Source organism: Aegilops tauschii, chromosome 4, assembly GCF_002575655.3.
Source record: "Aegilops tauschii subsp. strangulata cultivar AL8/78 chromosome 4, Aet v6.0, whole genome shotgun sequence".
Lineage (NCBI taxonomy): Eukaryota > Viridiplantae > Streptophyta > Magnoliopsida > Poales > Poaceae > Aegilops > Aegilops tauschii.
In genome coordinates, this window is record NC_053038.3 from 438,998,866 (window position 1) to 439,070,954 (window position 72,089).

The 72,089-nt window shown below is 47.0% G+C and overlaps 1 protein-coding gene across 1 annotated transcript; it reads right to left on the minus strand.

Annotated features, from left to right (window-relative positions):
* Positions 1 to 36,620: 36,620 nt before the first annotated feature.
* On the minus strand, positions 36,621 to 37,665 carry LOC141021943 (uncharacterized). The gene is made up of 2 exons (XM_073497803.1): positions 37,153 to 37,665; positions 36,621 to 36,659 (listed from the first exon to the last, which is right to left on the minus strand). Exons 1-2 carry the CDS (start codon positions 37,663 to 37,665, stop codon positions 36,621 to 36,623), a joined length of 552 nt encoding a protein of 183 aa, XP_073353904.1.
* Between the last annotated feature and the right edge of the window lie 34,424 nt (positions 37,666 to 72,089).

A 72,089-nucleotide genomic window follows, 5' to 3' on the forward strand; every position in this document is an offset into this window, starting at 1 on the left:
CACACAAAGGAAGACAATCAAAGAAATGCCTCATGCTTCAAATTTGTCACACAACAGTTACCATACGTGCATGCTACGGGACTTGCAATCCTCAACACAAGTATTTCTCAAATTCACAACTAATATACTAGCATGACTCTAATATCACCATCCTCATATCTCAAAACAATCATCAAGCATCAAACTTCTCATAGTATTCAATGCACTTTATATGAAAGTTTTTATTATACCCATCTTGGATGCCCATCATATTAGGACTAGTTTTATAACCAAATAAAATTACCATGTTGTTCTAAAAGACTCTCAAAATGATATAAGTGAAGCATGAGAGATCAATAATTTCTATAAAATAAAACCACCACCGTGCTCTAAAAAGATATAAGTGAAGTACTAGAGCAAAATTATCTAGCTCAAAAGATATAAGTGAAGCACATAGAGTATTCTAATAAATTCCGATTCATGTGTGTCTCTCTCAAAAGGTGTGTACAGCAAGGATTATTGTGGTAAACTAAAAAGCAAAGACTCAAATCATACAAGACGCTTCAAGCAAAACACATATCATGTGGTGAATAAAAATATAGCCTCAAGTAAAGTTACCGATAGACGAAGACGAAAGAGGGGATGCCTTCCGGGGCATCCCCAAGCTTAGGCTTTTGGTTGTCCTTGAATTTTACCTTGGGGTGCCTTGGGAATCCCCAAGCTTAGGCTCTTGCCACCCCTTGTTCCAAAATCCATCAAATCTTTACCCAAAAACTTGAAAACTTCACAACACAAAACTTAACAGAAAATCTCATGAGCTCCGTTAGTATAAGAAAACAAACCACCACTTTAAGGTACTGTAATGAACTCATTATTTATTTATATTGGTGTTAAACCTACTGTATTCCAACTTCTCTATGATTCATACCCCCCTATACTACTCATAGATTCATCAAAATAAGCAAACAACACACGAAAAACAGAATCTGTCAAAAACAGAACAGTCTGTAGCAATCTGTAACTTTCGAATACTTCTGTTACTCCAAAAATCCTGAGAAATTAGGAAGTCCTAAGCAATTTGTTTATTAATCTTCTGCAAAAAGAATCAACTAAAAAGCACATTCCTGTGATTTATGAAAACTAATTTCGTGCGCGCAAAAGTTTCTGTTTTTCAGCAAGATCAAATTAACTATCACCATAGGTTATCCTAAAGGTTCTACTTGGCACAAACACTAATTAAAACACAAAACCACATCTAACCAGAGGCTAGATGAATTATTTATTACTAAACAGGAACAAAAAGCAAAGAACAAAAATAAAATTGGGTTGCCTCCCAACAAGCGCTATCGTTTAACGCCCCTAGCTAGGCATAAAAACAAGAATAGATCTAGGTATTATCATCTTTGGCATGCAATTCTTTTCTCATCAAGTATTCCAAGACTTTTCTTAGAAATTCTATTCTTTCCTTTATTTCCCTCCTAGTGGACGAACTTAGATCGTGAAAGGGGCTTTGGTTGGTGATCTTAACATTCATAAACCCATAATTGGGATCATCCCTGTAAATATCATCATATAAAATACGTAGCTCGTTTCTAACGGGTTCCTTCATCATTTTATTCAACCAATCCCTATTAAATCCTACATAAATTCCTCTAGTTATCCAATCAAACTCCTCAAAAGCCTCAAGATACAAAGATTGAGATATCTCCGAATGAGGAACCCTCTTCCTAAGATTTGCACTATAAGATTGGTAGTCCCTAGATTCCAAACTACGCATAGTTTCTTTATCATGGAGAATGTCTATAATTGGAGGCTGTTCAGCATCCTATTTATAGAAAGCAAAAATATCCCTAGCTTCTTGTATTATAAAATCAAATTCACGCATGAGGATAATAGTAGCAATCTTTTTAGCTATAGGATGATTGATTTTAGGAAGTTCATAAAACACTGCTTGTAAGGCAAGATGAAGATGCACAAATTTTATTTCTAATTTCTCAACAAGCATGACAATAGCATCAGCATAACAATTTGTCTCAAGAAGAATAGTTCTTTTATTAATAGGTAAGGATCTTGTACAATCGAAGAATTCTTGGATAACACTTTTCCTAATAATATTACCTTCTCCTATATGAAAGATATTAGTTTTGTAATTAGGAGGCTTTTCAGTTCCAGGATCTAATGAGAAAGTTTCAAGTTCCACCCCAAGATTTTCAGCGATAACCTCCCCACTTTTAGACATGGTGACAACAAACGAGCAAGCGGAAAGAGGCGAACGGGAAAGAGGCAAAGAAAAGGCAAATGCAAAGGTTTTCGAAAATCATTTTAGAAGTGGGGGAGAGGAAAACGAGAGGCGAATGGCAAATAATGTAATGCATGGGAGAAGAGTTTGTGATGGGTACTTGGTATGTCTTGACATGAGCGTAGATCTCCCCGGCAAAGGCGCTAGAAATCCTTCTTGCTACCTCTTGAGCATGCGTTGGTTTTCCCTTGAAGAGGAAAGGGTGATGCGGCAAAGTAGCGTAAGTATTTCCCTCAGTTTTTTAGAACCAAGGTATCAATCCAATAGGAAAATACACGCAAATCGCCTAGTACCTGCACAAACAATCAAGAACCTTGCAAGCAACACAATAAAGGGGTTGTCAATCCCTTCACGGCCACTTGCAAAAGTGAGATCTGATAAAGATAATAAAGTAAATATTTTTGGTATTTTTGTTGTATAGATTGGAAAGTAAAGATTGCAAAATAGTAAACTAGAATTAAAGATCAGAAACTTATATGATGGAAAATAGAAGATTATATGATGGAAAATAGACCCGGGGGCTATAGGTTTCACTAGTGGCTTCTCTCAAGATAACATATCTTACGGTGGGTGAACAAATTACTGCCGAGCAATCGATAGAAAAGCGCATAGTTATGAGAATATCTAGGCAATGATCATGAACATAGGCATCACGTCCGTGTCTAGTAGATCGAAATGATTCTGCATCTACTACTATTGCTCCACACATCGACCGCTATCCAGCATGCATCTAGAGTATTAAGTTCATAAGAACAGAGTAACACATTAAGCAAGATGACATGATGTAGAGGGGTAAACTCAAGCAATATGATATAAACCCCATCTTTTTATCCTCGATGGCAACAATACAATACGTGCCTTGCTGCCCCTCCTGTCACTGGGAAAGGACACCGCAAGATTGAACCTAAAGTTAAGCACTTCTCCCATTGCAAGAAAGATCAATCTAGTAGGCCAAATTAAACCGATAATTCAAAGAGACTTGCAAAGATATCAAATCATGCATATAATAATTCAGAGAAGAACCAAATATTATTCATAGATAAACTTGATCATAAATCCACAATTCATCGGATCTCGGCAAACACACCGCAAAAAGTATTACATCGAATAGATCTCCAAGAACATCGAGGAGAACTTTCTATTGAGAAGCAAAGAGAGAGAGAAGAAGCCATCTAGCTAATAACTATGGACCCGAAGGTCTGTGGTAAACTACTCACACATCATCGGAGAGGCTATGGTGTTGATGTAGAAGCCCTTCGTGATCGACTCCCCCTCCGACGGAGCGCCGGAAAAGGCCCCAAGATGGGATCTCACGGGTACAGAAGGTTGCGGTGGTGGAAAAGTGGTTTGCACTGGGCCCCTGGATGTTTTTAGGGTATAAGAGTATATATAGGTGAAAGAAGTAGGTAGGCAAAAAATAGCAATTTGCACTGGGCCTCCGGTTAGTAGGTCAGTCCCAAAAATAATATAAAAGAGCATAATAAAGCCCATTAAACATCCAAAACAGATAATATAATAGCATGGAACAATCAAAAATTATAGATACGTTGGAGATGTATCACAAATCGCGGCCGCACGCGCGGATGAGGTCGCGATGGCTGCCATTCGTGCCGACCCCCAGATCTTGGAGGAGCACCTCGCCGTCGAGGCCACCGTCGATGCCTTGCGCGCCGACGCCGCGACGTGGTTGGCTACTTTAAATGATAGTTTGTGGTGTTTTCTCGAGGCCATCATTAGTGCCTTCGACGAAGACTACGCGGTGTTTTCTCAACATGCATGTGCTTACCTCATCTCGAGAGCCAGCAGGTTGGTGCCCTGAGCGGCTCAGGCAACTCACCACTATGACAAGGGCACCCACGAAGCCGAGGCCTTGCCCTCTTCCATGTCCAAGGAGCCAATCATCATCGTTATCTCCGACAATGAGGAGTAGCTTGTCTTATTAGCTCACTATAAGGACCCATGTTCAGTTTGCTAGCTACTGCCTTTCCTTAACAAATTCTAGTGAATTGTGCTATCTACTTTTACCATGCAATCTTCTGCTCTAGAGTATATGTTCTATATGCCGTGCAATGTGGTGTTCAGTTAACTGTTTGGTTCAATTCTACAAATGTGATGTTCAATTCTTCAGGGTGCAATTTTCCAAGTTGTCAAGCATGCTTGGTTTGGTTAACTGTCTGATCTTCTATTAGGAGTATGTTATATTGTGCAATGTGGTGCTCAGTTAATGTTTGGTTCATTTGTTGTGGTGTTTAGTTAACTGTTTGGTTCAATTCTGCAATGCGATGTTCAATTTTTGTGGTGCATTCTGTTATTGTATACCATGTGAGAAATAAATCGAATTTGGTTGTACTAAATACATGAGAAACAAATACAATTGCTATATTTCCAAGTTGTTAAGCATGCCTGGTTTGGTTAACTGTCAGATCTTCTATTAGGAGTATGTTATATTGTGCAATGTGGTGCTCAATTAACGTTTGGTTCATTTGTTGTGGTGTTTAGTTCAATTCTGCAATGCGATGTTCAATTGTTGTCGCTGCATTCTGTTATTGTATACCATGTGAGAAATAAGTCGAATTTGGCTATACTAAATACATGAGAAACAAATACAATTGCTATATTTCCAAGTTGTTAAGCATGCTTGGTTTGGTTAACTGTCTGATCTTCTATTAGGAGTATGTTATATTGTGCAATGTGGTGCTCAGTTAATGTTTGGTTCATTTGTTGTGGTGTTTAGTTAACTGCTTGGTTCAATTCTGCAATGTGATATTCAATTGTTGTGGCTGCATTATGTTACTGTATACCATGTGAGGAATAATACATGAGAAACATATACAAGTGCTATATTTCCTAGTTCTTAATCATGCTTGGTTTGAGTAAATGGGTTTTCCATGTGGCTTGAATTAATCTGATGAATCTGCAATGTGCTTATTTATCATCAACATATTTTACTGATAGCATGCGAACCCTTACTTAACATGATGACTAACTACCTTATATGTGTTGCAGGGAAACAATGGGAAGCACTGAGGTTTACAAGATGGTACTGATTATTATACCTTGCCTTTTTATTCCTTTGCCCCATTTCCAATATAGAGAAGATATTTATGCACATCCTTGCTTTCAGGCATTTTCCAAAGCAGTTCACTGATGATTACCTCTCAAACCACCTCTGTGGTCAGGAGGCGAGGAAAGTTTTCATACAATACCCACGGTCCAATATTGAAGTGTTCCTGAAGAGGTCGAAGGATGGACGGTCAATCATCCACAGGCACTGGCCTAAAGTTGCAAAGACCTTCAACATGAATGAAGGCTCAATATTTGCCTTCCGCTTCAGTAGTTTTCCAAATGAGATGCATCTGTCTATGTACCGTCTATGATGCTAATTTCAAAAGGTTCTAGATGATGCATGTGAAACTTGGTGCTGGTACAGTTGTGTAATGGGGTAGCTGAGTGCTGAAGTTATATCATGTTGTACTCGGATGTATTTCAATTATGAAATCATGCTTCCTTAATATGGAAATGAAATATATTATGTGCTTAATATGAATGTCAATTAGATTAGTAAATGGATTATTAATAATAGGGCAATTATCCTGCTAATTGGGTTTTCCTATTGCAAACGGTTATTGAGAAAACACCGTGGGCGATGACCTCAGGAAACGCACACAGTTTCTAGGAATAAACCGTGTTGGATCAATGAACAATCACACACGACATTCTCTTGAAAACTGTTTGCGTCACGCCACCTTGCGCAAACATTTTCCTTGGAGTGACTGTGTGGGATGTATATACGAACGGAAACGTTTAGCGGGGACTCACTGTGTGGGATGTACTTACGACCGAAAACGATTTCACCTGTATAATTGTATTTTTTAGCACTATTGTACGTATAACCGTATTTGGTCGCTCGCCGGTCGCACACGACCTCATTTTGCCGAGTGTGTGTGCCAGGAGGGCATATCCCCGACGGTTTCTGGGTTGTGTGGGAAGGACCCCCCTATCGCAGTCACTCACTAGGTGACGGTTCCGAACGCCGTCGTGGAAAGGGTTAAAAACCGTTTGTATAGCACCGACGCGTACCAGTGGTGGGACAGAAAACCCTCACCACCCAATTCAAAAAAGAAAAAAGAAAACCCTCACCATCCCCACGTCACAAAAACTCTCACCCCGCCCGCCACCCCCACTGGTCCCCATTCACACCTGCACAAGCTCCTCCGTGCCTATGCATGGCACCGCCTATGGCGGCGGTAACCACTTAGCTCGACGCCTGTCGCCGCCGCCAGGCTGCCGGCAAAGCCCACCGCATTTCGCCACTTCCGCTTGCCGCCGCCTATTGCCATCGAGTTTCTCGATGCTGCTCGTGGTCGACTCAGCTCCGCTCGGTTGGGGAATCTGCCGTACTGAGGGTTCTTTCTCATGGACAACGGGGTAACTAATTTAATGAGATATTATCTCATCTCTTATCCCTGTTCATCTGCCTCCTTTAATCACCTGGCCGAAATCGCCGTGAATTCATTTTCATTCGAGCTGATTTGAGGGTTTTCTTCCATTCATAGAGTGTACAGTGCGCGGACACACCAGGACCTTGCGGCCTCCGCCAGACATTCCATCTCACAGTACCAGATGACTTGAGGATGCGCGCGGTATGTTCAATCTCACCCTAAATCGGTTGGCATGGCCTACTTTCCTGAACATATTCTAAATATTGCTACATTTGGATAAAAGGTGCCACATGCACCATATACGTCAAAGGGGATTTTTTTTCCCTCTTCTTTCTATATTAAGCAAATTAATGATGTATTGTTCTTTCGATTACTCTCATATTTCCATGACATCATGTTTACCCTATCTGTTTAATTATATATTTTTGTCTTTCGATTTCAGCTGATGTACAGTTCTTTCAATTTGGGCCCATATTTGCATGTTACCATATTTTCTTTAACAATCCTACCATTTTCTGCAGTGCGTCCCTTGCTATGCAACAGAACCTGTAGTGCACAATCTTCCCCTTTACATAAATCAAGACTGCAGGGAAATTATACTGAACACAAACCATGGATTTACAATCATTGCTACTATAAGACTTGATGAACGTGGTGACTCCTATTTTGGCATTGGCCTTTGGAAAGAAATTTCTAAGTTTTATCTACTGAAAGCTGGCATTATAATTGCACTGCACATAAAAGGGCCTAGTCATGAGATATATGCTAACTTCCCCGACGATATCATCTGTCCAGACTTTGTTTGAAGTAAGTTTTCTTTTTAAAAATCTGCATCTTGACTTACCCAGCAATATCAAATGAATTGTGTAGTATTTAAGCAACCAATTGTTATTCCATTTTCTTACTATATTCCTACCTAATAACTTCTAGTTACCAATACACTTTTCTATTGCCCTGTTTTAACTAAATATTCCATGTACTCCCACTTCTATCAGAAAGCGCTGCTGGCAAGGAGACTCTAGAGGTGGAGAACGTGGCTGCCAACAAGCGTAAGCGGGGCGAGCAAGAACCGCAAGTGACTCTAGCAGGCCTAGACTTCATCAGCAACCTCCCCGATGATATGTTGACAGTCATCATCTCCCTCCTCCCAATCAAATATGGGGCGCGGACAACCGTCCTTTCTCGGCGGTGGCGCCCCCTATGGATCTCCACCCCTCTCGACCTCATCGACACCCACGAGCTCTGCCATGGCTATCGCAAAAGCTTGGATGCATTCTCCAAGATCCTCGGCAGTCACCTTGGCCCAACCAGAGGCCTTAGAATGGGCAAGTTCTGTTCCAACAGCAAGGACCGAGCCAAATTTGACGACTGGTTCCGATCCCCCGCCCTAGATCAGCTCGAGGAGCTCACTTTTGATGATGGGCATATGCGCTCGCTGCCGACATCCGTGCTCCGCCTCGCGCCCACGCTGCGCATTGCCAAGTTCACGAACTGCCATCCCCCCTTAATGACGCGCCCGCTCTTATTCTACCACGACTAAAGCACCTCGAGCTCGTCGCCGTCTGCCTCCCAAACGGTGACATGGAGCGCCTGCTCCGTGACTGTACTGCACTCGAGTACGTTCGTCTTCAGGCAATCAATGGGTTGAGTAGCTTCCACATCACCTCCATGACTCTCCGGACTATTTATGTGTGTTGCTGGTGCGTCAGGAAGACATCAAAAGATGTGTACCATGGTATGGTCACTGAGGACACACCTGCACTTGAGAGATTACTTGTAGTTGATCAAGAAGGTCCAACAAGAATCAATGTCATTTCTGCGCCGAAATTGACAGTGGTGGGCTACTCGTCTGACAAATATTCTGAACTTGTTATTGGATCCACACCCGTTCAGGTACAACAGCCGCCTTCTACCTCTCCTTCTACAAATTAACATTATTTCTAATTTTGAAGATGTTTGTTCGTCTGTCATCCAGAAAATGATTCCGACAAGCTTGACCCTGAAACTGCGCACGGTGAAGGTCTTGGCACTAGAATCTATCGGCCCCAACCTGGAGCAAGTTGTCAGTTTCCTGGGATGCTTGTGCCTGGAGAAGCTATATATCGAGGTGATGTTCCTTTCCTGTTAAATGTTAACCATAAGGGAGTTCAATTTGTGACACCTTTTTCCAAGTTTACAATGACAATGTACTACGATTTTTGAAGGATTCTTTTGGAGGATTTCAGTACATACATGCCCCCCCCATATTGGTTGCTTGATCCATATGGTTACAATCCATATGCATTCCTCCTTTGGATTCATCTGTACTAGTTTTCTTAGGGAACTTTTCATCCACTCCAACCTCTTGTGAAGAAGGCTACATTTTTCTAGAATGTAATCAAATGCCCATGTTAATCATGTTAGATCGAAGATGGCATGTTAGTGCATTTTACAAATCCTACAAACCAAATAGGCCTGTAGTAGTGTTCAAAACTGAATATAGGCACTAACACGTTTTCTTGTTTTGCAGATAAGATTAGGCACAGTGGTGGATAATGTGATACCATATAACAATCACGTCGAATGCCTAAATTTCCATCTCTTAGAAATTACGTTGAACTCCTACTGAGGGACCTTACCGGAGATTATATTTGCCAGGTTCTTTGTTTTGGGAGCAAAGGTGCTGAAGGTAATGAGGTTTTCCCTACATTTATTTCGCAAAAAACAATGGTTTGTTAATCAGCCGGCGCCTGCGGCAGAATGGAATAGGCTCCGAAAATGCTGAATTTCATTTTGGAACTTTAGATGACAGAGTAATCGGAAGTCATCGTGTCAACCCCATACATGACTTCTCAGTGGCTGACCCCTTTGCAAAAAGTATGAGGTTTAGAAACCAGACTTAGAAGTGGTAATATTAGTTTGAACCACTCTGGTATCCATGTTCAGCGGATCAGCGCGAGCGTTTGCAGCTGATGAGCTGAATTTCATTTCTAATATCATTTTGAACCTTGTAATCTTCGAATTTGAGCCATATAAATCTGGAATTTGAACCTTGTAATATTTCGAGCTTTCGTGGTACAATCGCTGAAATGGCATCGTATGAGACTCTTATATTGGTAGCACTATTTTGACCTTAATATGCAATGGTCTTAGATTTTATTAACCATTCTCAAATCTGTTTACCTTGTCGGTCTCACAGCACACGACCTGTATAGCTAACTCGATTGCGATCTTCGACATTATTGCACACAGTTGGTTTCTTCAACCGTGTGCCCTGTAGAGCGTAGAATTAATTATTGCACTCGAGTGTCCATCATCACCCTTCTGTGTAACTTTGACCTCATCACCCACGGGTAAAATTATGACTGAAGTCATTCCACACACTTTGTATTTACAAAGCTTTTTGCCAATAAACGCCCACGATTTGTCCCTCTTCTAGCCGAGGCGTGGCCAAACTAGCCGGGCAGGAAGCTAGCACGGTAAAATGCGCGGTAGCGCGGGAACAGGCTCACCGACGATACATTTGGCGCCTCTTCGAGCCCACGTGTGGTCAAACGAAACGCGTGCGGTGCGGTGTTGTCAAGCGTGCACTGGAATCCTCCGCTATGAACGCCGTGACAAGACGTGACGATTACAGGTCAGCCGGCCCCCATTTAACCCTTGTGTCTCTTCAACCTTTCGATCGCGCCCCACCATTCCAAGAAGCACACCCACCACGAGAAATTCTTAGAGGGTATCCTGCGCGGCTCCAATGGCGCTTCGAGCGGCTGCCAATGATGAGCGGCAGTTCACCATGCATGCCGTGGTGGACACCCACTGAAGGTTCACAGACCTCTCGGTGGTGTACACCAACGACCCGGTCTGGGTGGAGCACTCCATGCATGTCGTGCTTGCCGAGGAGAAGTACAAGGTGGTCGGTGTCAGATCACGGGTTCCGGCAAAACCCTTAAGGTTCGAACACTGGGGTGCGCACGAAGATCTCCCCCTACCGATCCACGTCCTAGCTTCACTAAGATCTCAAGGTCTACTCGACGAACTTGTAACACAAGGGACACAAGATTTATACTGGTTCGGGCCACTGTTCTGGTGTGATACCCTACTCCAGTGTGGTGGTGGTGGATTGCCTCTCGAGCTGAGGATGAACAGTACAAGGGGAAGAACAGCCTCCTGAGGCAAGGTGTTCTTGTGCTTAGTGGGTGTGAGGATGAACTGAGTGAGTTCGAGACCAGTTTTCTCCTACTGTGGTGGCTAATCCTATTTATAGAGGCTCTGGTCCTCTTCCCAAATATTGAGCGGGAAGGGAGCCAACAGCGGCCAATTTGAAAGGGGACAGCTAGTACAGCTTATCCTAACAAAAGCAGTCTTCGCCTGCAAAAGGCTCTGGTGGTGACGCCGCCTTGGGCTCCATGGTGACCTCCGTCTTGCCGTCCTGCTGCTCTTGGTCTCGTTGCACCGATATGGAAACCTTTGCTTGACGCCTCGGTACTCCGCGCCTGCGCCTGCTTCCTTAGCACCAAAGAGGAAACAAGGACACTGTGCGCGCTGGCGCCCGCCTGGCGCCCGCCTGGTCTTGGTCATCATGGCTTACGTCACAGGAACCTCGCGAGGTTTGCCTTGCCTTGATCTCTCCGCCCCTCGTGAGCCAACCTGGTGAGGCCGCTCCCGAGGAGGTCTTGCGTCGTCCGCCTCGCGAGGCTTGGCCCCTCGCGAGGGTCTTGAGTACTTGTTGGTGAAGATGGGCCGTACGGGCCCGCTTGCAGAGCCACGCCGTGGGCCCCAGGCAGGCAAGTCTGGGGACCCCCGTTCCCAGAACGCCGACAGTAGCCCCCGAGCCCAAGGCGCGCTCGGGCTTGGCTTCGAGGCGAAGCCAAAGGTCAAGTGCGGAGCGCCGCGGGCCCCAATAGCCTGCGGCCTTGGTCGACGCGTGGTGGTTGATTGGACGTGGGCGTCTCCGCTTCCCCACGCTGCCTCGGCAACTGCCCGACTGTCAAAAGGGCTGGCGTAGACAGCGCTTGCCTTCATTGCCTCCTTCCGCCTTTCTCAGATCCCCTTTCTTGCGCCCTGCTTCTGAAATCTCCAGATCTGCTTCCTTCTTCTATCGCATCAATGACCAATGGCGCCTCGCAGGGTCAAGCCTGCCTCGTCGCCGGCCTGGTACGAGCCGGCTCTCGATGCCCCCAACGTCTCGGAGAAGAGCCTCGTTGTCACTCGCCTGTTGACGGCGGGGGAAAGCAACGAGAGGGGGGAGACGGGGCTTCGAGTCGCACCGACCTACCGGAGCCCGAGGGAAGCACCTTGTAACACCCCGGATGTAACTTCCCATATTTGTAACTCCAACTCTTGCCACACTCTTGCCATTTTCGGCTATGTGTTATGATATTCCCTCCGTGGTCGGGTTTTGTCTTTCGTTTTGCATTTTGTTCATGTCTTGCATCTCATATCATGTCATCATGTGCATCTCATTTGCATACGTGTTCGTCTCATGCATCCGAGCATTTTCCCCGTTGTCCGTTTTGCAATCCGACACTCCCACGTGCACCGGCGCACCCCTTTTGTTTCTTTTCGTGAGCGGGTGTTAAACGCTCTCGGAATGGACCGAGGTTTGTCAAGTGGCCTTGGTATACCACCGGTAGACCACCTGTCAAGTTTCGTTCCATTTAGAGGTCGTTTGATGCTCCAACGGTTAACCGGGTAACCGCAAAGGTCTTTTGTGTGTTGCAGCAAAAAACCCCTCCAAACAGTCCAATAACCCATCCAAGTCCCCTCCATGCTCTCGGGCGTTCGATCACGATCGTGTGGGCGAAAACCGTGCCTCATTTGGACTCTCCTAGCTCCCTATGCCTATAAAAACACCTCCCCCTCCGAAATCCCGGGTCCAAACCCTAGTCTCCCCTTCCCTCGCGCCGCCGGACACGTCCGGTCCGCGCCGGACAATCCCGCCGCCGCGCCCGACCAACCGCACGCCGCCATGTCAGCACCGCCGCCACCCACCGCCCGCGGCCCGACGAGCCCGAGGAGGGCCCGCCCGAGCCCGCCGCCGCCCGCCGCTGCCGTGCGGATCCCGCGCCGCCCGGCCGAACCCCGCCTCCTGGCCGCCGCCTCCATCGCGCCCTCGCCGGACCCCGCGCCGGCAACCGCGCCCGACCTCCCTCGACCGCGCCTACCCCGACCCCGAGCTCCAGCCGGCCATCTCCTCCCTATCCCCTCCGACTCCAGCGACCAGTGCCGTTTCCGGCGAGCGACGAACCCTAGATCTGGCGGACCCGAAGGTTGACTCCCCCCCCCCCCCTCGATTTCTTCCAAGTCCAGGAATATTACATTATGTTGCATACTTTGAAGCACCATAACTCCGTGCATACTGCTCCGTTTCGTGCGGGTAATATATCAAAATGTTCAACACGAGATGCTCTTTATTTTGTTCCATTGTGCCATGCTCGTTTGAGTTCATCTTGATGCCCAAATCTCTGGTGCAAGAGTGCTATATGATGTTTACTGTTGTTACTTATCAGAACTTGGAGTTTTGTTATTTTTGTTGCATTTGATGTGTGCATCTTATGGGCATGAGCTCTACAGGTGTTTTGATCTATGCCATGCCATCTTTACAGAGGTGTATGCCATGTATTTTTGTGATCTATGTGGTGACTAGCACAAGCATGCAAACTAGGCTTCGTGATGTTTCTGTTTTCAGGGACTTAGGATTTTGCCAAGTCTTTTATCTGCTGTTATTTTGTTGCTACGTATCCATGTGGCTACAGTGAGATCCATGCTTATTTTGGTTATGTTCAGTAAGGATGTTTTGTAGATATAGTTGTGGTCTATCCAGCCATGCCCCTGTTTGCAATTATGGAGTGCCATAGCATGTCTCAAGCTTGCTCTACTTTTGCTATAAAATATTCCTGGCAGATTGTTAACATGATATTCAATTTTGTCAAGGTTGTTGTAGTTGAACCTTTCATGCTATGAACTTGCTCTTGCCAGGGTTAGCTTCATAAACATGCCATCTTGCTTTAGGTATGCTTGTTTTTCCATGCATTGCTTTGTGATGAGTGCATCGAGTTCACAAAGATGCCTTCATAATGCTGTTCATGCCATGTTCTGTTTTCTGCCAAGTCTGAAACCTGTTAACGAAACTTGCTATGTTTACATGGGTGCCATCATATCTTCTGTATCTTTTTGGCTCATAGTCAGTAAGGGACTTTTGTTATATGCATTTAGTAGATTCATGCCATGCCTTGTTTTTCTATGTTAAGTTCCCGTATCATTTGTTTTTCTTGCTCTGAACATTGCTACCTGATGTTGTTTCTGCCATGTCCAGTATTTTTACCAAGTCTGTGAAACTGATATCTTTTGCACTTTTGTCATGCTTGTTTGAACCTGTTATGGTGTGATCTAGCCGTAGCTCAGTGTTCATCTTTTGTCAAGAATCTCCTATATATCACTGCCATATGCTTTGTTGTTATGTTTGAGTGATGTAGCATAGTTACTTGTTGCATTCTAAGTGATATCATGCTGTTAATTGCAGAATCGTGGCATTCTTGTTTTGCTTGCCATTTGCAAACCCTGCATCCGTTTTCGGTGATATTTATATCGATTTCGACCGAAATCATCTCATATTTCTAGTGGCATACTTTGTTTGCCAAGTTACTGCCTTGTTCATCCTTTTTTCTTCCGGAGCACGCATACGCATCGCATATCATATCTCGCATATCATGCATGTATTGCATCATGTTGTTTGTGCATTTCCCGTGATTGATTGTGGTTCCATTGCTTGTGTTCTTGCTGTGGGTAGAGCTGGGAGACGAGTTCGTGAATGAGGAACCTGTTGAGTACGCTTACGAGGATCAAGCTTTCGACAACTCTGAGAACCTTGCAGGCAAGATGACCATACCCTCGAAATCACTTCTATCTTTGCTTTGCTAGTTGTTCGTTCTATTGCTATGCTGCGCTACCTACCACTTGCTATATCATGCCTCCCATATTGCCATGTCAAGCCTCTAACCATCTTTTCCTAGCAAACCATTGTTTGGCTAAGTTACCGCTTTTGCTCAGCCCTTCTTATAGCGTTGCTAGTTGCAGGTGAAGTTGAAGTTGGTTCCATGTTGGAACATGGATATTTTGGAATATCACAATATCTCTTATTTAATTAATGCATCTATATATTTGGTAAAGGGTGGAAGGCTTGGCCTTATGCCTGGTGTTTTGTTCCACACTTGCCGCCCTAGTTTCCGTCATACCGGTATTATGTTCCTTGAGTTTGCGTTCCTTACGCGGTTGGGTGATTCATGGGACCCCCTTGACAGTTCGCCTTGAATAAAACTCCTCCAGCAAGGCCCAACCTTGGTTTTACCATTTGCCACCTAAGCCTTTTTCCTTTGGGTTTTCGCGAGCCCGAGGGTCATCTTTATTTAAACCCCCCGGACCAGTGCTCCTTCGAGTGCTGGCCCAAACTGGGCGATGTCTGACGCCCCCTGGGCAACCAGGGTCTATGCCAACCCGACGTATTGCCCATCCGGTGTGCCCTAAGAACGAGATATGTGCAGCTCCTATCGGGATTTGTCGGCACATTCGGGTGGCTTTGCTGGTCTTGTTTTACCATTGTCGAAATGTCTTGTAAACCGGGATTCCGAGACTGATCGGGTCTTCCCGGGAGAAGGTTTATCCTTCGTTGACCGTGAGAGCTTATAATGGGCTAAGTTGGGACACCCCTACAGAGTATTATCTTTCGAAAGCCGTGCCCGCGGTTATGAGGCAGATGGGAATTTGTTAATGTCCGGTTGTAGAGAACTTCACACTTGATTTAATTAAAATACATAAACCGTGTGTGTAGCCGTGATGGTCTCTTCTCGGCGGAGTCCGGGAAGTGAACACGGTTTGAGTTATGAATGAACGTAAGTAGTTTCAGGATCACTTCTTGATCATTTCTAGCTTCGCGACCGTTGCGTTGCTTCTCTTCTCGCTCTCATTTGCGTATGTTAGCCACCATATATGTTTAGTGCCTGCTGCAGCTCCACCTCATTACACCATCCTTTCCTATAAGCTTAAATAGTCTTGATCTCACGGGTGTGAGATTGCTGAGTCCTCGTGACTCACAGATTCTACAAAAACAGTTGAAGGTGCCGACGAGACCATTGCAGATGACGCAACCGAGCTCAAGTGGGAGTTCGACGAGGAACGTGGTCGTTACTATGTTTCGTTCCCTGATGATCAGTAGTGGAGCCCAGTTGGGACGATCGGGGATCTAGCATTTGGGGTTATCTTATTTTCATTTGGTTTTGACCGTAGTCGGTCTATGTGTGGATTTTGAATGATGTATGAATTTATTTATGCATTGTGTGAAGTGGCGATTGTAAGCCAACTCTCGTTATCCCATTCTTGTTCATTACATGGGATTGTGTGAAGATAACCCTTCTTGCGACAATACCACAATGCGGTTATGCCTCTAAGCCGTGCCTCGACACGTGGGAGATATAGCCGCATCATGGGCGTTACACACCTTCTTCCCCTTCTTCACGAGCAGCATCGCCGCAGGGTTGGTCCCCCTTTTTCCGATTTCTTCTATGAGGTCCTTGGCCACTACGGGCTGCAGGCGCTACATCTTCATCCCAACTCCATCCTTCTCTTGTCCATCTTCGCCTACTACTGCGAGGCATACCTTGGCGTGATGCCGTCCGTGGCCCTTCTGCGCCACTTCTTCTTCCTCCGCATCAAGGGGGCCACACCTTCGGGTGTGCCAACTTCATCGCGGCCAGCAAGGCCAACACGATCTCGAAGACGGGGAAGAAAGCCGAAGGCTTCCGGAGCAAGTGGGCCATGATGGACGCTAAATGCGTCCACCCATGCTTGACGTTGCCGACGGAGATGCCCCAGTCTGACAAGGGGTGGTCTTGCGCGAAGCTCACCGACGAGCGGGCGACGTTGGTGCTAGAGCAGATGAAGACCGACCTGAAGCAGGGCAACACGAAGGTGGTGAAGGTTACAGGGGCCATGCTCCTGAGGGAATTCCTGGTGCTGCACGTGGCCCGCTTCAAGCCTGCACGCGCCCCTTGTGGGAGCTTGGGGACGAAGAGGACAAGGTTCGCTTGAGCCTGAAGGCCTTGTCCGGCGAGGAGCTGGCCGTAGTTCTCCGCCTCCTGGTTGGGGACGACCAGGAGTACCCGCCGAGCATCTTCACCCCCTTGTTTCGCCGTGAGGATGAGGCGCAAGTCGTGGCTTCCAGGCCGACTTTTGATGGGCGCGGGCTGGTGCCGCCGGCGCCTACCGGGGCCCCTGCGGTGCTGAAGCCGGTGGAGCTATCTTTTGATGAGTCCCACGGGGAGGAAGAGGGGGAGGAGGAAGACTCGGAGGTGACACCCGAAGGGACGGGGGAGACCTCCCCCTTAAGCAAAGCTGACATCCTGCGCACCTTTCCTGACGACGACGAGGCCGGCGCCCGCCAGGAGGAGGGGGAGCTGCCCGTTACACCGATGAGGGGCAGATCGTCGCTGGTCTCTCGAGATGTTACTCCCGCCTTGGCGTCGTCTGAAGCTGCTTCCGGCCCCTCTGCTGCGCCGTTCTCTGCTCCCGGAGTCTGCGCGCCCACACCTCAGGCCTCGAAGCTCTCGGGCTTCAAGCTCACCAAGCGGAGGGTGGACTATGCTGCGGTGGACCAGTAAGTGCTCGAGCTTCGTCTTGTTCTTGCTTATACTGCTGCCTCCTGATGCTTGTCCTTGGTTGACCAGGCCACCGCCTTCGGCGAAGAGGAGGAAGGAGGATGCAGTGGCCGCGCCCTCCTCCGCGAAGAAAGGAAGCGACAGCACTCGCACCTTCCCGGCTCAGTCTCCCTCGCGAGGCCAAGAGGGGCGTCGTCAGGAGGAGTCAGCCCTCTAGGCCCCGCTGGCTCCGGAAGTGCCCATGTCTGGCTCGGCTGCTGAGGTCCCAAAGGCTCAGGAGCCCTTGGTCTCCCAGGCCCTGGTGACGACGTCGCCTCCTCCTCCCACTGCGCCACTACTCCCAGGTTCTTCTGCCCCCCTGTTGTCTTGGAGCGTGCCCTTTCAGAGATGACTCAGCTGTGGAAAGATCTCCTGGGCGCGGACCCGCGCCTGGTAGCCGGGCGCCTGGAGCTGGCCTCCGGCTGGCTTCAATCTGACGCGTCAGTCCGAGCGACGCTGAGCCAGGCCATGACGGTCTCCGAGAAGGAGAAGCGGGCCGCCGCTCATGCTGCGGACGATCGTGAGGCGGAGCTGAAGGACGCCGAAGCCGCCCACGACCGCTGCCGGGTGCTGGAGGACGAGCCGAAGAGTCTGCACGATGAGCGCGCAGAAGAAGCTCGTGACCGCCAGGCGAAGGAGGAGGAGATGAAGGCCCGAGAGGATGCCATCAAGGACCACAACGCCGGGCTGGGAGAGTTGGCGAAGGCGCGGGCCACGGAGTGCGGCCGGCTGGAGGAGCTGGAGCGGAAGATGAAGGCGAAGGAGGTCGATCTTGACGCCAAGGCGAAGGTCCTGGCTGAGGACCATGCGGCCTTCGCGCTTCTCAAGAAGAGGTCCCGCGTGGTGCTGAAGTCACTCTACAAGAAGGGCTTGGAGAGGCCGCTGACCACCGACGAGGACGGCCCCGCCAAGCTGCTTCCCTACTTGGTTGACGTGCTCGAGGAGGTCGTGAGCGGCATTGGTCCTATGGCCGAGGCAGAAGCTCGTGTTCTTTCCTCGGCTGCACTGACGCGTGTCTTCAGCCACCTCCATCTTCGTGATCCAACTGCCCGCCTGGACGAGCTGCTGGAGCTTGTGGACGAGGAGCGTTGTGCAGCTGCTGCCGCAGCCGTGAAGGGCCAGGTGGAGGCCCTGCTGAAGAAGTTCCGTGGCTTCGCTCTCGCGCCTTCGACCGGCGGCGCCACCGATCCTGCAGCTCCAGCTGGCGGTGCAGGCGAAGGCGACGCCACCAAGGGAGGAGCACCTTCTGTGGGCGATGGCGGTGTCCAAGGGTGACTTGCTTGCGGCAGCTTTCCTGTTTCATTCCTGCAACATGCATCATGGCTCATGGAGGCGTTTAAACTTGTGCCCGGTATTTGGGAGAACAATATGGCTTGTAATATTTGCTTTGAGATTTTGCGATTTTCTTCCTATTTGCTTTATGTTCTGCGTCGGCAGAGCCCGGCCCCGCGCATACCTCAGCCGCCGTTGGGCCGACCGGAGACCAGGACGGACCCAAGGAGTGAGGGGCTACGTGACTAGTTAGGCTCCTGAGTCGCGATGCTCAGGAGTCCCCCTTGACGCGCAAACAGCTTATAGGAAGAAGACGCGAGGATAGGTTTAGTGTTCTACATCGGCAGGGCCCGGCCACGCGCATACCTCAGCCGCTGTTGGACCGACCGGAGACCAGGACGGACCCAAGGAGTGAGGGGCTACGTGACCAGTTAGGCTCCTGAGTCGCGATGCTCAGGAGTCCCCCTTGACGTGCAAACACCCTCCATACCTTTGCCCTCGCCGAGACTTGGCTCGTGAGGGGCGCACGACGACCAGGTCCGAGGGACCTGGCTAGGGTGGCGTACGCTTGGGCATGACCCAAGCGCAGCCCCCGTGCCCAGCCCCCTCGCACGACTCTCCCGAGGGGAGGGTGTTGCGGTGAGGCTGGACACTGAGCTCTGGGGCTCCCTGAGGTTGGTGCGACCGCGAGGCCGCCCTCAGGTTTTTATCACCAGCGCGGAGCATAGTGCTTCTGCTTGTGCACGGGCATAGCCGCTCCTCGGCAGTATCGACGGCCAGCACAGAGCATGGTGCTTCCACTGGTACGTGGGAGGGGGACTCCCTACTGCGGAGAGCCCCCGGGGGGTGTACAGCCCCGCCCTGACACGTGGCTTGCACGGCAGGGCTAGATGAGGTGTATCTGGGAACTCATGAGCCAGCGCGGGACTCACGAGACCCTACCTCAAGGCAGGTTGCGCCTGGTCTTGATTCTCGTTTGCTGTAGTGATCCTGCGAGGTGGTTAGTCACCTGCGCCGAGCGAATCTCCTGAGGTTATTGCATGAGAAAGCAAGGCACCAACGGCCCCAGGAGGTGACGTGAACGGGGCCGGCCCGCCAGACAGAGCTCAGCCGTTGGATTTATCGACGCTGCAGGGATGGGCCCGAGCACAGACGTCGTGCCTAACCTTCTCACACAAAGGGCCCTGAAGAAAAGACGGTCGGCGCGCGGTTCCCGCAGGGAGGCGACAATCAAGTAGGTGATAATCATAGGTAGATCAAGCATGGAAAGCATACTTGCTTAAGTAAATGCAGGGAAGATACATGCCACTGGGTCAGGCCTGAGTGGCTTGGGGATAACGCAGCCTGAGGGGCGCCCCCAGCAAGGTAAGCTAAAGACATGAAAAGGGATACATGCCACGGGGACGGACCCACGTGGCCTGGGAATGATGCAGCCCAGGAGGCGCTCCCAGCTAAATAATCTTGGGAAATGTCACCTGGTTCTATTGATGAAGGGATGTTGGGGCAACTGAAGGTATGCGGCGAAGGGGTCGCTCCTCACGAGCCACCCGGGCCCTGAGCCTCGGGAGGCTCCGGGGGTCCAGGCGGTTCCTTGAGGACCGTCTCCATCTCCGCCGGGACGGCCTGGTGCCTGGCCTCCTGAGTCACCAGGGCGCGCCGCAAGTTGCGCTGATAGGCAGACGCCACGCTCGGCAAGCCAAAAGGCATGCGAACGTAGCTGTGCGGTGGGCCCTCGCAGCGTCCCATGCGCGAAGGCCAGAAGGGCTCCTGAGACGCGGCTCTGTTGAGCCCTGGGACGTCGATGCAGACGCGCAGCCCGGCATCCTCGCCTGGATGGGGAGCTGTGCCTGGTGAGCGGCGGTCGCCACACACGGCCCTTGCGTCTTGCAGTTCCTGAGTGGTCTTGGTGATGAACTCCTGAGCAGTGGGCGCTCCTCGCCCTGTGTTCTCCTGAGGGAAACGTGTCATGAAGCACGCCTCCAAGTGGTGCCCGAGCGCCTCCCTCGTGATGTTGGCAAGGTCTGAGGCCCTCCAGAAGAGAGCTCCCGAGCCCTGCCCGAGAAGGGCGCCGGGCGCGCTTTCCTATGCGATGGAGGGAGGCGCCCCAGGTGCGGGCACTGATCCTGATGAGGTTCCACTCGCGACGCCACCCTCCTGAGGTCCTGCGCGGAGCAACTGCTTCTTCTTCTTGGGGGTGGCCTCAGGAGGGCACTCGCTCTTGCTGTCGGGGTCGTCGATTGTTGCAGCTTGGAAGGCACACTCGAGGGAGCACACCGCATCTCTTTCTTCGTACGGGACTGTGATGATTCCGCCGCTTCCTGGCATCTTGAGAACATTGTAGCCGTGATGGGTCACCGCCATGAACTTGGCCAGGGCCGGATACCCGAGGATGGCATTGTATGGCAGACGGATGTGTGTGACGTCGAAGTAGATGAGCTCGGTGCGGTAGTTGTTGCATTCTCCGAAGGTGACGGGAAGGCGGACCTGCCCGATCGGGGTAGTGGAGCCATTGGTCACTCCTGAGAAAGGCTTGGTGGGTTGAAGCTGGTCATACGGCACTTGGAGGTTGTCGAACGTACCGACGGACAGGACATTGAGCCCTGCGCCGCCATCGATGAGAGTCTTGGTGACTTGCACGTTGCTGATGACTGGTGAACAAAGCATCGGGAGGGCGCCAGCTGTAGCCGCGCACTTGAGCTGATCTGCCGAGCTGAACGTGATGGCGCACTTGGACCATCTGAGCGGGCGCGTGGCCTCGAGCTTGGGGAGGACTGCATTCACTTCACGAGCAAGATGTTTGAAGATACGTTGCGAGGTTGGGGCTTGAGCTCCGCCCAAGATGCAGGCGATAGCACGCGGCTCCTGGAAGCCCCCAGCCCCCTCGTCTTGATGGTGGCCGTCATTCCTTCTCGGTGGTGGCGGTAATGGAGGAATACCGGCGTTGCCCTGAGGACGATCCTCACGAGGCTGATCCCTACAGGCGCCCTCGCGAGGCTGATCCTGCCAGCAGTCCTCACGAGGCCGGTCGTGCCACTCCTGGCGCGGGCCACGGTTATCCCAGCGTCCGCCACCATGTCCTCCTCCTCGGCCGTAGCCCCGGTCATTGCGCTCGGGGCATCGACCAAAGCGTCCTTCTCGAATGGCTCTGAGCTCTTGACAGTTGCTGGTGTTGTGGCTATGCAGGTTATGAAAGGCGCAGAATAGTCGGCTGCTCTTGGATGACTCGGGCTGGTCTCTGTCGCGCTTGGTGTCTCGCTCCGCCGCGAGCACGGCTGCTCCCTTGTGCTTCATGTCCTTGGCCTTGGCTTTCTTCTCCTCCGGGTCCGCAGCCGGGAGCTCGAGGAGGGAGAGGCGCCCCTCCTCAGCTCTTGCGCACTTGGTCGCCAGGTTGAACAGCTCCAGAAACATGCACAGCTCCTCGTGGATGGCGAGCTCCTTCTTCATCTTGACGTCGCGGACGCCATCAGAGAACGCAGAGATGATGGCCTCGCCCGTCACCTTGGGGATCTTGAGGCGAACGTTGTTGAAGCGCTGGATGTACTTCTGGAGGGTCTCTCCTGGTTGTTGCTTGACGCGGCGTAGGTCACCCGCGGCCGGTGGGCGGTCGCGAGTGCCTTGGAAGTTGGCAACAAAGCGGTTGCGCATCTCGTTCCAGGAGGAGATCAAGCCTGGTGGCAGGTTCAGGAGCCAGGAGCGGGCACCATCCTTGAGAGCCATGGGGAACCAGTTCGCCATGACTTTCTCGTCGCCGTTGGCCGCCTCGATGCTCAGCTCGTAGAGCTGCAGGAACTCCGTGGGGTCGGGGGTGCCGTCGTAGCGAGGAGGCAGATCCGGCTTGAACTTGCCCGGCCAGGCGATGCTATGCAGCTCAGGGGTGAAGGCGCGGCAGCCGGCCGTGGTCACCGGGGCTCTGTGCTGGTGGAGAACATGTCCTTGATGAGGTCCGCGCACCGCCATTGCAGGCGGCACGCGGTCTTGCCGTGGTGGCGCAGGGAGCGCGGGAGCGTTTTCTCGTGGCCGAGGGACTTCTTGGCAGCTTCTTTCATCTTGCGCGGGCACCGAACGCGGCAGGTCGCGCCGTGGGGCCGCGCGCCTTGGCGCCAAGACTCCGTCTTGGGGCAGAGGTGGTGGAGGCGCTCCGTGGGCTACGTCGCCCGTAGCCGGCGGTGGACGAGGCAGCGAGAGGGACGGTGCAGGGGAGCCCCCTGCGGCGCTGACGAGCTCGGCGATGTGGTCCAACCAGTCCTCGTAGAGGTCATCGACTGGGCGGTAGCGCAGGAGCTCGTGCACCATGAGGAGAGCGGCCCTCGCGTGCGTGGGAGCGCGGCGAGCGTGGGACGACGAACCAACTGGAGTCAGCGGCGGAGTGGCAGTGTGGCCGTCCTGCCGCACCGAGGGGTGCAGCGAGGATGCTTGCTGCTCGTTCCCCGCCAGGCCGATGGCGGCGTTGGCGGCAGGCGACGGAGAACAACGGGGTGGCCCGCCGATAGGAGCCGTCTGAGCGACGCGGGCAGCGAGGGCAGCCCGGCGCTCAGCGCGAGCGCGGCGTGCGCCCACCATGGAGACGATGAAGCAGCAGGACGCGGAGCGGCGGAAGGGAAGCTTCGGTGCACCCCTACCTGGCGCGCCAAATGTTGGATCACCGGTTCCGGCAAAACCCTCAAGGTTCGAACACTGGGGTGTGCACAAAGATCTCCCCCTACCGATCTACGTCCTAGCTTCGCTAAGATCTCAAGGTCTACTCGACGAACTCGCAACACAAGGGACACAAGATTTATACTGGTTCGGGACACCGTTGTTGTGTAATACCCTACTCCAGTGTGGTGGTGGTGGATTGACTCTCGGGCTGAGGATGAATAGTACAAGGGGAAGAACAGCCTCCTTAGGCAAGGTGTTCTTGTGCTTAGTGGGTGTGAGGATGAACTGAGTGCGTTCGAGACCAGTTTTCTCCTACTGTGGTGGCTAATCCTATTCATAGAGGCCCTGGTCCTCTTCCCAAATATTGAGCGCGAAGGGAGCCAACAACGGCCAATTTGAAAGGGGACAGCTAGTACAGCTTATCCTGACAAAAGCAGTCTTCGCCTGCAAAAGGCTCTGGTGGTGACACCGCCTTGGGCTCCATGGTGACCTCCATCTTGCCGTCCTGCTGCTCTTGGTCTCGTTGCACCGATATGGAAACCTTTGCTTGACGCCTCGGTACTCCGCGCCTGCGCCTGCTTCCTTAGCACCAAAGAGGAAATAAGGACACTATGCGCGCTGGCGCCCGCCTAGCGCCCGCCTGGTCTTGGTTCTCATGCCTTACGTCACAGGAACCTCGCGAGGTTTGCCTTGCCTTGATCTCTCCGCCCCTCGCGAGCCAACCTGGTGAGGCCGCTCCCGAGGAGGTCTTGCGTCGTTCACCTCGCAAGGCTTGGCCCCTCGCGGGGGTCTTGAGTACTTGTTGGTGAAGATGGGCCGTACGGGCCCGCTCGCAGAGCCACGCCGTGGGCCGCAGGCAGGCAAGTTTGGGGACCCCCGTTCCCAGAACGCCGACAGTCGGGTTCGACCTCGAGTACACCCGCGCTCGTGCCGGGTTTCGTCCCAAGGTCGCCGTCGCCCAGATGTGCATGCGCCACCACGTCCTCGTCTACCACTACTGCCTGGCCACAAGGCCTTGCGAGCGTTTCGCCAGGTTTGTCAACAGCCCCCACTACATGTTCGCTACGGTGGACATCACCAATGATGTAAAGGCGCTCGAGAATTCGGGCATCGCCTGCCAGAATCTTGTCGACATCCAGGACCAATACAAGATCTGGGAGAGCAAGGAGCATGAGAAGGACTCACTAGTTCACCTCGCCGAGGCCATCATCGACCCCTACTACAGAGACATGAAGGATTCCTGCAACAAGGACAAGCGTGCCTGGCACTCGGCCTGGATGGAGATACTCGACAAAGCTCACGTCGTGTACGCAGCCAAGGAGGCGTACACGAGCTATGACATGTACAGACGGATCGTTGACATGAGGAAGTGCCTCCTTCCCCAAAATGGCCAGGGATCCAGCCGGAAGCAGAGCAATGGCAAGCATCGTCGCAACAATAAGTAGATGATTAGATCCTCGTTTCTCCTCGTTTAGTATGCATGTAATTGCTTACTTTGGTTTGTGGAAATGTTATGTGTGTCGTCACTTGTGTAATTGTATGCTCAATTTGGTTATGCAATGCTGTCTTTTTAAGTATATATATGTTGATGCTCTGTAGACAGAGCGTAGATGATGTGCGGACAAAGAAAATCACATCGCACACGGACTAAACAATGGAATCTGTCGATGATGTTTTCATTAATCACTCACAATTGTATACCAGCAATCATTTTCTCACAACACACACGGCTTGTTAACAGGAATTGTTTGTGTTCTTATAGGTCTTCCCACACGTTTCCGATTACAGACCTGTTTGTCGCGTATCACACACATCTTGTTATATTGAACCGTTTCTGTTCTCTTGGCTCAAAGCAAACAGTTCATCCAAGTGAACCGCATGCTGTATATCGCACACACCTTGATCTGGCTGACCGTTTCTTTTGTGTTGCCTAATCACAAACAGTTCATCTGAGTGAACCGTATGCTGTATATCGCACACACCTTCCTCTGGTTGCCTGTTTCTTTTGTTCCTCCTCATCGCAAACAGTTAATTGAACTGAACCGTGTGCCCTGCATCACACACGCAACTAAAATCTGAACCGTGTTTGATGCATCCGCCATCGCAAACGTTTTGCACCTTTTTGACGGGTTTTTTACACCACCGTTTGCGATTATTGCATCGCACACAGTTTCGTCGAACGGTCTCTGATCGTAGTGTCGCGTTAGCAGCAACCTGCAGTAGTGTGAGGGAACAAAATAAGAGAAAGAATAAAAAGAAATAAAAAGATCATATATTGATCTTATGGAGAGTAATGACTTCACACACAAAGAGTATGATGAATAAAAGTTGTTGATAGTTGACAAACATAGTTTTGGTCATTGTTGCAATTAATAGGATGTAATAAAGAAAGAGAGGCTTCACATATAAATATATACTATCTTGGACATCTTTTGTAATTGTGAGCACTCATTAAAATATGGCATGCTAAAAAGTTGATGTTGGACAAGGAAGACAACATAATGAGTTATGTTTTCTTATATCCGAATAGAAGTTATATTGTCATGTATCCTCCAACATGTTGAGCTTGCCTTTCCCTCTCATGCTAGCCAAATTCTTTGCACCAAGTAGAGATACTACTTGTGCTTCCAAACATCCCTAAACCCAATTTTGCCATGAGAGTCCACCATACCTTCCTATGGATTGAGTACGATCCTCGGTGCAAGCAATAAAAATTTCTCTCTAAATATGTATGATCTATTAGTGTGAAGAAAATAAGCTTTATACGAACTTGTGATATGGAATAAATAAAAGCGGTGGACTGCATAATAAAGGTCCTTATCACAAGCGGCAATACAAAGTGACGTTCTTTTGCATTAATATTTTGTCCATCCAACCATAAAAGCGCATGACAACCTCTGCTTCCCTCTGCGAAGGGCCTACCTTTTACTTTTACCTTCTACCCTTATAAAAGAGTCATGGTGATCATCACCTTTCCTTTTTACACATTTTCTTTTGGCAAGCACTATGTGTTGGAGAGATCCGGATATATATATCCACTCGGATGTAGGTTTTCATAAAGTATTATTGTTGACATTACCCTTGAGGTAAAAGGTTGGGAGGCGAAACTATAAGCCCCTATCTTTCTCTGTGTCCGATTGAAACTTTGTACCCATAAGTATCGGGTGAGTGTTAGCAATTGTGAAGGACTAAATGATAGTTCAGTACATGAACTTGCTGAAAAGCTCTTATATTGACTCTTTCCAATGTTATGATAAATTGCAATTGCTTCAATGACTGAGATATAGTTTGTTAGTTTTCAATGAAGGTTCTGATTCATACTCTACCTTGTGAAACAATTGTTACTTTAACATAAGAAATCATATGACAATATATGTTGTTGTTCTAAAGATGATCATGATGCCCTCATGCCCGTATTTTATTTAATCGACACCTCTATCTCTAAACATGTGGACATATTTCTCGATATCGGCTTTCGCTTGAGGACAAGCGAGGTCTAAGCTTGGGGGAATTGATACATCCATTTTGCATCATGCTTTTATATTGATATTTATTGCATTATGGGCTATTATTACACGTTATATCACAATGCGTATGCCTATTCTCTCTTATTTTATAAGGTTTACATGAAGAGGGAGAATGCCGGCAACTGGAATTCTGGACTGGAAAAGGAGCAAATATTAGAGACCTATTCTGCACGACTCCAAAAGTCCTGAAACTTCACGGAGAATCATTTTGGAATAAATAAAAAATATTGGGCGAAGAAAGCACCAGAGGGGGGCCACCTGCTATCCACAAGGGTGGAGGGCGCGCCCTACCCCCCTAGGCACGCCCTCCGTCCTTGTGGGCCCCCTGGCAGGCCCCCGACGCCCATCTTCTGCTATATGGTGTGTTTTGACCTGAAAAAAATAAGAAGGAAGCTTTCGGGACGAAGCGCCGCCATCTCGAGGCGGAACATGGGCAGAACCAATCTAGGGCTCCGGCGGAGCTGTTCTGCCGGGGAAACATCCCTCTGGGAGGGGGAAATCATCGCCATCGTCATCACCACCGATCCTCTCATCGAGAGGAGGTCAATCTCCATCAACATCTTCACCAGCACCATCTCCTCTTAAACCCTGATTCATCTCTTGTATCCGATCTTTGTCTCAAAACCTCAGATTGGTATATGTGGGTTGCTAGTAGTGTTGATTACTCCTTGTAGTTGATGCTAGTTGGTCTATTCGGTGGAAGATCATATGTTCAGATCCTTAATGATAATTAATACTCCTCTGATTGTGAACATGAATATGCTTTGTGAGTAGTTATGTTTGTTCCTGAGGACATGGGAGAAGTCTTGTTATAAGTAATCATGTGAATTTGGTATTCGTTCGATATTTTGATAAGATGTATGTTGTCTTTCCTCTAGTGGTGTTATGTGAACGTCGACTACATGACACTTCACCATGATTTGTGCCTAGGGGGAGGCATTGGGAAGTAATAACTAGATGATGGGTTGCTAGAGTGACAGAAGCTCAAACCCTAGTTTATGTGTTGCTTCGTAAGGGGCTGATTTGGATCCATATGTTTCATGCTATGGTCAGGTTTACCTTAATTCTTCTTTCGTAGTTGCGGATGCTTGCGGGAGGGGTTAATCATAAGTGGGAGGCTTGTCCAGGGATGGGCAGCACCCAAGCACCGGTCCACCCACATATCAAATTATCAAAGTAACGAACGTGAATCATATGAGCATGATGAAAATTAACTTGACAATAATTCCCATGTGTCCTCGAGAGCGCTTTGTTTTATATAAGAGTTCGTCCAAGCTTGTCCTTTGCTATAAAAAGGATTGGGCCACCTTGCTGCACCTTGTTTACTTTTGTTACTTGTTACCCGTTATGAATTATCTTATCACACAACTATGTGTTACCGATAATTTCAGTGCTTGCAGAGAATACCTTGCTGAAAACCGCTTGTCATTTCCTTCTGCTCCTCGTTGGGTTCGACACTCTTACTTATCAAAAGGACTACGATAGATCATCTATACTTGTGGGTCATCACCGATGCGTGCATGTAACTTTCACTTAATTTCGTCAACCATCGCGCCTCCCACGACCTTCGCCTCCCTCAAGTGGTCGTGCCCTTTGAGACTTCGGAAGGCTATAAATGAGCAATTTTTTGCCTACTTCGCATGCATGATACTCCCTCTGGTCCTTTTTACTCCGCGTAAGATTTGTGTCAAGTCAAAGTTTGCAAAGTTTGACCAAATTTATAATATCAGTATCGATAATACCAAATATATATTTTATGAAACTACATTTCATAATGAATATAAAAATATTGATTTGACATTGTGAATGTTGATACATTTTTCTATAAGTTTGGTCAAAGTAGAGGTACTTTGACTTCAGACAAAACTTATATGCACTATGCAGACTAATTCCTCCGTCCAGGTGCGTTATGATATTGCCATGTCATATATAGTCATCACAACAAGGTTAGAGTGTACTATACCTCTCTTCTTGTTTAATTGCTGGGAGTACTCTTTACGAAGATAGAGGCGGTGGAATAGTTTTTGTAGTCTGCAAAAGTACTCAATTAATGCTCTCCTTCTTCACAAATCTCCAAAAAAAATCCTCTCCATCATGTGTGAAAAAAATCTGCATGCTTGACTCTCCGCCTCCCTCCGGCGGTCCCACCACTCCTCCCCGTGTGAAAACAATCTGCATGCATGACTCTCCTCCCCCCGCGCTCGTCCAATCCGTTGTGACCAGCAATATTTCCACCCCTCCCCTCCCCCATAATTTACTCCAACAAAAATATGTTGTTACGTTAATCACGCGACATATCTTACGTTAAATACTGCGCCTCCCATGGTTTTCGGAAGAATGCTCATGTTCATCGTATTTATCTCCTCCTCCCCCCTCTCAATTAAGGACCCGTCAACCACCATGGCATTGCCCCTCCCAAGCACTAGGCGCCCCTCACTGCCCCGCGCGGAGGGTCACCCGTCGCCATTCCGTTCCTCGCTGCCACTAGTCGAGGAGGACACGTCGGTGTTCCATTCCTCACTGCCACCAATGAAGGATGACGCGTCGGTGTTCCGCTCCACGCCGCGACACGTCGAGGTGGATGCGTCAGTGTTCCCACTCTCGCCACCACGCGTATCGGAGGATGCATCGGCTAGCCTCTATGAGGAGAACGTCGCGCCGCCCGCCGAGCCCCCCCCCCCAGCTTGGAGGAGCTTTGGAAAGAAATGCAGGTTGTCTTGTGGTAGGCTTTGCCTTTGGCAGAGCATGCCAAAAGAGAGGCAGAGAAGAAGGCCGAGGAAGAGAAGCGCGTCGCGAGGCATGCTGCCTGGCAGGCCTATGTCGCGTCTGAGAGAGTCATGTTGGGGAACGTAGCAATAATTCAAAATTTTCTTACGTGTCACCAAGATCAATCTAGGAGATGCTAGCAACGAGAGAGAGGGAGTGCATCCTTGTCGTCCTACGAGGTTTGGTAGTGACTTGATCCGAAGTTTCATGATCACTATCATAAGCTTCCACTTCAATTGGTGTAGGTGCCACAGGAACAACTTCCTGTGCCCTGCTACACACTAGTTGAAGTCATGGTTCAATAACATCATCAAGTCTCCACCATCCTCCCACTGAATTCTTTCGAGAGAAACTTTTCCTCGAGAAAGGACCCGTTTCTAGAAACAATCACTTTTGCTTCCAGATCTGAAATAGGAGGTATACCCAACTGTTTTGGGTATTCTATGAAGATGCATTTATCCGCTTTGGGTTCGAGCTTATCAGCCTGAAACTTTTTCACATAAGCATCACAGCCCCAAACTTTTAAGAAACGACAGCTCAGGTTTCTCTAAACCATAGTTCATATGGTGTCGTCTCAACGGAATTGCGTGGTGCCCTATTTAAAGTGAATGCGGTTGTCTCTAATGCCTAACCCATAAACGATAGTGTAATTCAATAAGAGACATCATGGTATGCACTATATCCAATAGGGTGCAGTTATGATGTTCAGACACACCATCACACTATAGTGTTCCAGGCGGTATTAGTCGTGAAACAATTTCCACAATTTCTTAATTGTGTGCCAACCTCGTAACTCAGATATTCATCTCTGTGATCATATCACAGACATTTTATCCTCTTGTCACAACGATCTTCAACTTCACTCTGAAATTACTTGAACCTTTCAATAATTCAGACTTGTGTTTCATCAAGTAAATATACTCATCATCTACTCAAATCATCTGTGAAGTAAGAACATAACGATATCCACTGCATGCCTCAGCACTCATTGGACTGCGCACATCAAAATGTATTACTTCCAACAAGTTGCTTTCTTGTTCCATCTTACTGAAAACGAGGCCTTTCAGTCATCTTGCCCATGTGGTATGATTTGCATGTCTCAAGTGATTCAAAATCAAGTGAGTCCAAACGATCCATCTGTATGGACTTTCTTCATGCATATATACTAATAGACATGGTTCGCATGTCTCAGTCTTTTCAAAAACGAGTGAGTCCAAAGATCCATCAACTTGGAGCTTCTTCATGCGTTTTATACCAATATGACTCAAGTGGCAGTGCCACAAGTATGTGGTACTATCATTACTATCTTATATCTTTTCGCATGAACATGTGTGTCACTATGATCGAGATTCAATAAACCATTCATTTTAGGTGCAAGACCATTGAAGGTATTATTCAAATAGACAGAGTAACCATTATTCTCCTTAAATGAATAACCGTATTGCGATAAACATAATCCAATCATGTCTATGCTCAACGCAAACACCAAATAACAATTATTTAGGTTTAACACCAATCTCGATGGTAGAGGGAGCATGCGATGCTTGATCACATCAACCTTGGAAATACTTCCAACACATATCGTCATCTCACCTTTAGCTAGTCTCCGTTTATTCCGTAGCCTTTTATTTCGAGTTACCAACACTTAGCAACCGAACCGGTATCTAATACCCTGGTGCTACTAGGAGTACTAGTAAAGTACACATTAATATAATGTATATCCAATATACTTCTGTCGACCTTGCCTACCTTCTCATCTACCAAGTATCTAGGGTAGTTCTGCTTCAGTGACCGTTCCCCTCATTACAGAAGAACTTAGTCTCGGGTTTGGGTTCAACCTTGGGTTTCTTCACTAGAGCAGCAACTGATTTGCCGTTTCATGAAGTATCCCTTCTTTCCCTTGCCCTTCTTGAAACTAGTGGTTTTACTAACCATCAACAATTGATGCTCCTACTTGATTTCTACTTTCGTGGTGTCAAACATCGCGAATAGCTCAAGGATCATCATATCTATCCCTGATTTGTTATAGTTCATCACGAAGCTCTAGTAGCTTGGTGGCAGTGACTTTGGAGAACCATCACTATCTCATCTGGAAGATTAACTCCCACTCGATTCAAGCGATTGTAGTACTCAGACAATCTGAGCACATGCTCAACGGTTGAGCTTTTCTCCCTTAGTTTGCAGGCTCAAGAAACTTGTCAGAGGTCTCATGCCTCTTGACGTGGGCACGAGCCTAAAATCCCAATTTCAGCTCTTGGAACATCTCATATGTTCCGCGGCGTTTCAAAATGTCTTCGGTGCCTCAATTCTAAACCGTTCAACATTACGCACTGAACTATCACGTAGTCATCAAAACGTGTATGTCAGATGTTCGCAACATCCACAAACGACGCTCGAGGTTCAGCACACCGAGCGGTGCATTAAGGACATAAGCCTTCTGTGCAGCAATGAGGACAATCCTCAGTTTACGGACCCAGTCCGCATAATTGCTACTATCAACTTTCAACTAAATTTTCTCTAGGAACATATCTTAAACAGTAGAACTAAAGCGTAAGCTACGACAAATTTGCAAAGACCTTTTGACTATGTTCATGATAATTAAGTTCATCTAATTATTTAACGAACTCCCACTCAGATAGACATCCCTCTAGTCATCTAAGTGATACATGATCCGAGTCAACTAGGCCGTGTCCGATCATCACGTGAGACGGACTAGTCATCATCGATGAACATCTCCATGTTGATCGTATCTACTATACGACTCATGTTCGACCTTTCGGTCTCTTGTGTTTCGAGGCCATGTTTGTACATGCTAGGCTCGTCAAGTCAACCTAAGTGTTTCGCATGTGTAAATCTAGCTTACACCCATTGTATGCGAACGTTAGAATCTATCACACCCGATCATCACGTGGTGCTTCGAAACAACGAACCTTCGCAACGTTGCACAGTTAGGGGGAACACGTCTCTTGAAATTTTAGTGAGGGATCATCTTATTTATGCTACCGTCGTTCTAAGAAAATAAGATGTAAACATGACAAACATCACATGCAAATCATAAAGTGACATGATATGGCCAATATCATCTTGCGCCTTTGATCTCCATCTTCGAGGCGCGGCATGATCACCTTCGTCACCGGCATGACACCATGATCTCCATCATCATGATCTCCATGATCGTGTCTTCATGAAGTTGTCTCGCCAACTATTACTTCTACTACTATGGCTAATGGTTAGCAATAAAGTAAAGTAATTACATGGCATTTTCATTGACACGCAGGTCATACAATAAATTAAGACAACTCCTATGGCTCCTGCCGGTTGTCATACTCATCGACATGCAAGTCGTGATTCCTATTACAAGAACATGATCAATCTCATACATCACATATATAATTCATCACATCCTTTTGGCCATATCACATCACATAGCATACCCTACAAAACAAGTTAGACGTCCTCTAATTGTTGTTGCATGTTTTACGTGGCTGCTATGGGTTTCTAGCAAGAACGTTTCTTACCTACACAAAAGCCACAACGATGATATGCCAATTGCTATTTACCCTTCATAAGGACCCTCTTCATCGAATCCGATCTGACTAAAGTGGGAGAGACAGACACCCGCTAGCCACCTTATGCATCAAGTGCATGTCAGTCGGTGGAACCTGTCTCACGTAAGTGTACGTGTAAGGTCGGTCCGGGCCGCTTCATCCCACAATGCCGCCGAATCAAGATAAGACTAGTAATGGTAAGCAAATTGAACAAATCATCGCCCACAACTACTTTGTGTTCTACTCGTGCATAGAATCTACGCATAGACCTGGCTCATGATGCCACTGTTGAGGAACGTAGCAATAATTCAAAATTTTCCTACGTGTCACCAAGATCAATCTAGGAGATGCTAGCAACGAGAGAGAGGGAGTGCATCTTCATACCCTTGAAGATTGCTAAGCGGAAGCGTTACAAGAACGCGGTTGATGGAGTCGTACTCGCAGCGATTCAAATCGCGGAAGATCCGATCTAGCACCGAACGGACGGCGCCTCCGCGTTCAACACACGTACAGCCCGGGGACGTCTCCTCCTTCTTGATCCAGCAAGGGGAGAGGAGAAGTTGAGGGAGAACTCCAGCAACACGACGGCGTGGTGGCAATGGAGCTCGTGGTTCTCCGGTAGAGCTTCGCTAAGCACTACGGAGGAGGAGGAGGTGTATGAGGAGGGAGGGCTGCGCCAGGGAAGAGGTGCAGCTGCCCTCCCACCCCTCCACTATATATAGGGGCAAGGGGAGAGGGGGAGGCGCCCTAGGGTTTCCCCTAGGGGGCGGCGGCCAAGCAGATTGGATCTCCCTAGGGAAAATCCTAGGGAGACTTGCCCCCCAAGCCAAGCAGGTGGAGGCTTGCCTCCCAAGCCAGGTGGAGGCGCCCCACCTCCCCAAGTAACATGGGAAAGGGTGTGGGGGGCGCACCACCCCTTAGTGGGCTGGTTTGCCCCTTCCCCTTTGGCCCATGAGGCCCTCCAACACTTGCCGGGGCTCCCGAAACACCTTTCGGTCATGCTGGCCATAGTCTGGTACCCCCGGAACACTTCCGGACTCCAATACCCTTCGTCCAATGTATCGGTCTTCACCGCCGGACCATTCCGGAACTCCTCGTGATGTCCAGGATCTCATCCGGGACTCCGAACAACCTTCGGTAACCACATACTATTTACCATAACAACTCTAGCGTCACCGAACCTTAAGTGTGTAGACCCTACGGGTTCGGGAACCATGCAGACATGACCGAGACACCTCTCCGGCCAATAACCAATAGCGGGATCTGGATACCCATATTGGCTCCCACATGTTCCACGATGATCTCATCGGATGAACCACGATGTCGGGGATTCAATCAATCCCGTATACAATTACCTTTGTCAATCGGTATGTTACTTGCCCGAGATTCGATCGTCGGTATCCCAATACCTCGTTCAATCTCATTACCGGCAAGTCACTTTACTCGTTCCGTAATGCATGATCCCGTGACTAACTACTTAGTCACATTGAGCTCATTATGATGATGCATTACCGAGTGGGCCCAGAGATACCTCTCCATCATACGGAGTGACAAATCCCAGTCTCGATTCGTACCAACCCAACAGACACTTTCGGAGATACCTGTAGTGTACCTTTATAGCCACCCAGTTACGTTGTGACGTTTGGTACACCCAAAGCATTCCTACAGTATCCGGGAGTTGCACAATCTCATGGTCTAAGGAAATGATACTTGACATTAGAAAAGCTCTTAGCAAACGAACTACACGATCTTGTGCTATGCTTAGGATTGGGTCTTGTCCATCACATCATTCTCCTAATGATGTGATCCCGTTATCAATGACATCCAATGTCCATGGTCAGGAAACCATAACCATCTATTGATCAACGAGCTAGTCAACTAGAGGCTTACTAGGGACATGTTGTGGTCTATGTACTCACACATGTATTACGGTTTCCAGTTAATACAATTATAGCATGAACAATAGACAATCATCATGAACAAGGAAATACAATAATAACCATTTTATTATTGCCTCTAGGGCATATTTCCAACAAGTCAGGCAATTGGCTCTTTGGTAGAAGGCTTGTGCGAGGACCGCTATGGTGGCGGAGGACTCCCGTGCCAAAGCCCTGAGTGCAGTCGGGCCCAAGCGCCTCATCTACGCTTGGTGGTACATGGACCAGGTGGACGCTTCCAGCGAGGAGAAGTACCTGTTGGCGCCGGATCACCAGACCGATGAGATCGCGCTCGCTCGCCCGCCGGCAAGCCGCCAATCAGCACCTCACGAGTTGTCAGGCCGAGGAAGAGGCTTTGTGTCGCCGGGCTGGGAAACGGCTGCGCAGCAGGGCACTCGTGGCGCGCCGCAAGCGCTCCACCCTGCGTCGTGGCTTTTATTAGGAATAATTTAGTGTCGTAAGGCGATCTCATTAGTTTTTGGATGGAAATGATTAATCCCAAATGTTCGGGAATTATTAGCGTTGTTAATTAAGTATGTAAAAGGAAAAGTTTGGAAACCTTGTGGGTCCTTAAGCATTTGTAAGTACGTGCATATAGCACAAACTTAATTATATATCACAGTACACGTCTCTCTCTATATATGCTTGTAGACTGTACTACTACTATTATGTATACACACACGTGCAAATGCACATTTTAACATTACGATGCGGTTTTTGTAAAAGTAGAAGAACAACACTAGTCAAGCTTGTGAAACCATTCAATGCAAAAGAAATGCAAAAATGCTCGTCTGATTGTTTACTTTAGCTTCCTTCTCTCTGTGGTTATTTCTCTATCGTACTTTGTACGGAGTATCTCACTCGTCGGGAAGGCATGCAAATTCCCAAACCGCTTCGTACACCCTGTGTCGATTTTTTTGCCTAACAAGTTGTGTCGTGCAATTGGAATTCCAACTTGAGTACTACTGCTAGGAGTACTAGGAGTAGTAGCTAGGGATACTAGGAGTAGTAGATAGGGATCGAGTGTGGGAGATGAACCGGAAAAGTAAATGCAGAGAGATGAAATGCAAAAAAGACAGAGGGATGTGATGGTTGCTTGTCCGTTTATTTTACTGGGCCACTTATTACTGGGAGTGGTGGGGTTTTGTGATATGACGGCTTTACTGTCGTGCCACGAGTGGGGTGAGACTCCCGTGCAGCGTCATCCTCTACACTAGTACTACCTTCATCGTGGTTTATTAGTCCCCCATGTAATTTGACTGAAGATTTAACTGACAAAATGTTAGTGCATGTCAACAAAAACTATATCGTTGGATTTGTATTTGAACATAGTTTTCAATGATATAAGTTTTGGTGCATGAGCATTTATCGTACTATATATAATGTTAGTTAAATTTATGGTCATACTATATATAGTAAGGTGCCCGTGCGTTGCACGGAACAGTGAAATACATTGATCGGGGAGTTGTTTATTTTGACAAAGTATGTGGGGGTCATCTCATGTGTAACGACTATCGATAGGTTTCTTCGGATATTATTTCTTCTCTAGAGCTCACAAGCATCCGGGTGAATAGTAAATGTAGGCTAAATAGATAAAAAAAGTATCTTTTGCAAACAAAAGCGTTCAACTGTTCAACCTGCATCCAAAACTTTTGAAGAAATAACACTTACTGTGCTTTGCAAGAAATGATCTTTAAGAATTCTTTTTTGAGTGTCGATTTTGTTTATTTTTTTGGACCACCATGAATGTAAATCAGGATGACTTGGAAGGGGGCAGAGGAGATGTAAGAAATGGTTCATCATAAGTCTTTCACCATTACTGTAGTAAAAATTCACAATTAATCTCATAAATGGCAAGCGAGAACTCTAATGGAGCAAAAGTATACATGGAAAATTCTAGACTAAACCATAAATGGATACACTTTTATTCAAGTGTGATACTCTAATAGAGCAAGATCATGCATGGAAGGTTATATACTATATAAATAAGAAGTGTCCACATGCTTAGACAACGGCTTACATTGAGCGAAGACTAATGATGAACAGTTAACTTGGTAATGCATATGCCCAGGTGAACCTCCTTGGAGTCCCCGTGCATCATCTTGGGGTGAAAATGATACCAGGCCTCTTCCATGTCCACATTGCTGGGAATGGAGCAGCTCGGCACAGTCCCATTCAGCGTGAGGGGATTATTGAGGTCGCCCTCGTAGGCCGGAGGGGTAGTAATAGTGAGCACGCACCAGTACAGCGGGCTCGTGCCAGCGTCAGCGCCGTTGCCCCTAGCGCACACTACAGAGATGGGGCGACGGCCTGTGTGGGCCTTGCCGGTGCCCATTGCCAAGAGGAAGACGTTGTCGTCGTCCTCTGTGGCTAGCAGGCGGCGGTGATCCTCCAGTGACTCCGGCACGGCGAATGGGTAGCACGTCTCGTACTTGATGTTCACCGCGGGCCAGTAGTGATTGCCGGACGGTGCCGTCAGGTGATGCACGAGTCTCGCCGGCGAGCCCTCAAACAGCGGTGTGCACTCATAGCAGTAGCAGGGCGCGCGCGCATCTGGAACTATGCTCCGCCAGCGAATGATGGTCGACATACCTCTCGCAGCCGAAACTCTTGTAGACGCAGGGCACCTTGCAGGCATCGACCAGGCCGTCCATGAAATGGGAGTGGCTGTAGGGGACGTTGCGCCCGCCGCATGGAGCGCAGGAGTAGCACACGGAGCGGTAGATGGTATCCTTACTAGTACTCCCTCCATTTCTTTTACTAGTCTCTACTCTCTACTCTCTATCTCTACTCTCTACTCTACTACTTATATACTCTTACTACTTATCTCCACTCTTACAAAAAAACAGAGTTGGTGATGATGGTGTGCCTGCCATCCTGCAATATAGGTCGTCCGATTTATATCTGACGGATGGGAAGGAAACTACGGCGATTTTGCAAAAAGATACCCACACCCCTCTCCACATTTGCAAATAAGGCCTTCCCTCGTTCATCCTTTTCTCCCACAAGATAAACTACTCATACAAATGCATCTTGATGTTCCATGCAACGCATGGGCATCTTGCTAGTGTGTCTTATAAAAAGCAGAGTTGGTGATGATGGTGTGCCAGCCATCCTACAATATAGGTCGTCCGATTTATATCTGATGGATAGGAAGGAAACTATGGCAATTTTGCAAAAAGATATCCACACCCTTCTCCACATTTGCAAATAAGGCCTTCCCTCGTTCATCCTTTTCTCCCACAAGATAAACTACTCATACAAATGCATCTTGATGTTCCGTGCAACGCATGGGCATCTTGCTAGTTTTTTCTCCACTCTTATAAAAAACAGAGTTGGTGATGATGGTGTGCCTGCCATCCTGCAATATAGGTCGTCTAATTTATATCTGACGGATAGGAAGGAAACTATGGCAATTTTGCAAAAAGATACCCACACCCCTCTCCACATTTGCAAATAAGGCCTTTCCTCGTCTTATAAAAAACCGAGTTGGTGATGATGGTGTGCCATCCATCTTGCAATACAGACCGTCCGATCTATATCTGATGGATAGAAAGCAAACTATGGCAATTTTGCAAAAGGATACCCGCACCTCTCTCGTTCATCCTTATCTCCCACAACTTCATTGTTGAGTAATTAAAAAAGGAAGCCTCTCCTATAAAAAAAAGGAAGCCTCTGGAACAATCTGGCATGGTGGCCGCTGCCGGCGTCATCCATCCCCATGCCTCCGCTAAGTCCGACCACCAATCACCACCGCGCCCCACCCCTCCTCACCTTATCTCTCATCTTTCTCGAGATATCATTTTTTCGATGAAATTCTTGAGATACCATTTTTTGATGAAATTCTCGAGATATCATTAGTTTTTACACATGGGATTACTCCTGCATGGGTCAATCACAACATGTGTTTTGTAAAAAAATGCATGTTGATGTTCCGTGCAATGCACGGGCATCTTGCTAGTTTGCATATAATTCCGAACACCACGTAGACACATTCTCTGACCATTTTACAACTATGTTAGTATCATTGTTAGTGGTCAGGTGGTGCAAGTTCTAGCCCCGGGTGTTTTAACCTTTTTTTAGTAATGATATCCGGCGATTGTTCGCCACAAGCCCGATCCTGGCGAGTCCCACATAATCGTCAGATTTCCATCCGACGGTGGCCTGTTTCTAAGCCATAGTATTTGACAAAACCGCCACCCTTGCACACGTACTATAACTACGTCGCGGGCGTTTGCAACTGCCATGTCTCCCAGCGAACATTTGCCAAGGATTGGAGTTAGCACCGATGCGGTTCGTAGTCGTTCCACGCTCGGGCATTGAAGTTTGTAACTATTTTACAATATAATACTACTCCTTCGGTGCTAGTAGTAGAGCAGAGTCCTACTCCACTATACTACTCGGGCATAGTAGTAGGTATTGTAGTTTATTGTACTAGTATTGTGATCACTCAAGCAAGTTGTCTGGCATCGATATGACCCTACGCTGTTGGGATGTGTCTCGTAAGTCAAGTGGCGTGATGCTGCTACATTGTCATCATCACCTGTCCACTTCCCGCAGCACATATTCGCTTCTCCATCCTCGTCCGCACATAATCGTCCAATCTTCCATCCCCGCTAGGAGCCTCCCCCCTCTTCCCAAACCCAAACACTGACGATGGCAGAACCAAGCAGTGTCCGCCGAAAGAGTGGCTGGAATTCGCTCCCCACAGAGGTAATCAAGCTCATTGTTTCGCGTGTGGACAATCTCAGTACCATGCCGCTCGCCGCGTGCTCATCGGGGTTGTACCGTTTACTCAAAGCCCTCAGGCCGGAGCTTTTTAAGCCAGCTCCCTGCTTGCTGATGCCGCCTGATCTTCAGAAACAGCATGTCACACAGCATAACGATCGTAGGGTGGTGAGTATCAACCCCCTCGACTGCGATCCGATCCCTGTCACCCTCAACTACATTAACGGTATGTACTGGGTCGGCATGAACACGTCTTGGATGGTGCTCGTCGACGGTCGCGGCAGCTGGATGCTCGTGGAGGTCTACACCCGGCAATTGATCCCCCTTCCTTCGATTAACATTGCACTGCTTTGGCACCGCGGCCCAGAATACTCGGAATCTTACAGTAGCCAACATGATACCAAGTTTGATTTGCTCAAGGTTGTAATCTGCCAAGTGCCCACAAGATCTGCGAATTATAAAGACTTCAGGCTAATTGCGTTCTTCAACCGCGGCCTCGCCTATCTGACAGGTCACTGTGGTAAGTGGATAAATCTGCACGTCCATCGCAGGATCATACATCCTCCATGGTTCTCTGATGCCATTGAACACAAGGGCTTCATTTACGCCGTGGAATCCTTTCATGGTTGGACGTATTGCTGGCCTACTCCAATCATCGCTACAAATGGCTGTTATAGTAGTATGTTACTTTCCTATGATATCATGATGGTTTGCTTATATTACTGTCAACATTTACTGAAAAATATTCATGCTCATAACATGTTGTTCTTAAGATTGACTACAGTACGAGCCCTTTTTTATTTGACTCCAACTTGATATGATGTTGTAGGCCGCCTGGTGTCCCTACCCTTCCTAATCCCAAAACATTTCAAAGAAAAGTGGCATGGCAGTTGCAGGTGGTTCCTAGCTCGATCAGACGACGGTGAACGATTGATGATCGTTCGCACATACCGGGCGTGTTGTTTCACGGAATGCAATCACAGTCACTGCAAGGTCTTTGAGCAGGATCCTGGCTTCTCTGGGCCTTCAGGAATTTTTGACTGGATGCCGGTAAGTAGCCTTGGTACACGCTCTCTGTTTCTTGGACTGAATTATCCAATTAACCAGGAGATAACCGATGGCAAGGATCATGATGGCAGCGCGGTTTCATTCATCAGGCAAAACTGTGTGTACACACCGTACCATGCGTCTCTCCATGCACCATACCTTGATATGTGCTATCATGCTCTACAACCCAAAGTAGGAGAGAGGGTCGCAAGTATCAGACTTCGACCTGCTGGCTGGAGTTTCCCCCGTTAGGCACCCATCTGGTTCAAGCCGTCAGCCAATCTCCACAGCTTAATAAATAGTAATGTCTAACTGAGCCACTTAGTTAGATGCGTACACTTGGTATAGTAGGATCTTTATTTAGTTTGATGCATACACTTGTTCTTTTTTGGTAGCCCTTTTGTAATGTTGGCTGATGTTTGGTTTGGAAGAGAGAGTTGCGTCTTTACTCTTCTGGCCTGCTTACTGCTTCTGTTGCACCCCCAGCCCTGGTTGTTGTTGTTGCTGTTTTTAATGTACAATCAGTAATATGTTTCGTCTGTTGGTTGAATATAAATGTGTTGTTAGAATGACAAACACAATGTTTTGGAAGTTGTTGCACTGTCCGATCCTTTGGTGCCCCGTACGTAGCGCATACTATTTTTGGTACGGAACACACTTTCCACTTGTTGATCACATGCAACCCAGTGATGAAGGCCCAATAGAGGAGCCCATAATTAACTAGAAGGGAGGCTCTTACATGAATCCGACCCAGGTACATGCTCATGGTCCCCTAAACATAAATAAATAAATAAATAAATAAAGCTAAATGCTCATGCACCAGTTCTTTAAATTTACGATTTGAAAAGTCAAATTTTAACAGGAGGATATTATTTCCTATGAGAGTGTTGTTACATTTAGTCGATATTACTTTTAGGCAAAGATAGCGACCAGTATTTTTTCTCCCACCATTTTCTTCCTACAACCAGCGGACCCATGCAAATCGTAGTCAATGTCATAAACAGTTCTGGTCCATTATTATTTTTCCATAAGAATGCCCAACCCAGCCCAACACACTGGCGACACCACTTTATCCGAGGGCTTCTGAATGTGCTCGGCTTCACACCTCAAGAAGAAAATTGTCTAAAAAACCTAGAGAAGAAAAGGGTGCTCCGCAGCATTTTACAATAAGTTGTAGCCATATAAAATTAATTCTTATAATCCAGCATAATGAGTTTTTGGGTCTGACCGGTCCAGCCGCCAAAACCAAACCTGCGTCGGCGGGAGCGCCTGTTCCCGCCTTCTACGGCTGGTTGCGCTGCCGTGCATGCATCGCCGCCCTGTCATACCCTGAAATGTTGGCCAGGCCATCCCTTTACTCCCCCCAACATCCAATTCTTCTCCAGCGACGGCAGCCTACCCCGCACCAGAACCAGTGAACCCTCGTACTCCCCTCCGCCTACGGCCATACTGCCGCATGTTCCCCGGCTCATGTTCATTCCCGTCCGAGGCCTCGCCGTCGTCCTCCGCCTTGGTGCGCTCGCAGCGGCGCCGCTGTCCGGCCCTGTAAACATAGTGAATCAGGAGAGGACTGTAGTTGTGAGTATGATAGTATGGACCCACCAGGTCCACTCCCGAACACAAGCAAGCGCCTCTTTACTACACAGATGCACCCCGCGATTTTTTTACTCTAATCCACCCTGTTGATATCTGGGACCCACATCATTGTCAACGTATAGTCAATTTACGACAGAATTGCACAATGCTTTTTTTTGTGGATTTGTTCAAAGGAGCAGGCTATAAACTGGGTTGTGCAGTCTCTGTGGCCTGTCTAACAACATGAGCGGCCCAGCAATTTTTTCTTTGGGAAAATAGGTAGCCCACTATTTCTTTTTGAAGAATACCCAAGCTAGGCCTATTTGTTTTCTCCGACTTACTGGGCTGCAAATCTTTGAAGACGAGGAGAGATGCATTCCGGCCTGGCCAGAGAGTATGGGCAGTAAATCTTAAAGTAATATGACAGTGGTTGCAAATTCCAAAAAAATATAGCAAATGGGCAATTAGTTTCGTTTTTTGTTTTTCTTCTTCACTGATATTTTATATTTCATTGGATTTTAACATAACATAGTATTACTTTATTTTTAAATTATTATTAGTATGGCTACTAATTTCTTGATTAAAAATATTTTGTTCCCCAGCAAAAACATGTGAATTTTTAAAATTTTGCATATTCTTTAGTTCAAAATTTTAACCCTGGTACTGACCAGAAAATGGGCAGCAATTCTAAAAATGGAAAATGGTCTGCAATAAATTCCATATGAGTTAGCAAATGTGGCTGTAAATTATAAAAATAATAGCAAATGGGTTGTACACGCCACAGATTTCGAGGCTAACTTGTTTACGCAAGGCTTTGTCAACTTGTAGTCAACACACGATTCTAGCAGCAGTGATTGTTCACTGTTGGATGTCCATCCAACGGCCGACGTGCTTCTTCAATCTCTGATCTTCCTACTCCAGCCACCTAAACTAGCGCCTGCGGGACTGCCTGCTGCCTCCTCTTGTGGTCGGCTGTGATGCCACGCAGGCTTCACCGGCCCACCCTACTCCCTTTGCTGGCCTGGCCATCCCTCTACCCACCCGCACCTCCTGTTATTCTCCGGTGATGGCAGCCTCACACCGCAGCCAAACCAGTCAACCGTCATACTCCCCTCATCGTGGGCATCCACTGATGTGTCTTCGCCGGCTCCGGGTCGTTCCATTCCTAGGCCTCATCATCGTCCACCGCGTTGGTGCTCTAGGCGCGGCGTGCTCAATGTGGTCAACATTCAACAAACGATAGCCATCGTAATAGGGATGTACGTGGAGAGGCTGACAGTAGAGATCCCCATGGTCCATGGCCGCACGCAAGCAACTGCCTCCTTATTACGCGAAAAAATACGATTCCTCCCACTGACATCTGGGGCGCACCGGTTCGAAGGCTGACCTGTGGGCCTACTAAGTTGACGCGTACGCAGGGCTTTGTCAACTTAGTCAACAAACGATTCTAGCAGCAGTGACCGTTGGATTTTAATCAAACGGTCCTACTGCTTCTTCAACCTGTGATCTTCTTGCACCAGCCGCCCAAACCAGCGCTGGCGGGACCGCCTGCTCCTGCCTCTAGTGGCCGGCTGTGCTACCGCACAGGCCTCACTGCCCCACCCTACTCCCACCGCTAGCCAGGCCTTCCCTCTACTCACCCACACCCCTTGTTATTCTCTGGCGACGGCAGCCTCAAACCACAGCCGAACCAGTCAATCTTCGTACTCCCCTCCGCGTGAGCATTCACTGCTGCGTATTCCCCGGCTCTAGGTTGTTCCCTTCCTAGTTCGCGTTGTCGTCCGCCACCTTGGTGCTCTCGTACTGTACGGCGTCATCAACGCGTTCAATGAACGACAGCCATCAGAAGAGGACTGTAAGTGGAGAGACTGACAGCTGGGTCCATGGCCGCACGCAAGGAAGTGCCTCCTTATTACGCGCAAAATAATGATTCCCCCACCTGACAGCTCGGATCCACCGAAAGGGCCTCTATATTTCGCGAAAAAAAATGTCCCCCTGACAGCTGGGACCCACCGGCTTTATCTTCGCACGGAAAGAACTACCTTCTTACCCCCTGACAGTTGGGACCCACCAGGTTGAAGTGAAGGTAGCGTTATCCGTCTAGCCGCGAATGTGTACGTACATAGCGGTCGATCGGTCTCTATGAAGTGACATACCGTGGCCGAGTAAGGAGCGGCACGTGTGGAAGTAGAGGCGTGGACGTAGCATGTCACGCAGCCCCGTCTATATCGTGTACACATACGTACATCCACACTGCAGGATAGTAAATATGGCTATGTACGCACATACGGGCGGGGTCTCTAACGCGTACAGCAACATCGTCCGGTTCATCGGCAGCCAACCGGCTGGGTCGGAACGGAGGAAACAGCGTCGTGTTCATCGGGAGGCAACCGACATACGTCCTGTTCAACGGGAGCCAACCGACTTGGACGGAACAGCCGAAACAAGGTCTGGCGTACCGCAAAACGGAGGAAACGGACTTGTGTTGGAGCACCTACGGTCGAAACGGGGTGCTGTTGATCGGGAGGGGTCTGGCGTACCGCAAAACGGAGGAAATGGACTTGTGTTGGAGTGCCTACGGTCGAAACAGGGTCCTGTTCATTGGGAGGGGTGTGGCGTACCGCAAAACGGAGGAAACGGACTTGTGTTGGAGCGCCGACGGGCGAAACGGGGTCATGTTCATCGGGAGCGGTGTGGCATGCCGCAAAACGGGACTCCACGGGCTACTGTTCATCCACCATCTACTACCTCGCTCCAACCTCCACCTGCTACTGTTCATCAACCGTCGACTTCCACTGGTGCGCGTCGGTCCTAAACAAACGGTTTTTAACCCCTTTCCGCGACGGCATTTGGAACCGTCGCCAAGTGAGTGTGGGCGATAGGGGGGTCCTTCCCACACGACCCAGAAACCGTCGGGGATATGCCCTCCTGGCACACACGTTCGGCAAAATGAGGTCGTGTGCGACCGGCGAGCGCTCAAATACGGAAATACGTACAGTAGATCTAAAAAATACAATTATACGGCGAAATTTTTTCCGTTCGCAAGTACATCCCACACAGTCAGTCCCCGCTAAACGTTTTCGTTCGTATGTACATCCCACACAGTCGCTCCAAAGAAAACGTTTCCGTTCACAGGTACATCACACACAATTTTTCCCGTTAAATCGTTTGTGATAGCGTTGCCATTGCACACGATATTAATAATTTTATCGTTTGCGTTATTGAATGCATCACACACAGTGCATAGAAGAAACTGTGTGGCAAAGGTTGTCCATCACACACACTTTTTTATGTGATAAACGTTTGCGCAAGGTGGCCTAACGCAAACAGTTTTCAAGAGAAAGTCGTGTGTGCAGTGGAGATTGATCGCACACGTAGTGGATCCTAGAAACGTTTCTGATCTCCATGTATATCGCAGACGTTTCGCTTTCGCAAACCGTGTGCAGTGTAATCCCTATTTAATACATAATTAATCCCTAATTTAAAAGTCACGTGTTTTGAATTTGTAAGTAGGCAATCACTTATTTCATATCCAACCATGTTTATTACAAATATAGGTTCAACCACGAATCCATAATTCAATGCACAGGTACATATACTAAAGAACTACAGAAGCACCAAGTAAAGAATGATGAACCACAGTTGTACTAAAGACTGTAAAGAGAGAGGCGAAAGACATTCTGGTTGCTGGAGAAGGTGAAGCGGAATGCCCATATTGTGCCCTCCTCCATGCGTAAGGTGCGCACGACTCTAGGCCAACCCCTTGTGATGGCTGCCTGTCCATCCTTCACTGTCTTCATTAGGACTTATCGATGCTCATTGTAGTCTGGATGAAATACTTTAACCTTCATTGCGTGTCCACCAATCATGTACTTTCCGAGGTAATCTTGAGTGAACTGCTTGGGGAACCACTGGGAACGAAAAAGATTCAGACATTGTTGTCTAACAACTCATTATGGGCAGTAAAAAGAGAAGGCTGCAGAGTTTGTAGTTACCATCCTACAGCTCACTGTTGTGTTGGATAGAGCATAAACAAATAATTTGCTTGCCACCATTCGTATCTTTTTGCTAATAATCCTTATCAGTTTCCTCACTTGATGCTTGTTCATCAATATCTCATTGTCCCATACGCAAAAAGGGTCGATGCGTGGATCCTTGCCAAGGGCATATGTACCTACAAGCAACAAGTCAATATTAGAAGCTAGCTAATGTCTAGGCCTGGATCTATATGCACTAAATTATGGAACGACGGGGGGAGTACAAGCCAAGGGATGAAGCTAACCTCGGCGGGAAATGGTGGCCACTCCCGTTCTTGTCCTGCATATGTACTGGAAAGGCATGATAAGTACAGCAATCTTAAAATCAAACAAATATAGTAAAGGTAAACAACATCATCTCCAAATGATAGCTTGAATGTGTTGGTTTCAGCATGCTGTTAAAGTAGATATAAAATGGAAGGCAATGTTACCGACAGCAGGCTTAACAACCATCAAATATTGCAATTCAAACTGGTATTGTTGAAAATGAATAGAACGTAGGTAATGCTTAAACATCACACTGGATAAATGTGTAAAACTGAAATAAAGGGCATGTGTTAACTACACCAGGAATAACTGGAACCAAATATAGTCGTTCAAACTGGTATTGATGTAGTCGAGCGGCACAGTTTCGACTTGCACATAATGAACCACACATTGTGAATGACCGAAGTAAACAAGGCATAAATGACCAGTATAACAACCAAATATACCATTGAAAACTGGACAGAGTCTCACTGCAACCAACCTAACAAGCAAATACAGATAAACAGGGCATATGCTTGAAAATTGGACAAATGCTCACTGCAACCAACCTAACAAGCAGATAAAGATAAACAAGGCATCTGCTTGATAACTAGAGAAATGCTAAAAAAGCAACCTAACAACCAAATACAGATAAACAAGGCATCTGCTTGATAACTGGACAAATGCTAAAAAGAAAAGCAACCTAACAACCAAATACAAATAAACAAGGCATCTGCTTGATAACTCGACAAATACTCACTGCAACCAAACTAAGAACCAAATACAGATAAACAAGGCATCTGCTCGATAACTGAAAAAATGCTCACTCCAACCAACCTAACAACCAAATACAGATAAACAAGGCATCTACTCACTATAAACAACCAAATATAGCCATTCGTGAAACTAAAGTGGACAATTCATACTTAAACATCACATAGACCTATTGAACAATACATTTTTGCATAACTGAAATAATTAAACACGGCACAGTTAAAGCACCGCACGGCAAATGCTACTACAACAAAGGGTATGGGTTGGCAAGCTAGAAAAGGTAAGATTTGCTGATAGAATGTTGCCTCACATTTCATGGATGGGATCCTTCCAGTTGGAAGAGCACAGACCCATGGTGCACTCTCTGATGTCACAGATGGGCTGTTTCACCTTGGAAGAACCTTCGTGGGTGCCCTCCTCGTGGTCATGGTCGTGGTCGATAAGATCTGACTTGGCAATTGAGGATCCCAAGCCGCCGCCGTAGAACGTGTCCTTCAGAAGTGACAAAATGGGCTCGATGGCGTATAAAGCTCGCAAATCCTTGATCGCTTGGCGGAGGAGATCAGCAGCTGGGCCGTCGAAGAGATCGATGGCGGTTGAACCAGAGGGGTTGGGGATGGACCACTTAACCTGTGACATGGCCCGTGTGAAGCCGTCGGTGTGGACGAGCTTGATGTCGTAGCCAGCTTTCCCGAGATACAGTAATACGCTAGCCCGCTGACATGAAGCCTTCGACATGGCAACATAGTCAACGTCTTTGCCGGCTTCCGCGGCGGCGTGTTACTCCGGGATCGACAGGTCGGGGCGAATGGCGGCCACCTCGCCAACGTCCGCCAGAGAGGCCATGATTAAACCTCTTCTTGGCCGAACGCTCGTCGGGCTCCCCGGGATACGTGGTCGAGCTTAGGCTGCGACATTCTGGAGCAGGGGATGTGGATCTGGCGGGGAGGGACACCGCAGGCCTCATCTAAAAACTCAGGGGAGTGGGGCTACGGTATGGGAATCGCTGGATAACGTGAACTTTATTATCTAAGCTAGGAGGAACGGGCAGACCGGCAGGGTTGGCGGCGGCGGCCGCGAGCTAGGGTTCGAAGGGGGGTGGGGGCGGGTGGGGGACTGTGGAGGGGGGTGTTTGAGGATACGCCGCGGCTACTAATTTTTTTACTAATGGTGGGTGGAGATGGTGGTGGACGAGGGAGGGCAGCGGTTCAAATGCCTCGGCTACTGCAATTTTACTATAAGGTCGCTGCTGGAGGAGTGTGGGCGACGGTTGAAGTACGAGGCTACTAAAATTTGGGTAAAGGAATTGATGCGGGGCGGGAGTGCCCAAGATCGCGCACGGTCCAATAACTCAAGGCGGGTAAAGGAATTGATGCGGGGCGGCGGCCGCGAGCTAGGGTTCGAAGGGGGGTGGGGGCGCGTGTATGATAATAAGGAAAAGTGGCGTGGATCCGCCGATTTTTGCAACGCTCAAGGCGGGTAGTTTGTTTTTTATATTTCTAGCTAGCTCGTCTATCGCACACGATTCATCCTAATTTCCAAATAAACTTACCCGCCTTTAGCTTCCACACAGGTGGTGGTTTTACATCGCACTTGCATCGCACACGATTAAGCCAGTACCTCCACCCTTTGCTCATGCTTGCACGGTCGTGGTGATTTCAGCGCACTTGCATCGCAAACGGTTGAGCCAGTACCTCCACCCTTTGCTCGCGCTTGCACGGTCGTGGTGATTTCAGCGCACTTGCATCGCACACGGTTGAGCCAGTACCTCCACCTTAATTTGCTCGTGCTTGCGCGGTCGTGGTGATTCACATTGCACTTGTATCGCACACGGTTAAGATATTATACCCCGTGTCCGTTGAGGGTCATCAGAGTCTTTGCAGCAAAAAAATAACGTTAGGGAGGGTCAAAAGACAGTCACACCAGCATGTGGCCCAAATATATATGAGTGAAAAGGGTGGTATGTGATGTTCAAAATTCCAATCCACAACTTTGACCCTGTGGGCCCATGGTTGGGCGCGTCATTGAAGATCGATGAGAGGGCCAGAAGTCAAGAACCACCTAGAAGTGGCCAAATATATGTACGAATATTGGGGATGTTTAAAACTTTAAATACACAATGCATAACTTTGGTGGCACCCACCTCGCAAACCCGAAAGCACCCTAACAACCACCTAGCTAGGATATATATAATGACATAATGTCGTACCTAGCTAGGATGCTGGGCCCACCACCTCACACTTCGTGTCAGCGGGGCGGATGCACGTAATGATCGATACTTTGGTCATACATGCATGTCACCATGACCTACCGTAAGACGGACCAATGAATCTTTCGTTTGGTCAAATGACAGTTGTTGTTGTCGATAAACTGCTTGGGCCAATAGATTGAACCATCATAAACATCGCACGAGAGGGACCACAAAACTAGCACCTCGTGCATGCGGCCCAAAATGATGTACGTTGGGAAGGGGTGATGTGTGTTTTCAATATAGAATAATGTACAATTTAGATGTGGTGCCTACCTCTCGATACAGACAACAACCATGAAGGCAAGGTAGTTAAGGACGAGATACGTACGCAGGGTTTGATGTAGGTCGAACCCAGCAATCCGAGCATCTGGGAGGGGATCCTGACAATGCATGAGCTCGATCTTTGGTTGACCGACATTTGACGGTGACCGGCCCTAACATGAACTAGGAGGAATCCATTCATGGCCAACACATACCCCTCATTATCGTTCAAAGGGATGATATATATACACTCGGGGAGCCCACAGATATCCGTGTTGTCACAAAAAACCGCACAAGGGAGACGTGGTCAATCAGAAGACTCCGTATACACTGCATGCGGCCCGAAAATATGTATGGGTACGATGGTGTATGATGTGTTTAAATCCCAAATGCACAACTTCGATGGGCCACGCCAAGTACATTACAAACCAAACACCGTACCCGACTCCAAGCCTGGTTCGATACCTATGATGTCAGTTTCCCAACTTTGAGGCGGCAGCGGGGGGGGTCGTCCCACGCATGCGCTCAAACTTTATTTTGTCTAGCATGGGACACATCTATATATGTCTATACATCTATACACCTATATAGTGTGCGAATAAATATGAAAGTTGCCCGTTGGATGAAGCCAATCCGATGGTACAAAGATGGCAAATCCGAGCACTACTGGCCGTTGGATATCATCTACATTCCACCAGATTCTACCACATGTACAATCTAGAAGACTCCATGGTTGAACTTAAGCACAATGCACAAACCTCAAAACACAAGCACTTCTCCTTTGTTCTCTAGAATCTTCCATATCTTAATTGCCCAAACCTTTTTTTTCTAAATGAATTGTCACTTTTTGTTTTTACCTTTACAATGCACAATTCCATGAATCTTAAAATAGTTTTTTTTATAAAACTAATTGATTTTGGATGAGATGAACTATTAAACGAACATCTACATCATGCATATCTGGGAGAAGAGGCGGGAAGCCAATGAGAGGAGTGGCGAGAAACGGTAGCCTGTTTTGAATGAAAACCTAGTAGAGAAGGAAGCGTGAGCTACACGACGCATGCGCACAGTGCTTACCCATGTACTGCATGTGTAGTCGAAAGGGCTCAAGGTTGTCGTTCGATCTGGGAGCATCCAACGGTGCACACGTACGATCCGTGGGGTTTGGGTTCTGGCCAGTCAGAACGCAGGACTCAGATCGCGCGCGCAACGCGGGGGGTATCATACGGAAACCAACATTCTGTGGAAACCGGTGAAAACGACGAGAAAAAGATGTTTTGAAGTTTCAAAAAAAATTCAAAAAAATGCAGGATGTTAAGAGGATGATGTTTTATTGGCACACAAAATTTCAAGTCGAAACACATTACGAGATGTGAGCTATGAAAAAGACAAAATCAGTGTTGAATAGTGCTGAATAGTAATGTCACTATTCAGCGCGGAATTTGTCTTTTTCATAGCTCACATCTCGTAATGTTTTTCAACTTGAAATTTTGTGTCGCAATAAAACATCGCCTTCTTGACATCCCACATTTTTTCAGATTTTTATGAAACTTTAAAATATGGTTTCCATGAAGTTTTCATTGAATATCGGCTTTCGTGAGTGAACCGTGTGCTCTTTGAAAACATTTTGTGAGAAGAATCTCGGCTTTTAAATCCCCGTAAATCCAAAACTAAGTTGAAAATCGTGAAAGATGACATGGTGTCACGATATCGCACTTATATGTCGAGGAATTTTTTTCGTCCATTGTGGCGCAAGTTTTATTACAAGCCTCTTACAAACTGGAGCTTCTCTCAAAGAAGCCTCGTGGTTCCGATAGGGAAACGTGTCCCCCTTGTGGGCGAAACGTAATCACTGCCTCTTTTCACCTTGTATTTTCTTCTACGGGTGACATGGAACGACATGATAGTTGTGCTGAAATTTAAACTTATTCAGGGTTCGTTTGGCCTTTTTATACACTAATTGAGTTTCCTAGGCATTTAATGTCCATAATTCAAATCTGAACTACAAATACATGCTCCAGTTCACCAAAATGGCTAGAAAAATTATACATGTGTCCTTGGGTGCATGTTTAGGTCCCATGCCAGGAATGGGAACGAATTACAACCGTACTGGTGTCATGGCTCGTACTCAAACATTTCGAATCTCGGTTTTTAAGTCCCCATAAATGCTAAACTCACCAGAAAGTCATCAAAGATGGCATGGTGTCGCGTCATGGCACATATATGTCGTGGTAAAAACATTATCCAATTTGGGCCAAGCTTTATTACAAACCTCTTACAAAAACTGGAGCTTCTCTCAAAGAAGCCTCGTGGTTCCGATAGGGAAACGTGTCCCCCTTGTGGGCGAAACATAATCACTGCCTCTTTTCGCCTTGTATTTTCTTCCACGGGCAACATGGAATGACAGGATATCCGTGCTAAAATTTAAACTTATTCAGGGTTCGTTTGGCCTTTTTATACACTAATTGAGTTTCCTAGGCATTTAATGTCCATAATTCAAATCTGAACTACAAATACATGCTACAGTTCACCAAAATGGCTAGAAAATTTATACATGTGTCCTTGGGTGCATGTTTAGGCCTCATGCCAGGAATGGGAACGAATTACAACCGTACCAGTGTCCTGCCTCGTCCTCAAACATTTTGAATCTCGGTTTTTAAGTCCCCATAAATCCTAAACTCACCAGAAAGTCATCAAAGGTGGCATGGTGTCACGTCATGGCACATATATGTCATGGTAAAAACATTGCCAATTTGGGCCAAGCTTTATTACAAATCTCTTACAAACCGGAGCCTGTCGCAAGAACCCTCGTGGTTTCGATAGGGAAACGTGTCCCCTTATGGGCCAAAAGATAATCACTCCCTCTTCTAGCCTCGTATTTTCTTCTACACGCGACACGGAACAACTGGAGATTCATGCTGAACTTTGAAATTATTCAGGGTTCGTTTGACCTTTTTTTATTCATTAATTGAGTTTTCTAGGCATTTAATGTCCATCATTCAAATCCGAACTACAAATACATGCTCCAGTGCACCAAAATGGCTAGAAAAAATTCACATGTTTCTTTGGGGTGCATATTTAGGTCCCATGGAACGAATGGGAACGAATTCAACTGTCTCGCCGTCCTGGCCTGGCCACAAACATTGCGAATCTTGGTTTTTAAATGTCTGTAAATCCAAAACTCACCAGGAAATCATGAAACTTGGCATGGTGTCACTACATGGTATATATTTTTGTCCAATTTGGGCGAAGCTATATTACAAGCCTTTTACAAACCGGAGCCTCTCGCAACCCTCGTGGTTCCGGTAGGGAAACATGCCCCTCTTGTGGGCAAAACGATAATCGATGCCTCTTCTCGCCTTGAACTTTGTTTTCTATAGGCAACATAGAATAACAGGAGTGTCGGGATGAAATTTGAAACTGTTCAGGGTTCATTTGGCCATTGTATATATATTACTAATTACTAAGTTTTCTGTGCATTTAATGTAGTCCATAATTCAAATTTGAACTACAACCACATGCTCTAGTGAAGCAAAACGGGTGGGAAATCATACATGTGTCATTGGGTGCATGTTTAGGTCTCGTTTAAGGAATGAGAATGAATTACAAACCTGTCGTTGTCCTGAAACAATGAGAATCTCGGTTTTTAAATCCCAGTAAATAAAAAAGTCACCCAAAAAAATGAAACTTGGCATGGTTTCATGACATGGCAATCACATATATGTCGTGGTAAAAAAATCGTCCAGTTTGAGAAGAGGCGCACACATTAGTAGCCAACGAAGTCCTTTTTGAAACAAAAAGATGACACGTTAATATCGCAAACCGTTGTATTATATTTACCGTGTCGAAATTTAACCATACTCGATGCCGTGCGTGCAGCTGTTTGATTAGACGGGACGAGCGCGAGAATTCCGCCGTGCAGGTTCGACGGGATGCGTGCGAGTAGTCTGTCGCGCAGGCTCGACGGGACGCATGCATCCTGTCCACCTTGCAGGCTCGACGGGACACGTGCGAGCAGCAAGGCCGCCCATGCTCACCGGGAAGTGAGCTCTTTGACCTCCATGCACCAGCCGCCACCCGCCTCGCTCACAACTTCTCCATTAATGGGTTAATTAAAGCACCTGGACGGAGGGTGTTTGCTTGTGATCCCATGGCAGCATTTGCTTTGTTCGTGTTTTCAACTCATATTCCGCCCTAATTTAAATTGCCACATAGGGCAACGGATAATATGACCACAAATAAAATGGCAACAGATAATACGACGACAAATTTACAATGGCGCAGATAATAATTGTACTCTTACATATCCGGATAATTTAAAATGCCACATGCGGCAAAGCCTGGAAGACACGGGGCAAAGAGAAGAAGGAAATTGCAGACAACGATCTGGGTCGGTACTGTCTCTACTCGTCGATGGATCGCCGAGCGGCGAAATCCTCCAGATCCTTCTTCAATTCCTCACGACTTTGCTTGAAAGCAGCCACGGATTCCTCCACCTCCTGCTCGCGCTTGATCCGGAGCTTCCTCAAGCCACCCATCAGTTCCTCAACGACCACTTTTAGTGTTATCTCCGAGGCACTGCTCTGCTCATGCAGCATCTTCCAGCCGGCGGCCTCCTCCTCCTTCTCGGTGACCAACTTAAGGAGCTTCGCATTGTCATCCATGAGTTGCTCGACGAGGCCGGTCGCCTTGTCAACCGAGGCATCGCTGATCTTGAGTAGCTTCATCAAGCCGTCGACCAGCTCCTGCTGCGTAGTGACGCCAGCGAGAATGTCGTCGTCGCCGGCGAAGGACTTCAGGAATGCCGGCTCGTCGCGATGGTCGACGCCGCGAATGCGCTTGTGAGAGCCCTCGCGTGCCCGTGAGAGCTCGTTCGAGGGCTCCGCGGCGCGCTGGGACATCTCTGCTGCAGCCGCGGCTTCACGGCGGGACCTCTCTAGTGCTTCTGTGGCCTTGGTCTTTGCTGCCTGGTTATATGTCCACCCTAAACTCCTCCTACCGGTCATGGCGGAACGACTTGACAGAAAAAACCAGTTTTGTGGGTGATGAGGAGAGGAACTGTGAAGTAATTTTCGAGTGGGTAGTTTTTATAGCCCGGTGCTAAGTGTGAACACATATTAGTTTGATAGGTGTGAACAGATTTGCAATTACTTATTGCGTTGTAATCAGCAATGTGACGAGAAACAAGGTCAAAATTTATTGATGGCAGAAGGTTGACCACGTGGTTGCTCGCCGTTGAGGCAGCCGCGGCGCGCTCCGCTCTGGCGTCCCTGCGCGCGCTCTGCTCACCGTTGAGGCAAAGTTACAATGGCAATGGTTAATAATTCTTAATAATTGTCTTACATATCCAGGATAATTTAAATTGCCAAATGCGGTAAGGCCCAGAACACTCTCGACCTACATATGCACACAATTATAATAAAATATAAGCTAAAAGGTTGAGCCGGCGGCCTTCCGATGATGGTCTTCTCGGACTCCATGATCAGCATAGCACCCTTGCGGCCGTTCACTCCGAGTGTCCCGACCTGCCTCCGCCTACGGAGCTGCTGGCACTGGGAGGCTATTGGGGCTGGTGGGCCTCTTCCAGAAGAGCTTGACAGCGTGCAATCGCGTGCATGACAACTCCATGGAACCGCTCCATTTCCATGTCTCTGGCCTGGTAGCAAATTCCGTCGATCACCTGCATCCTCAAGATATCACGTTGGCGATGTTCTACTTCGTCGGGGACGTCAACTCCGCCAAGGATGCGCTCGAGCCTGGCCACCACATCATCGGGATCAAGGTTGACATGGCCGCCGTGGGCAATGATGAAGCCGCAGGCTGCCTTTGTCTTGACTGAATCGCGGAGGTCCTCCGCCCATTCCTTGCGGGGCATCAGGCTCTCGATGAGCACTGGTGACAGCGGTTCTTCGGGTGGGTCGTCGATCATGCCGCCGAGCAGCTCTGGATCTTTTGCACGGTGGATGCAAACTGTTCATCACACCTCCTCTGCAATATGTCGATTGTGCTCCCAAGGACTGTGATGCCGATATCGCTGCCGATGGGCCATGGTGCTTGCATCGGCCGATGAAGCTCTTGCTCCTCGACCTGCTCCGGCTCGTTCTCCTCGCCGAAGATGTAATGCAGGTAGGTGTCGACGTCGAAGCTTTGGTCGTTGCCTGGCATGCTTGGAATAACTAATGGTAGATGGGTGAGGACTAGATCTTCATAGATTGTCGCGGCGGTGCGTTGCCGCCTGGGTTATATGCAGCAAGCCATTACCTGGTGGTGGGAAACCGGTGAGGGAATAGGCGTGGATTTTACAATTCACCCATGTGGAGCGCGGGAAGCATTCGCTCGAGCGCGGGAAGACTAAGTGGAGCACACACAGAACATGAATACCGTATCCGCTGCCACGTGTTATTTATCACACAAGTGTTAACATAAGGAAATGCATGTGTAACTTACTAATCATCGCACATGAGTACTCGCAGACACATCGTGTGCGATACTCCTACCAACCGCAAGCAACTAGTTTGCATTTTTAGAGTTTTTTGTACACACAGAATCACACACGAACTAACTGTATTAACCGTCTGTGTTGTAAATTCTCATCGCAAACAGTTCATCCGAGTCGCCTGTTTGCCACGTATCACACACATATTGTTAAGTTGAACAGCTTTTGTTGCGTTCGCTAATCGAAAACAGTTCGTCCGAGTGAACCGTATGCCCTATATCACACACACCTTGATCTGGCTAACCCTTTATGTTGCACTCCCTAATAGCAAACGGTTCATCGGAGCAAACTGTATGCCGTATATCGCACACATATTGATATGGCTGCCCGTTTCTGTTGTTCTGCCTCATCACAAACAGTTCGAACGGTTTAACCGTGTGCCCTATATCGCACACGCAACTAAAATCTGAACCGTGTTTGATGTGTCCTCCATCGCAAACACTTTATACATTTCTGACGGTTTTCATACACCACCGTTTGCGATTATGGCATCGCACACAGTTTCTTGAAGGGTCTCTGATCGTAGTGTCGCGTTAGCAGCATCCTGCAGTAGTGTTCCTCGAGCCTCCACCTGCAACTGTTCATCCACCGTCGACTTCCTCCAGCCTCCACCAGCTACTGTTCATCCACGGGCTACTGTTCATCCAGCCTCCACCAGCTACTGTTCAACCAGCCCTCCACGGGGTCCTCTTCATCCACCCCCACTTCCTCGATCGGGGTCATGTTCATCCAGCGGCAACGGCCTCTACTACCACGGGGTCCTTGTTGGGGAACGTAGTAATTTCAAAAAAAATCCTACGCACACGCAAGATCATGGTGATGCATAGCAACGAGAGGGGAGAGTGTTGTCCACGGACCCTCGTAGACCGACAGCGGAAGCGTTATCACAACGCGGTTGATGTAGTCGTACGTCTTCATGATCCGACCGATCAAGTACCGAACGCACGGCACCTCCGAGTTCTACACACGTTCAGCTCGATGACGTCCCTCAAACTCCGATCCAGCCGAGTGTTGAGGGAGAGTTTCGTCAGCACGACGGCGTGGTGACGATGATGATGTTCCACCGACGCAGGGCTTCGCCTAAGCTCTGCAACGGTATTATCGAGGTGTAATATGGTGGAGGGGGCACCGCACACGGCTAAGAGATCTCAAGGATCAATTGTTGTGTCCATGGGGTGCCCCCTGCCCCCGTATATAAAGGAGCAAGGGAGGAGGAGGCCGGCCCTAGGAGGGGGCGCACCAAGTGTGGAGTCCTACTTGGACTCCCTAGTCCTAGTAGGATTCCACCTCCCATATGGAATAGGAAAAGAGGAAGGGAAAAAGAGAAGGAAGGAAGGGGGCGCCCCCCTTCCCTAGTCCAATTCGGACCAGACCAAGGGGAGGGGTGCGGCCACCCTTGAGGCCCTTTTCCTTCTTTCCCGTATGGCCCAATAAGGCCCAATATGTATTCCCGTAACTCTCCGGTACTCCGAAAAATACCCGAATCACTCGGAACCTTTCCGATGTCCGAATATAGTCGTCCAATATATCGATCTTTACGTCTCGACCATTTCGAGACTCCTCGTCATGTCCCCGATCTCATCCGGGACTCCGAACTCCTTCGGTACATCAACATACATAAACTCATAATAAAACTGTCATCGTAACTTTAAGCGTGCGGACCCTACGGGTTCGAGAACTATGTAGACATGACCGACACACGTCTCCGGTCAATAACCAATAGCGGGACCTGGATGCCCATATTGGCTCCCACATATTCTACGAAGATCTTTATCGGTCAGACCGCATAACAACATACGTTGTTCCCTTTGTCACCGGTATGTTACTTGCCCGAGATTTGATCGTCGGTATCTCGATACCTAGTTCAATCTCGTTACCGGCAAGTCTCTTTACTCGTTCCGTAACACATCATCCCGCAACTAACTCATTTACTCACAATGCTTGCAAGGCTTATAGTGATGTGCATTACCGAGTGGGCCCAGAGATACCTCTCCGACAATCGGAGTGACAAATCCTAATCTCGAAATACGCCAACCCAACAAGTACCTTTGGAGACACCTGTAGAGCACCTTTATAATCACCCATTTACGTTGTGACGTTTGGTAGCACACAAAGTGTTCCTCCGGTAAATGGGAGTTGCATAATCTCATAGTCATAGGAACATGTATAAGTCATGAAGAAAGCAATAGCAACATACTAAACGATCGAGTGCTAAGCTAACGGAATGGGTCAAGTCAATCACGTCATTCTCCTAATGAGGTGATCTCGTTAATCAAATGACAACTTATGTCTATGGCTAGGAAGCATAACCATCTTTGATTAACGAGCTAGTCAAGTAGAGGCATACTAGTGACACTCTGTTTGTCTATATATTCACACATGTATTATGTTTCCGGTTAATACAATTCTAGCATGAATAATAAACATTTATCATGATACAAGGAAATAAATAATACTTTATTATTGCCTCTAGGGCATATTTCCTTCAGTCTCCCACTTGCACTAGAGTCAATAATCTAGTTCACATCGCCATGTGATTTAACATCAATAGTTCACATCACCATGTGATTAACACCCATAGTTCACATCGTCATGTGACCATCACCCAAAGGGTTTACTAGAGTCAGTAATCTAGTTCACATCGCTATGTGATTAACACCCAAAGAGTACTAAGGTGTGATCATGTTTTGCTTGTGAGATAATTTTAGTCAACGGGTCTGTCACATTCAGATCCGTAAGTATTTTGCAAATTTCTATGTCTACAATGCTCTGCATGGAGATACTCTAGCTAATTGCTCCCACTTTCAATATGTATCTAGACTGAGACTTAGAGTCATCTAGATTAGTGTAAAAACTTGCATCGACGTAACCCTTTACGACAAGCCTTTTTTCACTTCCATAATCGAGAAACATATCCTTATTCCAGTAAGGATAATTTTGACCGCTGTCCAGTGATCTACTCCTAGATCACTATTGTACTCCCTTGCCAAAATCAGTGTAGGGTATACAATAGATCTGGTACACAGCATGGCATACTTTATAGAACCTATGGCCGAGGCATAGGGAATGACTTTCATTCTTTTTCTATCTTCTGCCGTGGTCGGGTTTTGAGTCTTACTCAATTTCACACCTTGTAACACAGGCAAGAAACTCTTTCTTTGACTGTTTCATTTTGAACCACTTTAAAATCTTGTTAAGGTATGTACTCATTGAAAAAACTTATCAAGCGTCTTGATCTATCTCTATAGATCTTGATGCTCAATATGTAAGTACCTTCACCGAGGTCTTTCTTTGAAAAACTCCTTTCAAACACTCCTTTATGCTTTGCAGAATAATTCTACATTATTTCCGATCAACAATATGTCATTCACATATACTTATCAGAAATGTTGTAGTGCTCCCACTCACTTTCTTGTAAATACAGGCTTCACCGCAAGTCTGTATAAAACTATATCCTTTGATCAACTTATCAAAGCGTATATTCCAACTCCGAGATACTTGCACCAGTCCATAGATGGATCGCTGGAGCTTGCATATTTTGTTAGCACCTTTAAGATTGACAAAACCTTCTGGTTGCATCATATACAACTCTTCTTTAATAAATCCATTAAGGAATGCAGTTTTGTTTATCCATTTGCCAGATTTCATAAAATGCGGCAATTGCTAACATGATTCGGACAGACTTAAGCATCGCTGCGAGTGAGAAAATCTCATCGTAGTCAACACCTTGAACTTTGTCAAAAACCTTTTTCCAACAAGTCTAGCTTTGTAGATAGTAACACTACTATCAGCGTCCGTCTTCCTCTTGAAGATCCATTTATTTTCTATGGCTTGCCGATCATTGGGCAAGTCAATCAAAGTCCATACTTTGTTCTCATACATGGATCTCATCTCAGATTTCATGGCTTCAAGCCATTTTGCGGAATATGGGCTCACCGTCGCTTCTTCATAGTTCGTAGGTTCGTCATGGTCTAGTAACATAACATCCAGAACAGGATTACCGTACCACTCTGGTGCGAATCTTACTCTGGTTTACCTACGAGGTTTGGTAGTAACTTGATCTGAAGTTACATGATCATCATCATTAACTTCCTCACTAATTGGTGTAGGAGTCACGGGAACAGATTTCTGTGATGAACTACTTTCCAATAAGGGAGCAGGTACAGTTACCTCATCAAGTTCTACTTTCCTCCCACTCACATCTTTCGAGAGAAACTCCTTCCATACTTAGCAACGAATGTCTTGCCTTCGGATCTGTGATAGAAGGTGTACCCAACTGTCTCCTTTGGGTATCCTATGAAGACACATTTCTCCGATTTGGGTTTGAGCTTATCAGGATGAAAATTTTTCACATAAGCATCGCAACCCCAAAATTTTAAGAAACGACAACTTTGGTTTCTTGCCAAACCACAGTTCATAAGGCGTCGTCTCAACGGATTTTGATCGTGCCCTATTTAACGTGAATGCAGCTGTCTCTAATGCATAACCCCCAAAACGATTAGTGGTAAATTGGTATGAGACATCATAGATTGCACTATATCCAATAAAGTACGGTTATGACGTTCGGACACACCATTATGCTGTGGTGTTCCAGGTGGCTTGAATTTGTGAAACTATTCCACATTGTTTTAACTAAAGGCCAAACTCGTAACTTAAATACTCTTCTCCACGATCAGATCGTAGAAACTTTGTTTTCTTGTTACGATGATTTTCTGCTTCTCTCTGAAATTATATGAACTTTTCAAATGTTTCAGACTCTTGTTTCATTAAGTAGATATACCCATATCTGCTCAAATCATCTGTGAAGGTCAGAAAATAATGATACCTGCTACGAGCCTCAATATTCATCAGACCACATACATCTGTATGTATGATTTCCAACAAATCTGTTGCTCTCTCCATAGTTCCGGAGAACGGCGTTTTAGTCATCTTGCCCATGAGGCACGGTTCGCAAGCATCAAGTGATTCCAAAATCCCATCAGTATGGAGTTTCTTCATGCGCTTTACACCAATATGACCTAAACGGCATGCCACAAATAAGTTGCACTATCATTATTAACTTTGCATCTTTTGGCTTCAATATTATGAATATGTGTATCACTACGATCGAGATCCAACAAACCATTTTCGTTGGTGTGTATGACCATAGAAGGTTTTATTCATGTAAACAGAACAACAATTGTTCTTTAATTTAAATGAATAACCGTATTGCAATAAACATGATCAAATCATATTCATGCTCAACGCAAACACCAAATAACACTTATTTAGTTTCAACACTAATCCCGAAAGTACAGGGAGTGTGCGATGATGATCATATCAAACTTGGAACTACTTCCAACACACATCGTCACCTCGCCTTTTACTAGTCTCTATTTATTCTGCAACTCCCGTTTCGAGTTACTACTCTTAGCAACTGAACCAGTATCAAATACCGAGGGGTTGCTATAAACACTAGTAAAGTACACATCAATAACATGTATATCCAATATACCTTTGTTCACTTTGCCATCCTTCTTATCCACCAAATAGTTGGGGTAGTTCCGCTTCCAGTGACCAGTCCCTTTGCAGTAGAAGCACTTAGTCTCAGGCTTAGGTACAGACTTGGGCTTCTTCACTTGAGTAGCAACTTGCTTGCCGTTCTTTTGAAGTTCCCCTTCTATCCCTTTTCCCTTTTCTTGAAACTAGTGGTCTCGTCAACCATCAACACTTGATGTTTTTCTTAATTTCTACCTTCGTCGATTTCAGCATCACGAAGAGCTCGGGAATTACTTTCGTCATCCCTTGCATACTATAGTTCATCACGAAGTTCTACTAACTTGGTGATGGTGACTAGAGAATTCTGTCAATCACTATTTTATCTGGAAGATTAACTCCCACTTGATTCAAGCGATTGTAGTACCCAGACAATCTGAGCACATGCTCACTAGTTGAGCGATTCTCCTCCATCTTTTAGCTATAGAACTTGTTGGAGACTTCATATCTCTCAACTCGGGTATTTGCTTGAAATATTAACTTCAACTCCTGGAACATCTTATATGGTCCATGACGTTCAAAACGTCTTTGAAGTCCCGATTCTAAGCCGTTAAGCATGGTGCACTAAACTATCAAGTAGTCATCATATTGAGCTAGCCAAACGTTCATAACGTCTGCATCTGCTCCTGCAATAGGTCTGTCACCTAGCGGTGCATCAAGGACATAATTTTTCTGTGCAGCAATGAGGATAATCCTCAGATCACGGATCCAATCCGCATCTTTGCTACTAACATCTTTCAACATAATTTTCTCTAGGAACATATCAAAAATAAAACAGGGAAGCAACAACGCGAGCTATTGATCTACAACATAATTTGCAAAATACTATCAGGACTAAGTTCATGATAAATTTAAGTTCAATTAATCATATTACTTAAGAACTCCCACTTAGATAGACATCCCTCTAATCTTCTAAGTGATCACGTGATCCATATCAACTAAACCATGTCCGATCATCACGTGAGATGGAGTAGTTTCAACGGTGAACATCACTATGTTGATCATATCTACTATATGATTCACGCTCGACCTTTCGGTCTCCGTGTTCCGAGGCCATATCTGTTATATGCTAGGCTCGTCAAGTTTAACCTGGGTATTCCGCGTGTGCAACTGTTTTGCACCCGTTGTATTTGAACGTAGAGCCTATCACACCCGATCATCACGTGGTGTCTCAGCACGAAGAACTTTCGCAACGGTGCATACTCAGGGAGAACACTTATACTTTGATAATTTAGTGAAGGATCATCTTATAATGCTACCGTCAAACAAAGCAAGATAAGATGCATAAAGGATTAACATCACATGCAATCAATATAAGTGATATGATATGGCCATCATCATCTTGTGCTTGTGATCTCCATCTCCGAAGCACCGTCATGATCACCATCGTCACTGACGCGACACCTTGATCTCCATCGTAGCATCGTTGTCGTCTCGTCAATCTTATGCTTCTACGACTATCGCTACCGCTTAGTGATAAAGTAAAGCATTACATGGCGATTGCATTGCATACAATAAAACGACAACCATATGGCTCCTGCCAGTTGCCGATAACTTGGTTACAAAACATGATCATCTCATACAACAAATTATATCACACCATGTATTGACCATATCACATCACAACATGCCCTGCAAAAACAAGTTAGACGTCCTCTACTTTGTTGTTGCAAGTTTTACGTGGCTGCTACGGGCTTAGCAAGAACCGTTCTTACTTACGCATCAAAACCACAACGATAGTTTGTCAAGTTGGTGCTGTTTTAACCTTCGCAAGGACCGGGCGTAGCCACACTCGGTTCAACTAAAGTGAGAGAGACAGACACCCGCCGGTCACCTTTAAGCAACGAGTGCTCGCAACGGTGAAACCAGTCTCGCATAAGCGTACGCGTAATGTCGGTCCGGGCCGCTTCATCTCACAATACCGCTGAACCAAAGTATGACATGCTGGTAAGCAGTATGACTTATATCGCCCACAACTCACTTGTGTTCTACTCGTGCATAGCATCAACGCATAAAACCAGGCTCGGATGCCACTGTTGGGGAACGTAGTAATTTCAAAAAAATTCCTACGCACACGCAAGATCATGGTGATGCATAGCAACGAGAGGGGAGAGTGTTGTCCACGTACCCTCGTAGACCGACAGCGGAAGCGTTATCACAACGCGGTTGATGTAGTCGTACGTCTTCACGATCCGACCGATCAAGTACCGAACGCACGGCACCTCCGAGTTCTACACACGTTCAGCTCGATGACGTCCCTCGAACTCCGATCCAGCCGAGTGTTGAGGGAGAGTTTCGTCAGCACGACGGCGTGGTGACGATGATGATGTTCCACCGACGCAGGGCTTCGCCTAAGCTCCGCAACGGTATTATCGAGGTGTAATATGGTGGAGGGGGGCACCGCACACGGCTAAGAGATCTCAAGGATCAATTGTTGTGTCCATGGGGTGCCCCCTGCCCCCGTATATAAAGGAGCAAGGGAGGAGGAGGCCGGCCCTAGGAGGGGGCGCACCAAGTGTGGAGTCCTACTAGGACTCCCTAGTCCTAGTAGGATTCCACCTCCCATATGGAATAGGAAAAGAGGAAGGGAAAAAGAGAAGGAAGGAAGGGGGCGCCCCCCTTCCCTAGTCCAATTCGGACCAGACCAAGGGGAGGGGTGCGGCCACCCTTGAGGCCCTTTTCCTTCTTCCCCGTATGGCCCAATAAGGCCCAATACGTATTCCCGTAACTCTCCGGTACTCCGAAAAATACCCGAATCACTCGGAACCTTTCCGATGTCCGAATATAGTCGTCCAATATATCGATCTTTACGTCTCGACCATTTCGAGACTCCTCGTCATGTCCCCGATCTCATCCGGGACTCCGAACTCCTTCGGTACATCAACATACATAAACTCATAATAAAACTGTCATTGTAACTTTAAGCGTGCGGACCCTACGGGTTCGAGAACTATGTAGACATGACCGAGACACGTCTCCGGTCAATAACCAATAGCGGGACCTGGATGCCCATATTGGCTCCCATATATTCTACGAAGGTCTTTATCGGTCAGACCGCATAACAACATACGTTGTTCCCTTTGTCACCGGTATGTTACTTGCCTGAGATTTGATCGTCGGTATCTCGATACCTAGTTCAATCTCGTTACCGGCAAGTCTCTTTACTCGTTCCGTAACACATCATCCCGCAACTAACTCATTTAGTCACAATGCTTGCAAGGCTTATAGTGATGTGCATTACCGAGTGGGCCCAGAGATACCTCTCCGACAATCGGAGTGACAAATCCTAATCTCGAAATACGCCAACCCAACAAGTACCTTTGGAGACACCTGTAGAGCACCTTTATAATCACCCATTTACGTTGTGACATTTGGTAGCACATAAAGTGTTCCTCCGGTAAACGGGAGTTGCATATTCTCATAGTCATAGGAACATGTATAAGTCATGAAGAAAGCAATAGCAACATACTAAACGATCGAGTGCTAAGCTAACGGAATGGGTCAAGTCAATCACGTCATTCTCCTAATGAGGTGATCTCGTTAATCAAATGACAACTTATGTCTATGGCTAGGAAACATAACCATCTTTGATTAACGAGCTAGTCAAGTAGAGGCATACTAGTGACACTCTGTTTGTCTATATATTCACACATGTATTATGTTTCCGGTTAATACAATTCTAGCATGAATAATAAACATTTATCATGATACAAGGAAATAAATAATACTTTATTATTGCCTCTAGGGCATATTTCCTTCAGGCCTGTTCATCCAACCCCCACCGGGAACTGTTCATCCAACCCCAACCACGTCTCGACTCATTCAACCAACCCCCACGTTCACTGTTCATCAAGAGGCAACAGGTTCGATCGGCTTCAGTAAGCAGTGGCAAGCAGCAGTGATCGATCGATCGCTCGGGTTCAGTTAGTAGCAGTAGCAAAGGAATCACTCGGGTTCAGTTAACAGCCAAGGGATCGATCACTCTGGTTCAGTAACATAGCTAGTGCAATCGCTCGGGTTCAATAAGCGAAGCCTCGCTAGGGTTCACTTAGAGCCCAACGCCTCGCACACACGCGCGTACGTGTACGAGAGAAACATGCAATCCTCCGTGCATCGCTCGGCCCCGCCTACCCACCATAACCGGGAACTCCCCGATATTTTCCTCGCCCTCGCTTCTACCACAAACTTTTCCATCATGGACGGCCAAAAGAATGTCATGCAGGTGCGTCCCTGGCCCGCCCAGGACGAAAGGCCCATTTTCTGTCATGATTTTTTGTCATGGGAGTAGGAGCCCACCACATATATGATGATACGTGGTTTTGTCACAATTATTGTCATACAAGTGTCATAAGGATGACAGAAAAAAATTTGTTCGGCCCAAAATGTCACGGATGTGTCTTTTTTGTAGTGATCACATCCCCAAACTTTAAGAAACGACAACCTAGGTTTCTTGCCAAACCATAGTTCATACGGTGTCATCTCGATGGATTAGACAGTGCCCTATTTAACATGAATGCGGCTGTCTCTAATGCATAACCCAAAAAATATAAAGGCAAATCGGTAAGAGACATTCAGACACACCATTACGCTGTGGTGTTCCAGGTGGCGTGAGTTGTGAAACAATTCCACATTGTTTTAAATGAAGGCCAAACTCGTAACTCAAATATTCGCCTCCGCGATCGGATCGTGGAAACTTTATTTTCTTATTACGATGATTCTCCACTTCACTCTGAAATTCTTCGAACTTTTCAAATATTTCAGATTTGTGTTTCATCAAGTAGATATACCCATACCTACTCAAATCATCTATGATGATCAGAATATAACGATACCTGCCGCGTGCCTCAACACTCATTGGACCGCATACATCGGTATGTATTATTTCCAATAAGTCATTAGCTCGCTCCATTGTTCCGGAGAACGGAGTTTTAGTCATCTTGCCCATGATGCATGGTTCGCAAGTATCAAATGATTCATAATCAAGTGATTCCAAAAATCCATTCGTATGGAGTTTCTTCATGCGCTTTACACCAATATGACCTAAACGGCAGTGCCACAAGTATGTTGCACTATCATTATTAACTTTGCCTCTTTTGGCATTAATATTATGAATATGTGTATCACTACGATCATGGTCCAATAAACCATTCACATAGGGTGTATGACCATAGAAGGTTTTATTCATGTAAACAGAACAACAATAATTATCTGACTTAAATGAATAGCTGTATTGCATTAAACACAATTTAATCATGTTCATGCTCAGCGTAAACACCAAATAACATTTATCTAGGCTCAACACTAATCTCGAAGGTAGAGGGAGTGTGCGATGGTGGTCATATCAATCTTGGAAATACTTCCAACACACATTGTCACCTTGCCCTTTACTAGTCTCCGTTTATTCTGCAACTTCTGTTTCGAGTTACTAATCTTAGCAACTTAAGCGGTATCAAATACCCAGGGGCTACTACGATGTACTAGTAAGATACACATCAATAACATGTATATCAAATATACCTTTGTTTACTTTGCCATCCTTCTTATCTGCCAAGTATTTGGGGCAGTTCCGCTTCCAATGACCACTTCCTTTGCAGTAGAAGCACTCTGTTTCAGGCTTGGGTCTAACTTTGGGCTTCTTCACAGGAGCAGCAACTTGCTTGTTGTTCTTCTTGAAGTTCCCTTTCTTTCCTTGCCCTTTTCTTAAAACTGGTGGTCTTGTTAACCATCAACACTTGATGCTTTTTCTTGATTTCTACCTCCGCCGATTTCAGCATCGCGAAGAGCTTGGGAATCGTTTTCGTCATCCCTTGCATATTATAGTTCATCACAAAAGCTCTAGTAGCTTGGCGATAGTGACTGGAGAACTCTAGCAATCAATATCTTATCTGGAAGATTAACTCTCAATTGATTCAAGTGATTGTAGTACCCCAGACATTCTGAGCACATGCTCACTGGCTGAGCTAATCTCCTCCATCTTGTAGGCAAAGTAGCTGTCAGAGGTCTCATACCTCTCAACACGGGCATGAGCCTGAACTACCAATTTCAGCTCTTGGAACATCTCATATGTTCCATGGCGTTCAAAACGTCTTTGGAGCCCCGATTCTAAGCCGTAAAGCATGGCGCACTAAACTATCAAGTAGTCATCAGATCGAGCTTGCCAAACATTCATAATGTCTGCATCAGCTCCTGCAGCTGGTCTGTCATCTACTGGTGCATCAAGGACATAATTCATCTATGCAACAATGAGGATAATCCTCGGATCACGGACCCAGTCCGGATTATTGCTACCATCATCTTTCAACTTAGTTTTCTCTAGGGACGTATCAAAAACAGGGGAGCTACATCGTGAGCTATTGATCTACAACATAATATGCAAAGACAATTTTGACTATGTTCATGGTAAATTTTAGATCAATTAATCAAATTACTAAAGAACTCCCACTTAAATCAACATCCCTCAAGTTGTCTAAGTGATACATGATCCCAATCAACTAAACCATATCCGATCATCACGTGAGATGGAGTAGTCTTTAATGGTGAACATCTACATGTTGATCATATCTACTATATGACTCATGTTCGACCTTTCGGTCTCCAGTGTTCTGAGACCATGTCTGTACATGCTAGACTCGTCAAGTTTAACCCAAGTATTATGCGCGTGTAAAACTGGCTTACACCTGTTGTATGTGAACGTAGAGTCTATCACACCCGATCATCACGAGGTGTCTCGAAACGACAAACTGTAGCAACGGTGCATACTCAGGGAGAACACTTTTATCTTAAAATTAAGTGAAGGAATCATCTTATAATGTTACCGTCGATCTAAGCAAAATAAGATGCATAAATGATAAACATCACATGCAATCAAAATATGTGACATGATATGGCCATCATCATCTGGTGCCTTTGATCTCCATCTTCAAAGCAATGTTATGATCTCCATCATCATCGGCTCGACACCTTGATCTCTATCGTTGCGCTGGGGTCGTCTCGCCAACTATTGCTTCTACAACTATTGCTAACGCATAGCGATATAAAGTAAAGCAATTACATGGCGCTTAATGATTGACACGCAGGTCATACAAAAATTAAAAGACAACCCTAAGGCTCCTGCCGGTTGTCGATATTACAAAACATGATCATCTCATACAACAACGTATCTCACGTCACATCTTGACCATATCACATCACATCATACCCTGCAAAAACAAGTTAGAGTCCTCTACTATGTTGTTGCAAATTTTACTTGGCTGCTACGGGCAACTAGCAAGAACCGTTCTTACCTACGCAAAACCACAACGGTGGTTTATCAAGTTTGTTGTTTTAACCTTCTTCAAGGACCAGCCATAGTCAAATTCGATTCAACTAAAGGAAACAGACACCCGCCAGCCACCTTTATGCAAAACAAGTTGCATGTCAGTCGGTGGAACCGGTCTCATGTACGTGGACATGTAAGGTCGGTCCGGGCCACTTCATCCCACAATGCCGTTGAATCAAAATAAGACTTTGGTGGTAAGCAGTATGACCATCACCGCCCACAAATCCTTTGTGCTACTTGTGCATATCATCTACGCATAGACCTGGCTCATGATGCCACTGTTGGGGAACATTGCATGGAAAACAAAAAAATTCTACGCAACGCAAGATCTATCCATGGAGATGCATAGCTACGAGAGGGGGAGAGCATCTACATACCCTTGTAGATCGCTAAGTGGAAGCGTTTATTACGCGGTTGATGTAGTCGTACTCTTCGCGATCCGATCACGATGCAATCGATCTAGTGTCGAACGGACAGCACCTCCGAGTTTAGCACACGTGCGGCTCGATGATGTCTCCTCCTTCTTGATCCAGCAAGCGGGAGAGGAGAAGTAGATGGGATCACAACCAACACGACGGTGCGGTGGTGATGGTGGTGGTGGAGCACCGACAGCGCTTCGCTAAGCATTGCCGGGACGAGGCAGTGGAACTACGGAGTAACAGGAGAGAGAGAGAGAGGAGTGCCAAGGGCTTGGTGTGTCCTCTTGGGGCGCCCCTCCCCTCTCTATATAGGTGGAGGGGCGTGGGAAACAACCCCTCCAAGCCCTAGGGCGCAGCTAAGGGGGAGAGGACTTGGACTCCAAGTCCAATACTATTCCTACTAGGACTCCTTCCTGTTTTTCCTTCCCTAGCCACATGGGCTTTTGAGGACTTGGTGCGCCTAGTGATACGTCTCCGTCGTATCTATCATTTTTTGTTGTTTCATGCCAATATTTTACAACTTTCATATACTTTGGCAAATTTTTATACTATTTTTGGGACTAACATATTGATCCAGTGCCCAGTGCCAGTTCCTGTTCATTGCATGTTTTTTGTTTCGCAGAATATCCATACCAAGCGACGTCCAAACGCGATAAAAATTTACGGAGAATTATTTTGGAGTATATGTGATTTTTTGGAATCGTAATCAACGTGAGACGATGCCCGAGGGGCCCACGAGCCCCAGGGGCGGCCCCTACCCAGGGCGGGCCTGGGAGGCTTGTGGCCACCCCGTAAGGCAGTTGGTGCCCTTCTGTCGCCGAAAGAAAGCTGATATCCTGATAAAAATCTAGATAAAATTTCAGCCCAATCAGACTTACAGATCTTCAGGAATTTAAGAAATGGTGAAAGGCCAGAAAACAGGAACGCGGAAACAGAAGGAAACAGAGAGAGATCCAATCTCGGAGGGGCTCCCACCCCTCCGCCGCCATGGAGGCCAAGGACCAGAGGTAAAACCCTCCTCCCATCTAGGGGGGAGGCCAAGGATGAAGAAGAAGGAGGGGGGCTCTCTCCCCCTCTCCCCCGATGGCGTCGGAACGCCGCCGGGGCAATCATCGTGTGACGGTGATCTACTCCAACAACTCCGTCACCATCACCAACACCTCCATTACCTTCCCCCATCTATCTACAGTAGTCCACTCTCCCGCAACCCGTTGTACCCTCTACTTGAACATGGTGCTTTATGCTTCATATTATTATCCAAAGATGTGTTGCCATCCTATGATGTCTGAGTAGATTCTTGTTGTCCTATCGGGTAATTGATGAATTACTATGATTGGTTTAATTTGCTTGTGGTTATGTTGCTCTCCTTTGGTGCCCATCATATGAGCGCGCGTGTGAATCACACCATAGGGTTAGTTGTATGTTGGTAGGACTATGCATTGAAGGGGAAGGGTGACAGCAGCTTCAGCCTACCATAGAAATTGATGCATACGGGATTGAAGGGGGGCCAATATATATATATATATATATATATATATATATATATATATATATATATATATCTTAATGCTATGGTTGCGTTTTACATTAATGAACGTTACTAGTTGTGGATGCTTGCTAATAGTTCCAATCATAAGTGCATAGAATTCCAAGTAAGGGATGACATGCTAGCAGTGGCCTCTCCCACATAAAAACTTGCTATCGGTCTAGTAACATAATCAATTGCTAAGGGACAATTCCGCAAATCCTACCACCACCAATCACACTCGTTATACTAAGTTAATTGTTTCTTTATTTAAACAACACCTAACTTTTATTTTCACGTTCTTTATTATTTTGCAAACCTAAACCTTTACACCTACAAAGTACTTCTAGTTTCATACTTGTTCTAGGTAAAGCGAATGTTAAGTATGCGTAGAGTTGTATCGGTGGTCGATAGAACTTGAAGGGGATATAAATTCTACCTTTAGCTCCTCGTTGGGTTCGACACTCTTATTTATCGAGAAAGGCTACAACTGATCCCCTATACTTGTGGGCTATCACCTAGCCCAATAAGGCCAGGGCACCTCCCCACAGCCCATGCTAGCCCTTGGGTCGGGGTGGACCCACTTGTGGACTTCCGGACCCCTCCGGAATCCTCCGGAACCTTTTGGAAGCTTCTCGGTACAATACCAAAAATATTGCACCTTTTCTGGAACCCAAAATATGACTTCCTGATACGTCTCCAACGTATCTATAATTTTTGATTGTTCCATGTTGTTATATTATCAATCTTGGATGTTTTATAATCATTTTATAGTCATTTTATATCATTTTTTGGTACTAAC

Coding starts and splice junctions, on each gene's coding strand:
- LOC141021943 (XM_073497803.1), bottom strand. CDS start 37,665: ATGTCGACCATCATTCGCTGGCGGAGCATAGTTCCAGATGCGCGCGCG. Junction 36,660..37,152: donor TGCACGGGGACTCCAAGGAG/GTTCACCTGGGC, acceptor TTATCTATTTAG/CCTACATTTACTATTCACCC.